We start from the raw sequence: 68,446 nt of genomic DNA on the forward strand, positions 1-68,446 counted from the left end.
AAAATCATAAAAATTCCCTACAAGACCAAATCCTTTAAGCGCACTAAACAAGTTATCCCAGACTATGCAGTCGAACGCCTTCTCGGCGTCGACCGTAAGCAGGGCTAGATCGGTGTTATGATATAACTTTTTTTTAATTGATCTATTCCAAAAATGATCAATAACCAGCATCGCTTTTCGAAGATTCTTCACAGAATTTCTTCCAACCATGAAGCCTGCTTGATCCGTGTGTATTAATGGCTCCAGAATATGCTTAAGTCTATTTGCGATAATGGCTGTTAGAAGCTTATAATCTTGGTTTAGTAAAGATATAGGCCTATAGGAAGACAATATTTCTGGGTTTTTATCCTTTTTTAAGATCAACGCCACGTTCGACGCTGAAAAAGAACCTCGACCGCATTTGATTTTTGATATAATACTCATTGAAAAGGACCGCTAGTGTAGGAAGAATTTGGTCATGAAGAAGTTTATAGAACTCCGATGGAAGAGCATCCGGACCTGGTGTCTTATTGTACTTGGCCTGTTTAATTGGATCTGAAATCTCATGTAATGAGATCGGTTCATTCAACCAGCTCAAATCCTGAGAATCTATTTTAGGTAATTCTAAACTTTTCCAGAATTCTTTATTCATTCTCTAGATTGACTACTCCTGCCGAATAAACCTCTTGGAAGTATTTAACAAGCTCACTTCTTATCTCAGAGATATTAGTGATTCTTCTGTCCCCAATCTTAATTGTAGCTATAAAATTCTTCTGCGACCAACCTTTAGATAATTTTGCTAGATATTTTGCGGAATTACCATAATGACCTCTAAATCTAGCTTTTTGCTTTTGGATTTCTAGGGCTAAACCTTGTTTCAGGAACAGATCTCTCTCTACTCAAGCGGCGTTGTAAATGGCCCAGGAAGTCTGATTTGGATGGTTTAAATATTTCTTATAAGCATTTTTAACCCGATTCGCTAATTGTTCTTCTCTATTTTTTTTTTTTTTCCATTTGCATAGATAAGCTTTGATCTTGCCCCTCAGTACTGCTTTCGCTGTTTCCCACAGAATTTCTGGTTTGTCGCAGTATGCAGCATTAATCTGGTAAAATTCTTTCCAACTGGCTTGTAGCCAATTCTTGAATTTGGAATTATTAACTAAATATTGAGGGAAGAAAAAAACGTGAATTATATACACCTGACGAGCACATTGCATTAATTTCCAAAGTGATAATTGCATGATTGGAGATAACAATCTCACCTATATCTGATTTAATCTCTAAACCAAACATATTATTAGATATTAAGAAATAATCTATTCGTGAAAAAGATTTGAATGTCTTCGACTCGCAGGTATACTCTTTACTATCAGGGTGTTGCAATCTCCATACAGCTTTAAGAGCAAGCTTGTAACCCAAGTTCTGTCAAACCTTCGCTTCCCTGTTATATCTAGATCTTTGCATGGGGTTCGACCTATCTAAGCTAGGAGTGAATGTCATGTTAAGATCTCCAGCCAAGATAATATTCTTCCCTATAAAAGGGAGTAACTTCAAACTCAGCTTCTCCCAGAATCCTCTATCCAAGGAGTTTGGACCGTATACATTGCACAAAATAAAGTGACACTTATTGATCAAGATTTCCAAAATCTGAAATCTTCCTTCTATGTCTAATACCTGGGATATAATCTGATAAGAAAGTTGTTTATTCAACAATATGGCAACTCCTCTTTTCCTTTTCTCATACATTGTTGCGGATACCTCTCCCACCCATTTAGTTTTCAATTTAAGTAATTTGTGAGGTTTCAGGTGGGTCTCTTGAACGAATGCAATGTCAGGCTTATGTTTCCCCAATTCCTTAATGATAAGTTTCCTCTTAATTGGGGACGTTATACCCCCGACATTCCATGAAATTAGAGTTTATCCACCATTTAAAACAAAAAAGTAAAAAAAGAAATTAACACACAGTATCTTTTCTGATCCATTATTAAAAAAAAAAAAAAGGACTGTAAAAAAAAAAAGAAAGACTGTAAAAAATAAAATTAAAACTAATGCAGACATGTGTCCAAGCAAAAAAAAAAAAAAAACCAGTATCTCTTCCCCCGTTCCCTGGGACCGGCTGATTCTCAGATATAACCCAAACATCAAGATCAAATAAACATAGCATTTCTTTCTTACAAATCCCCTTTTGGAATTATTGATCTTACAAATATCTGTCACAAAATTCCTGGGCCTCCACTTGATTAATGTTATTGAGGAACCATCTTTTTCAAAGATGATTTTGGCAGGATACATTAATCTTGCATTAAAATTAGCCTTAATCAGTCTAGATCAAAATGGTGACATCTCCCTCCTTTTAGATAGGGTCTCTGTAGAAAAGTCTTGAAAAATTAATATTTTGTGCTGAGCAATCACTAAACTATTGTTTTTAACGGTAGTGCCTGAGAATATTTATTTTAGCCTGGAAATTTACATTTTTTTATAAGTACCGGTCTTGGTCTACCAGTACCATCCTGATTTTTCCTAATTGGGCCCACTCTGTGAGCCCTTTCTATCTGCACTGGAAGACCTTCTGCAGTTAACCCTAATACTTGCGGCAGCTTAGAGGAGGCAAAGGACAGCAGATCCTGGAATTCTATTGTTTCAGGGAGACCCACTATTCTCAGATTGTTACGGCGGGCCCTGTCCTCTAACTCCTCCAATCTGGAATGCAATAAATTGATTTGTCTGCTCTGTGATACACTCGACTGTTCTTGCACAATAATACGGTCCTCTATGGCCGAAAAAGGAAGCACTAATCCACAAAGCACTCAGCTATTTAGTAATAAATAACCAACGAGGGCCTTATCCTGAAGTAGTGGTAAACTTATTCTCAACAGCCTCTTGTGGAATGCTTATTCCAAGTTAATTCGCATCTATCCAAAATACCACTTTACATAACTGTTGTTTTCACATAAATTCACAGTAACTGTATTAACAATATTTGCTGCAATTAAAGAACACCGTCATAGTATTAAATACTTTCGCTAACCTAATCATCTTGTTCTTTACTCTTATTCCTAAAAATAACTGCAACAGTATATATGGTGCAACAAAATACATGCATCTCAATTTTCTGACTTATAATCACAGACCGATTTAGTTGGGCACTTATTGCATTTCATAAATCAACTTATACTAACAATCTGCCCTTTTTCCCCAGCACTTGATTATACCTTGTTAGGACACCTAGTTTTATCCAGTAATCACGGTAGCAAGGTAATACCCCTGATAACAACAACGTAATCCCAACCTTTCCTTGCTAATAAAGTAGGGTAATTCCTTATTCTTAACAAACAGAAATATTCAACAGACTACTTCTTTGCATAAACCTTATTCAAGCAGGTTTCCCCAAATGAGCTGATAGTCGTGCACAGCCCAGCGTTGTCCTCTGCTCAACAAGCAAGTGTTCACAAGTTTCTGTTTTGTGACTCCAGCCCCTTAGATACACTTTATTTAGCACCAAGAGCCGGTAATTATAGTCCGGTTATATCATCTACCTGGACTTTAACTTCAATAGTACAAGTTAGCGCCCAAATGCCAGAAACTCTTCTCCAGTGAATTTACATAAGCCTCCGCAGGTCCAGTCCCAGGTCATTAATGCTGGAAAGTGACACTTTACATCACATACAGCCCGCAGCGCCTCTGGACAGAATGGAGTCTTCAAATACTGGCTAGCGTGTTATTTTCTTAATTTAGAACCACCTGGGGCAAGCTTCTTGAATTCCTCAGCGTTTTGAGCTTAATTTGTAGACACTGATCTATAGGCAGCACATGTTTTGGAACAGTCAGTATGACACTTTACAGAATTTTGTCCCTTTGGATGTTTTCGTACTGCTAAAATGTAATTGAAAAGGTTTAGACTACTCACCAAATCCATATGTGTAAGTAGCACTCTTACCGCTAGCAGTCCCTTGCTGTTGCAAGAGTGATCCTCTGGCTGTGTACCCGTTACTCCCGAGCTCAGGTATATAGAAATCTGGAACCAGGCCAGATAGTTTGATGCACCAATGCCCAAGGAAGGCAGTCGCCAATTTGTAATACCTTTAGACAGTCACACTCCTGTGTTCAGACCAGTGAGATACCTTTTAGCATGTCGCCGTATCCTCCTGTACCCACACCTCGTCCTTAGCCAGCGACGGGACCTGTTTCTGGTCCGCCTTACTCAGCTGAGGTCGGATGTATCTCCAGTGCCGAAGATATATGGCTCTGCTGTGAGCCCAGCAGCAAACGAGGACTTCCCTGCCTGTGTTTGGACCGCGTCGGCCCGCTGCCCGTACTGCCACCCGCAAAGTGCAGCCAAGGGATCCCGGCGTCTTGGGAAGATTTTCCGGCCCTTTCAGGTTCAGAACCCACAGTCAGCGTGCATGTGCTTGCTGACTACACCCATCCGCGGGCCTATCCGATGGCCTATCCTAATTCTCTTCAGACTGAGAATCATCCTTAGACACACTTTCATTTCCTAAAATATGTTCTTTACAGTGTAAGGCTCTATCAGTACAAGAGGTACACAATGGCTTCTAAACACATTGAGGAAACTCATTGCTCGGATATGTTAAACAAAGTAGTAATAAACACAGCAGTTGGTAAACACTTTATTGAAAAAACAGAATTTATGCTTACCTGATACATTTTTTTTCTCTTGTGATGTATCGAGTCCACGGATTCATCCATACTTATGGGATATTCTCCTTCCCTACAGGAAGTGGCAGAGAGAGCACCCACAGCAGAGCTGTCCATATAGCTCCTCCCTTAGCTCCAACCCCCAGTCATTCGACCGAAGGCTAGGAAGAAAAAGGAGAAACCATAGGGTGCAGTGGTGACGGAAGTTTTTTTAAATAAAAATATACTACCTGTCTTAAATAGACAGGGCGGGCCGTGGACTCGATACATCACAAGAGAATTTTTTTTTTTTTATCAGGTAAGCATAAATTCTGTTTTCTCTTGTAAGATGTATCGAGTCCACAGATTCATCCATACTTATGGGATACCAATACCAAAGCTTTAGGACACGGATGAAGGGAGGGACAAGACAGGTACCTTAAACGGAAGGCACCACTGCTTGTAGAGCCTCTCCCAAAAATAGCCTCCGAAGAAGCCAAAGTATCAAATTTGTAAAAAGTATGAAGCGAAGACCAAGTCGCCATCTTACAAATCTGTTCAACAGAAGTCTCATTTTTAAAAGCCCATGTGGAAGCCACTGCTCTAGTAGAATGAGCAGTAATTCTTACAGGAGGCTGCTGGCCAGCAGTCTCATAAGCCAAACGGATGCAGCTTTTCAGCCAAAAGGAAAGAGGTAGCCGTAGCCTTTTGACCTCTCCATTTACTAGAATAAACAAACAATGAAGATGTTTGACGGAAATCTTTAGTTGCTTGTAAGTAGAACTTTAAAGCACAAACCACATCAAGATTGTGTAACAGACGTTCCTTCTTTGATGAAGGATTAGGACACAGAAGGAACAACAATCTCCTGATTGATATTCCTATTAGAAAACAACCTTAGGAAGAAACCCAGGTTTGGTACCACCTTATCTGCATGGAAAACTAGGTAAGGTGAGTCACAATAAAGCAGATAACTCAGAAACTCTTTGAGCCGAAGAGATGGCTACTAAAAACAAAACTTTCCAAGATAGAATCTTAATATCTATGGAATGCATAGGTTCAAACAGAACCCCTTGAAGAACATTAAGAACCAAATTTAAGCTCCATGGTGGAGCAACATGTTTAAATACAGGCTTTGTCCTGACCAAGGCCTGACTAAACGCTTGAACGTCTGGGACATCTGCCAGACGTTTGTGTAAAAGAATAGACAAAGCAGATATTTGTCCTTTTAAGGAACTAACTGATAATCCCTTCTCCAATCCTTCTTGGAGAAAGGACAAAATTCTAGGAATCCTAATCTTACTCCATGAGTAACCCTTGGATTCACACAAAGATATCTGCGCCAAATCTTATGATAGCTCTTCCTGGTGACAGGCTTTCTAGCCTGAATTAGGGTATCAATGACGACTCAGAGAAACCACGCTTTGATAGAATCAGGCGTTCAATCTCCAAGCAGTCAGACGCAGAGAAGTTAGATTTGGATGCTTGAATGGACCTTGGATTAGAAGGTCCTGCCTCCTTGGCAGAGTCCACGGTGGAACAGATGACATGTCCACCAGGTCTGCATACCAAGTCCTGCGTGGCCACGCAGGCGCTATCAGAATCACCAAAGCTCTCTTCTGCTTGATTCTGGCAACCAGACGTGGGAGGAAAGGAAACGGTGGAAATACATAAGCCAGATTGAAGAACCAGGGCACTGCTAGAGCATCTATCAGTACCGCCTGGGGATCCCAGGACCTGGACCCGTAACAAGGAAGTTTGGCGTTCTGTCGGTACGCCATCAGATCCAATTCTGGTGTGCCCCATAGCAGAGTCAGCTGGGCAAATACCTCCGGATGAAGCTCCCACTCCCCGGATGAAAAGTCTGACGACTTAGGAAATCCACCTCCCATTCTCTACCCCTGGGATATGGATTGCTGAGAGATGGCAAGAGTGATCCTCCGCCCCTCGGATTATTTTGGTTACCTCCATCATCGCTAGAGAACTCAGTGTTCCTCCATCATGATGGATATAGGCTACAGTCGTGATGTTGTCTGACTGAAATCTGATGAATTTGGCCGCAGCTAGCTGAGGCCATGCCTGAAGCGCATTGAATATCGCTCTCAGTTCTAGAATGTGTCCTGCACCCCAGCCTAGCAGGCTGGCATCTGTCGTTACTATGAGCCACTCTGGCCTGCGGAAACACATTCCCTGAGACAGGTGGTCCTGAGACAGCCACCAGAGAAGAGAGAATCTCTGGTCTCTTGGTCCAGATGCAGTTGAGGAGATAAATCTGCATAATCCCCATTCCACTGTTTGAGCATGCATAGTTGCAGTGGTCTGAGGTGTAGGCGGGCATAAGGAACTATGTCCATTGCCGCTACCATGAGTCCGATTACCTCCATACACTGAGCCACTGATGGCCGAGGAATGGAATGAAGAGCTCGGCAAGTGATTAAAAGTTTTGATTTTCTGACCTCCGTCAGAAATATTTTTCATTTCTACCGAGTCTATCAGAGTCCCTAGGAAGGAAACTCTTGTGAGAGGGACGAGAGAACTTTTTTTATGTTCACCTTCCATCCGTGAGATCTCAGAAAAGCCAACATTATGTCCGTGTGAGACTTGGCTAGCTGGAACGTCGACGCCTGAATTAAGATGTCGTCTAGATAAGGCGCCACTGCTATACCCCACTGTCTTAGAACCGCCAAAAGGGACCCTAGCACCTTTGTGAAAATTCAGGGAGCAGTGGCCAACCCGAAAGGAAGGGCCACAAACTGGTAATGCCTGTCCAGAAAGGCGAATCTGAAGAATTGATGATCTCTGTGAATAGGGATGTGTAGATACGCATCCTTTAAATCCACGGTAGTCATATATTGACCCTCCTGGATCAGAGGAAGAATAGTTAAACAGGCTAGTAATGAAACAAACAAGCTTGGAAAACACTTTAATCAAAGAAAATAACACTTTCAACAAAAACGGTACTGTGCCTTTAAGAGGAAAAAAAAGCTGCACAAACTCTGCAAAACAGTGTAAAAAAAGCAGTAAACACAACTAAATTTTTACAGTAGCACCATAAAGCCTTAGTAAACTTTGCACCACTATGCAAATAAACAATTAACCCCTTAATGTAAAAACCGGATTGAAAAAACTTTAAAACCGGTAAAATAACGTTCTGCACCTTGCCACAGCTCTGCTGTGGCGCCTACCTGCCCTTTAGGAACGATTTGTGGGGAAAAAAAACCTCTTTACAGCCCTCAAATACAGCAGCAATCTCTGGAGAAGCAGCTGGATGCTTCTGAGGTAAATAAACTGTGCAACTGAAAATAGGCCCCTCCCACCTCACTCGAAGTTATGGGGCCTAAAAAACACCAGTGTTTCTTAAACTAGCCATGTGGGTTAATAACCCTTAAACAAGCCACAAAGACCCCTTAAAGTCCCTCAAAAAACGTTTTATTTGTAATTAAACCAAAACGTTTTTTCCTATTACTGTCACCAGTAACTATGAGCCCTTTATGCAAGCTTGGATTCCTCTTTTACTGAATACAGCTTACCTTTCCCTCATGGGGATATTGCCAGCCTTTTCTAGAAATAAAACAGTCTGTCTAGAAAAAAATAGACTGAACATACCTTAATGCAGTTTAGCCTGAAGTTTTCCTGTACTCTTCAGGCCTTGTGTGAACAGCAGTGGATCTTAGTTACAAAATGCTAAGATCATCATCCTCCTTGCAGAAATCTCCATCCCTTTTCTGCCAGAGAGTAAATAGTACACATCAGTACTATTTAAAATAAACTTTTGCTTGAGAAAATAAAAACTAACATTTTTGTCACCACACTTCCTTTGCCCCTCCTAGCAGTTAAGCAGGCAGAGAATAATTGGGGGGTGGAGCTAAGGGAGGAGCTATATGGACAGCTCTGCTGTGGGTGCTCTCTCTGCCACTTCCTGTAGGGAAGGAGAATATCCCATAAGTATGGATGAATCCGTGGACTCGACATCTTACAAGAGAAAAACTATTTTGCAAAAAAACAAGCATTGTGCCTTTAAGAGATAAAAGCGCAGAATTTTTCCAAACACACTTAACGTCTATAAACGTTCAAAACTAGGTATGGATATACAGAGATGCCAAAAAATATTGCATCCCACATGCAAGAGCAGAAATTTACCCTCTACAGGAACATAAAGCAAAACAAAACTCAATTTGCTAAATAACGACCCCTGCACCTCGCCACAGCTCTGCTGTGGCGCCTACCTGCCCCCAGATAACTGCAAAACGACTCAACACCAATCCGGATAGTATAACACAGAGATAGGGCCCAACCGGAGCTAAATGTCTGCCGTCTCCTTCAAAGTAAACTGCGCGTCTGAGGCGCGAAAATAGGCCCCGCCCATAACGGACGTCACACTATTTGATTAATCTACCGCATGGGAAGTAGTTACAAACAGCCATGTGGTCCCCAAACATATAAGCACAACATAAAGTCCTCTTTATCAATACTTATTTTATGCCATAATTTTGTAAAATGCCCCAGTGTCAATATTATATGCTGCATATCTAATTGCTGCAATAATGTCAGTAAAACACCCAGTAGGACAGTAACACCCTTTTCATTTACAGGACTACTGCTTATCCTGTTCCCACGATAAGGAACCAAATAAGCCAATTCTGATATACTAAGTTTCCTCAGAAGAAAAGGGCTGAAACATACCTCAAATGCTGCTTGCTGCATGAGACCGTCCTCCACACTGAAGAGTTTTCTCGTATTACCTTCAGATCTGTGGGAACCATAATTAATCTTAGTAACTGCTGCTAAGATCATCAATTTCAGGGGAAATCTTTGCCAATATCCTCCCTGAGACAAATAGTACTCACCGGTACCATTTAAAATAAAAAACTTCTTGATTGAAGAAATTAAAACTATAATTTTATCACCACTATCACTTTACCCTTCCTATTACTAGCATGCTTACCTGATAAATTTCTTTCTTTAACGATATGACGAGTCCACGGCCCTCCCTGTCGTTTTTTCTAAAGACAGGTTTTTATTTTTATTAAACTTCAGTCACCTCTGCTCCTTAGCTTTTCCTTTCTCTTCCTAACTTTGGTCGAATGACTGGAGTGGGAGGCAAGGGAGGAGCTATATATACAGCTCTGCTGTGGAGCTCTTTGCCTCCTTCTGCTGACCAGGAGGCGATATCCCATAAGTATGAAATCCGTGGACTCGTCATATCGTAAAAGAAAAAAATTTCAGGTAAGCATAAATTTCCTTTGCGCCAACGCGAGCCTAATTTGCCCATGAAAATTTGAGAAATAAAGACTGAAGTTACAACTAACTGGAACATCAGGTAAGAAAAATTATTTTACTAAATGTCTCCCAAACATAACTTTCCATGCTGAAACTGTTAGACTGCAAAGGGAAATAAACCGACCTGACTCATGGCAAATATATGCAATATATATTTAAAACTTTAAAAATATAAAGTGCCAAACATAGCTGAGTCTCTTAAAAAAAAAAAAAAGATATACTTACCTGAAGACACCCATCCACATATAGCAGACAGCCACACCAGTACTGAAACATATCAGAAGAGGTAGTGGTAGAGGAGTATAATGTCTATCTGTAAAGGGAGATTGCAGATGAATCCCCACGACCGAATTTACAGAGAACCTTAGAATAGATTTCCCATAGGTGAAAACATGGCATCATTAGGCAAATACTCCCTTCACATCCCTCAAAGACTGTACTTTGAGAGAAACTGGGCTTCAAAATGCTTAGAAGCGCCTTTCACAGAAGAAATCAAACAACTTGCTTCACCATCCTCCAACGAAGGCAAAGTTTGTAAAACTGAAGTATGAGTGTGAGGTGGGAAGTGTATTTATTGGCATTTTGAAGTTTGGGAAACTGCCCCCTCCAGGTAGGAATGTATATCCCATACGTCACTAGCTCATGGACTCTTGCCACTTACATGAAAGAAACAGAATATTCAGGAGGTGGTATTTGCAATAACATGATGTCCCAAGTCATTAACATACTTAAATGTATTTAATTATTTCATGTGGCATCAAATATTTTTTCCGTTAAGATAATTATACTAAAACTCATATTCCTGGTAAAGTAGAAATAATTGCTGCTAAAAAGTATTTAACACTGTTATGGCTTTATTCAAAAACAAAGTAGCACATTTAAAGAATTCAGAAGTAACTGATCAACACTATATACATACTGCCATAAAAGTATTTAAAATAGGACAAAATCCCCTCTGCAAATATAAAAACCCACCCATATATATTAAAAAAAAAAATCTGAGAAGGCCAATGATCAGATTTTATAGAAATTTTCTTTGCATGTAAAGTAGTTTACATAAAAAACTTAAAGCCAGACTTATTTCTGTATAAATCACACGGCCTTTAAGTTCTACCTAAGAAGCATATGGTAGCCATGCATCAGTGTACTTACAATTTCTAAGCACTACATGCCACCCTGGCCTACAATCAAATAATGCAGTAATGTAATGTATGTAAGGGAAGAAAAAGAACAAACACAGGCCATCGATTAGTAATAGTAATACTACTTTAAGAAATAACAGATTGCATTTAACTGCAGCTTTTAAATGCGGTACAAAGATTTTACAAGGGACCAAGGAGGCAGCTGTAAGGAAACAAATATTAGATTACGACTATTAACAGCTGTTAACTGGCCTGTGTTGATCCATGACAAATTCTCAAATTTCTTTGGACTGATTTCACTGGCACAGTTCACTGCAAGAGGTTTAATAAGCTGCATACTGCTATGGGATACATCCACTATAACATGATACCTAAAAATTTAATTTCTCTTCAAGGTAAGAATCAGTTGCTTTTAACGAATGTCCTAACCTCAAGCAAGATAAACAGATTAATAAATGGCAATTCATAATCATTTGTTGGTAGAGATTAGTAATGTTCTTTTAGAAATACAATCAGGAAGAAACATGGGGTAAAGAACAGCATGAATCCTGTTTTTCAGTTGTTTATATGGGGTGGGAAAGGGTTAATGACAAAGGTTGATTGCCAGTGCAGTTTCAAAGTAATTAAAATATGTAACTACTCCAGCTCTTGCATTAAACTCATTACTTTACATCACATAAAAAGTAATGTCTTGTCAACTTAAAAAAAATAACAAGTCTGTCCTGCATTATTTACATATGGGGGTGCAGGTTGAAATCTTCTGTAAAATTTAGGCCAAAATACTTGCAGTGATACTACCCATTTTGATAACTTAACCATCTTTTTAAGCCTCCGTCGTGCCCTTAATATTAAGGCCCAATATCCCTATGCTGCAATGGTTCCTATATTTTAAATGCAATATTAAAACTGTACATGCAACCTTACCCCAAAGAGGGTGTGAAAAAAAAAGAAAAAAAAAAAAAAAAGAAAAATACATGTTTCAAATTAAACTAAATTTTCCTAAATAAAACCCCCAAAGGGTTAAACCACTTCCCACAAAATGTCATTTCCTCACAAGACTACAAAGTGGAAAACAATTCAGAAGACAAAGGATTAAGATGGTCACATGTCTGAAAACAAATCAACCCTTTCAGTCCAAAAGAAGCCAGATGTATTGCTGGAAGATCCTCTGGGACACAAAAGAATACCAAGGGGGCAAATGCGCGATTCTATAGAAGATTTCCAACAGGGATCTTGCATCTCATTTGGAATGATAAAAAGGGCACAAAATGTAAAATCACACCTTTCCTATAAAAAAAGTTACATGTTAATTTCTGTAGGGACATCTATTGTACAAATGTAGAGACATACAGATCTGCATTATTATTCTAGCATCAATCCAGGGCTCAGAAAAAGAAAACAAGTACTGGTCCTAGTTTCTGGACTGCTTCAATCCTCATCTTCATCCCCCTCATCTTCTGGATCCCGTTTCCTTTTCACACCCTGATCAGCTTCTTCTTCTAAAGAAAGGGTTAAAAAAAAAAGAAAAGAAAGAAGAGTAGTAAGTAATGTTTAGTAAAGTTAAAGGAACATAAAAGTGTAAAAGAGAAACTGTTGCAATACTACGTGCATACAACTATTTAACCCCATCAAAAGAATATACTACTGGGATTTAGCACAGCAGTAACTATCACCAACTACGTCCCGGTAGTGCATTGCTGCTCCTGTGCCTACATTAGGTACACTTTTCAAAAGAGAGCAAAAAAGTAAAATTTAAACACAAACTGAGATGTCTCTTAAAACTAAATGCTCTATCTGAACCATGAAAGTTCAATTTAGATTTCTCTCCAACTGCAACCACTCATCTACCTAAACAGACATTAAAGTAAAATATTGCAAAAATGTAGCACACAAGGAGAAACTGAACTTTATTTGGAGAGGGCAGGAACACAAGGAAAGAAAGCATTAGAATTTGTAGGAAGCCCATAAAACTACACATACCATCTGCCTCTTCCTTCTTCATCTCCACCATCTTCAACATTAATCATCATCATCTTCCTCATCCTTTTGAATAAATTGACATAATACAGATACTGTAATATTATTCTCAAATTGAAAAGCAATGCAAACACTGCAAACAATCAAAAGTGGCAGCTTACATGAATCTCCTCTTTCATTAAGTAAGAGAGCCCAACTTCTTCCTCCTCCTCTTCTTCCTCCCCTAAATCTGATCCAGCCTCTTCCTCCATCATCATCCTCCTCCTCTTCAGATTCACCAGGAGGACCTGGCTCATCCTCATCGTCCTCTTCACCCTCTGCAATAAGCACATTAGGAAACCGATTATGTGTTTTGATGTGGAAAGTTTGATACATTTTATGTACTCAAATGCTTATCTGCAAAAGACCAGCATACACAATGTTGTTAAAAGGGTTTAAAATTAGTTTATTAGCAAATTCTGCATGTTGTGCTAAATACTTAAAACACGGTTGACTGTGTTTGGGTCAGCTTCATTAATTGTGGACAATAAGCGCTAGCTGTAAATGAATTTGTGCACCGCTCTATATGTAGTATGTAGCTGGTTCAGCCATTCCCCAACACTTTGCCAATATAATTAGGTTACAGAATTTGACAAGTTTTATTTATAGTAATTTAATTACTCAAAAAACATAACCTAATCAGCTTTCCTTTTCAAGAGATTGTAAAAATTGGTTTGAAAATAGACTGATTTAAATTGAAGCACAACAGGACCACTCATGCAGCCAGCACACACTGGCACCACTTTAAAAATAATAAACTCTTGATTGAAGATCTAATCTAACAACTCACTTTACCTCTTCCTATCACTAACGTAGGCAAAGAGAATGACTGGAGTGGGAGGGAAGGGAGGAGCTATTTAACCAGCTCTGCTGTGGTGCTCTTTGCCTCCTCCTGCTGACCAGGAGGTGAAATCCCATTAGTAATTAAGATGATCCGTGGATTCATTTTGTCTTAAAAAAGAAAAACAGGTTGCATTTATTGACGATAAAATTCAGATTTTATTCCAGGTAAAACTTTATTTGCAAACAAGTAATAAAAATTTGATGAAAGTCCTATTGATTTAAAACATATGTTTTAACTGTGAGCAACAGAGGATCTTTACTTTCATTTGAAAAGGTCTTGAGAAATATGGAAAGAAAAACTTCAAAACTTATAGCAGAGGAAGGCATTACTTGTAAGGAAGCCATTGACTGTACAAAATTGCCATCTTGAAGAAAAATGATAATACAGCCAGCAGTAAGAGTCCCTCTAGAGCAGTGGTTTTCAAACCTATCCTTGGGCCTCACTAACAGACCACATTTTGAGGATATCTGAACTGGAGCACAGGTGAAATAATCCAGCTGCTTAGTAAACATGGTTATTTTATCTGCTCTCATCCAAGGTAATCCTGAAAACCTTGCCTGTTAGACAGGTTAAAAACCAGTGCTCTAGGTTAAGTCTATGCATCACATTAATTGAAATTTCAAGGGGGGGGGGCGCGCACAGTACTGCTTTGATGACAATATGGGCACCAATAGTGAATTTGGCACAGAAAAGTAAGAAACCCACACACACACCTTGGTGAATTGTGAAAAACAGAAAAAGCCAAGAGAGCAGATATATGCACATCAGAGCTCATAGCACTACCATTGTTCTAAACACACCTGGAGGAAATCTAGTATTTAAGAAACATTTAGCAATTCCCAGAGCATATGACCATCCTCAAAACTTTAAAATTCAAAAAACAATATTTATTCTTACCTGATAAATTTCTTTCTGGGCATGGAGTCCACAACTTCATTCCAATAACTAGTGGTAATAGTCAACTCCTGGCCAGCATGAGGAGACAAAAAAACTGCGGGATTGTGGACTCTCCATGCCCGGAAAGAAAAATTATCTAGGTAAGCATACATTTGTTTTCTTTCCTATGGCATGGAGAGTCCACAACTTCATTCCAATTACTAGTGGGAACCAATACCCAAACTAGAGGACACAGAATGAAAAGTGAGGGAGAATAAGGCAGGCGGACCTAAACAGAAGGCACCACCGCTTGAAGAACCTGTTTTCCAAAATAAGCCTCAGCTGAGGCAAAAGTATCAAATTTGTAGAATTTCAAAAATGTATGCATCTAGGACAAGTTGCCGCCTTGCAAATTTGCATTTTTGAAAGCCCAGGAAGAGAAAACAGCCCTAGTGGAACGAGACGCAATTCTCTCAGGAGGCTGTTGTTCAGCGGTCTCATAAGCTTAACGAATAACACTTCTCAACCAGAGAGATATAGTAGCAGAAGTAGCCTCACCCTTACGCTTGCCAGAGAAAACAAAAAGGGCAGAAGATTGCCTAAAATCTTTAGTTGCCTTGAAGGTAAAATTTTAGAGCATGCACAACATCCAGGGCATGTAAAAGATTTTCTATATGGGAAGGATTGGGACAAGGGAGGGAAACAACAATTTCTTGATTAATATTTTGATCCGACAGAACCTTAGGGAGAAATCCCAGTTTAGTACGAAGGATCGCCTTATCCGCATGAAAAAATAAGGTAAGGGGAATCTAATATCAACAGCATGCACTGGCTCAAACGGAGCCTGATGTAAAACTTTAAGAACGAGGTTAAGGCTCTGAGGAGCAACAGGTTTAAACACAGGCCTGATTTTGACCAGGACCTGAACAAAAGCTTGAACATCTGGCAAATCTGCCAGACGTTTATGCAACAGAATAGATGGTTGCAGAAATCCGACCTTTCAGAGTAATGACTGACAAACCTTTCTCCAGGCCATCCTGGAGAAAAGATGAAATGCGGGAATCTTCACCCAGCTTTAAGGGAAACCCTTAGCTTTGCACAAATAAAAGGTATTTACGCCATACCTTATGGTAATCTTGTGAGTAAACAGGTTTACGAGCCTGAAGTATGGTATCAATGACCGCCTCAGAAAAACCACGTCCTAGTTAAAACTAGGAGTTCAATATCCAAGCAGTCAGCTTCAGAGAATCTAGAAGTTGGATGGAGGAAGAGACCCTGAAGTAGAAGGTAATCTCCAAGGTAGAAGAAATTACTTCACCAGATCCGTGAACCAGATCCTGCAAGCCATGCAGGAGCTATTAGAACTACAGATGCTCTCCTGTTTGATACGAGCATTGACTCGTGGAAGGAAAGCAAACAGAGAAAACAGGTATGCCAGAGAGAATTTCCAAGGAACCACTAGAGCGTCTATCAGAGCAGGACTGAGGATCTCTTGACCTTGAACCGCAATTTGGAAGCTTGGCATTTTGATGAGACGCCATCAGATCCAACTCCGGAACCCCCTCACCTGAGGGTTATCATTGAGAATACCTCCAGATGGAGAGTCCACTCCCTGGGATGAAAGGTCTGTCTGCTTAGAATATCTGCCTCCCAGTTGTCCACCCCTGGAAAGTGGATAGCAGACAATCATGAGCTTCTGCCCACTGCAGAATGCGAGCCACCTCCTTCATTGCTAAGGAACTCAGATTTCCTCCCTGGTGGTTGATGTAAGCCAGGGTGATGTTGTCCGACTGGAATCTGATAAAACGGACTAAAGATAATTGAGGCCACGTTGTCAAGGCATTGAAGATTGCTCTCAACTCTAAGATGTTTATGGGAAGAGAAGACTCCTCCCGAGTCCACAGGCCCTGCACTTTTAATGAGCCCCAAACTGCTCCCCAGCCTAACAGGCTGGCGTCCGTGGTCACAATCAACCAGGAAGGTCTCAGGAAGCACATGCCCGAGACAGATGGCCCTGTGAAATCCACCACCAAAGAGTGTTGTCAGGGATGCAGATCTATCTGCTGTGAGAGGTCCGAGTGGTCTCCATTCCATTGACTGGGCACGCATAACTGAGAGGTCTCAGATGGAACCGAGTAAAAGGAATGATATCCATGGAAGCTACTATGAGAGCAATGAACTCCATGCATTGAGCCACTGATGGGCGAACAGAAGACTGGAGAGAAAGGCAAGCAGCAAGAAGTTTGGATTTTCTGACATCTGTCAGGAAAATTTTCATGGATATAAAATCTATAATTGTTCCTAAAAAAAACACACACACACACCCCTTTGTGTCTGGTACTAGGGAACTCTTTTCCCAGATTCAACATTCCACCCACGGGAACGTAGAATAAACAATATGTCTGTATGAGATCTTGCTAGTGAAAACACGTCTGAACTAAGATGTCGTCCAGGTAAGACACCACCGCTATTCCCTGAGATCTGACCACAGCTAGGAGAGTGCCCAGAACCTTTGTGAATATTCTGGGGGCCTTCGCAAGACCAAAAGCAAGGGCAACAAACTGGAAGTGCCTGTTAAGGAAGGCAAACCTCAGAAACCGATGATGATCCCTGTAAATGGGAACATGAAGATAATCATCCTTCAGATCTATGGTCGTCAAACTGACCTTCCTGAAAAAAATGAATAGAACAAATAATTTCCATCTTGAAGGACAGAACCCTGAGGAATTTGTTGAGGCACTTTAGGTCTAGGATGGGATGAAAAGCTCCCTTCCTTTTTGGGAACCACAAAGATTTGAATAGAATCCTTGACCCTGTTCCTCTACAGGAACTGGAACAATTACTCCCAGGGAGGATAGGTCCTCTACTCAGTTTAAGAAGCCCTCTTTACCTTGTTTTGTGGATAGTCTTGACAGGAGAAAATCTGCCCCTTGGAGGGCAAGACTTGAATCCTATTCTGTAACACTGGGATACTATGTCCACAGCCCAAGGATCTGGGACATCACGCATCCAAGCTTGCTGAAAAAGAAAACGCCTGCCCCCCACTTTATCCAAAATTTGGATCGGGGGCAGACCATTCATGCCGATTTAGAATCAGTGGAAGGCTTCTTGTTTTTCTTTCCCTTATTCCAAAGCTGACTGCACCTCCACGAGGTCTTGGATTGCTCTGTTTTGAAAGAGGAAGACTTCTGTCCTTTAAAGGTACAAAAGGAGCAAAAATTTGAATTCTGGCGACCCTTAGGTCTATTCTTATCCTGAGGAAAGAAAGATCCCTTTCCACCCGTAATCTCTAAAATTATTTCAGCCAGATCAGGACCAAATAAAGTATTACCTATATAAGGTAAAGACAAAAGCTTGGCCTCTGAAGTTACATCAGACGACCAAGATTTTAAACCACAGAGCTCTGCGAGCTAGAACAGAGAAGCAAGACATCTTAAGCTCCCTGTCTAATTACCTGCATGTTAGCATCGCAGATAAAAGTATTGGCCAGTTTGAGAGCCTTGATCCTATCTTGGATCTCCTCTATAGTAGTCTGTTCTGATATCAGCTCAGAGAAGGCACACCAATAAGATGCTGCTCCCACAGCAATACTTGCCGCAAGCTGCCACTGTAATCTTTAATGGATGTACATCTTTTTTAAGTAAGCCTCTAGCTTCTTAACCATGGGATACTTGAAGTAACTATACTCTATAGGAATAGTAGTTATTTTAGCCAGAGTAGAGAAAGCTCCTTCTACCTTAGGCACAGTGCACCACGAGTCACGAATGACTCAGCAACAGGAAACTTTTTTTCTTTTTAAAACAGGGGAAGGAGAAAAAGGCTTATCCCATTATCCCATTCCTGAGCTATAATTTCTGACATCTTATCTGGAACAGGAAAAACATTCCACAGATAAGGGAGAATCAAATTAATTTTAGTTGACTTTTAGGGTTGACAACGACAGAAGGTTCAGAGTCATCCAAAGTAGCTAGAACCTCCTTCAGAAGTAACCGGTGTTGTTCAAGCTTAAAAGGGACATAATACTCATGCTAAATCACTTGAACTGATGCAGTATAACTAAAAAAGCTGACAGGAAAATATCACCTGAGCATCTATGTAAAAAAAAGAAAATGTATGCTTACCTGATAAATTTATTTCTTTTTTGACACGAGTCCACGAATCATCTTAATTACTAATGGGATATTCACCTCCTGGTCAGCAGGAGGAGGCAAAGAGCACCACAGCAGAGCTGTTAATAGCTCCTCCCTTCCCTCCTACACTCCAGTCATTTTACCGAAGTTAGGAAAAGAAAGAAAAAGCCAAGGTGCAGAGGTGCCTGAAGTTTACAATAACCCACAACCTGTCTAAAATAACAGGGCGGGCCGTGGACTCGGGTCAAAAAAGAAATACATTTATCAGCAAGCATAAATTTTCTTTTCTTTAAGACAACGATGAGTCCACGGATCATCTTAATTACTAGAGGGATTCAATACCCAAGCAAGAGTACACAGATGATACGGGGGGCAAGACAGGTAACTGGAAACGAAAGGCACCACTGCTTGAAGAACCCTAAAAACGGCTTGAGCCGAGGCAAAAGTGTCAAATTTGTAAATCTTGAAAAAGTGTGGAGAGGACCAAGTTGCAGCTTTTGCAAATCTGTTCCACAAAAGCTTCATTTTTGAATGCCCATGAGAAAGCAACAGCCCTCGTGGAATGAGCCGCAATTCTCTCGGGAGGCTGCTGTCCTGCAGTCTCATATGCAAAACGTATGATACTCTTCAGCCAAAAAGAACAAAAGTAGCCGTAGCTTTCTGTCCTTACGTTTTCCTGAGGAAAACCACAAACAAAAAAGAAGACTGACGAAAATCCTTAGTCGCCTGCAGGTAAAACTTTAAAGCACGGACCACGTCCAAATTCCTGCAGAGTCTTTCTTCTGGGAAGGATTAGAACACAAGAAAGGAACAACTATCTCCTGATTAATGTTCCGATCAGAAACAACCTTAGGAAGAAATCCTAATTTTAGTACGTAAAACTACCTTATCTGAATGGTAAATAAGAAGAAGAAATAGTAACAAGAAATAAAACTTTCCAAGATAACTTAATATCTAAGAAATGGAATAGACTCAAACGGAGCCCCTTGAAAAACTTTAAGAATTAAATCAAGACTCCATGGAGGAGCAACCGGTTTGAAACACAGGCCTGATCCTGATCAAGGCCCGACAGAATGATTGTACATCTGGAACAGCCACCAGACATTTCTGTAACAAAATAGATATGCCGAGATTCTTTAGGGAACTTGTCAGACCTTTTCTCCAAACCTTCTTGGAAAAGAGACAAAATTCTAAGATCCAAACTCTACTCCATGGGTAGCCCTTGGATTCACACCAAGAGACATTTACACCAAATCTTATGGTAAATCCTTAGTTACAGGCTTACGTGCCTGAATCATCTTCTCTATGACCGAGTCAGAAAATCCCCATTTGATTAAAAGTAAACGTTCCTTCAGAGAAACTAGATTTGGGTTAAGGAAGGGCACCTGAATCCGAAGAACTTTCCTCCACGGAAGTCTCCAGGGTGGTAGAGATGTCATCTCCACCAGATCAGCATATCAAATCCTGTAAGGCCAGATCGGTGCTATGAAGATCACTGATGCCCTTTCCTGTTTGATTCAAGCAATAACTCGAGGAAGAAAAGCAAACAGAGAAAACAGGTATGCTAGATTAAAGACCCATGAGAACCAATTTCGGCTGACCCCACTTGAAAATCAGGCTGGAGAACACTCCAACGTTCCTCCCTGAAGATTGGAAGTAAGCCACTGACGTTATGTTCCAACTGGAACCTGAAAAACTGTACCGAGACTAACTGGGGCCAGGGTCAGAAGAGCATTGTAGATCGCTCTCAGGTCCAGAATGTTTTATGGGTAGAACAGACTGACCGAGTCCATGTTCCTTGAGCCCTTAGAGAGCCCCAGAACGCTCCCCCCACTAGAAAGGTTGGCATCTGTTGCCACAATCATCTAAGATGGTCTGCAAAAGCAGATTCCCTCGGAGAGATGATCCAGAAACAACTACCATAGTAGAGAATTCCTTGTCTCCTGCTCAAGTCATAATCGAGGAGACAAGACCGCATAATCTCCGTTCCATTGTCTGAGTATGCTAAACTGTAGAAGTATGAAATGGAAGCGAGCAAATGGGATGATGTCCATTGTTGCCACCATCAGCCCGATTAACTCCATGCACTGGCCCACTGATGGCCGAGAAGAGGACTGAAGGACTAGACAAGCATCGATAATTTCTAGTTTACGGACGTCAGTCAGAAAAATCTTCATAGACAGGGAGTCTATTATGGCTCCTAAGAAAGTTACCCTTGCAATTTGAACTAAGGACTCTTTCCTAAATTCACCTTCCACTTGTGAAACCACAGGAAGGCTAATACCGTGTCCGTGTGAGATCTTGCTTGATGTAAGGATGTCATCCAGATAGGGCGCCAATGCGATGCCCCTTAACCGAAGCATCTTCAACAGTGATCCCAGAACCCCTTGATAAAATCCTGGAAGCTGTGGCAAGACTGGAGGGAAGAGCCACAAAGTGGCAGAGTCCTGTCCAGGAAGGTAAACCGTAGGAACTTGTGATCTCTGAACGAGGAACATACAGATATGCATCCTTTAACTCCATGTTTGTCATAAATTGACCCCCTTGGAACAACAGAAGAAATAGCTTCCATCTGAGGACAGTACTCCGAAAAGTTTGTTTAGATATTTGAGATCTAAAATAGGTCTGAAGGTTCCCTCTTATTTGGGAACAAACAAGTTGGAATAAAATCCCAGACCCTGAGACTGAACAGGAACTATCACTCCCAAGTCAGAGAGGTCTCCTACGCAGAGTAAGAACGCCTTTCTTCTACTGCAGATAATCTGGAAAACAAAGACCTGCCCCTGGGAGAAAAAAAATCCTGAACGCTATATTTGTATCCCAGGGATACAGAATCCTCCCGGATTGAGGACAGACCTGTCATGCTGACAGATTCATCAGCAGGATCTCCAGATTCCAAGATTAACAGAGTCAACAGTAAAAGTTGGACAACTCCTGCTTGGAAGAAAAGTTGAACAACTTCCTTTGAAAAATCGAAGGAAGTGAACTATACTGACAACTGCTTTCAAATTCTGAGGGAAGGAATTGCCCTTACCTCACGTAATATCAGAAGTTCTTTAAATGTATTTCCCCGTAATGGGAATCAAACTTGAGTTGTCAAAGTCTTAAGTTGCTGCTCTAACCTTATACTAATTCAGAGCACTAAACAAGGTCTTCCCCTTGTAGGAATCACCAAAAATGTTTACTCAGATGAGGCATTCGCAGTCTGAATGTTCTGCTGGGTTTATGGCAAAGCCTGAAATCCTAGCTCCCCAGCGTTGGCTAACTTAATCACTTCAACCCTATTCTGGATTTCTTCGAGAGAAGTATCTGTCCTGATAGAACAGACAACACATCAACCAGTATGCCACTGCACCGGTGACAAAGTAATGCAAACCGCAGGAGTTGTAACTGACACACACCCTTCCTGGGTCCCATTGTAAAAGAGTCGGCTAAATCTGGAGAAAAGGGGATGCCCAGTTTCTCCCTAACCTTCCAATCATCCTTATAAAGATTGCTGGAATTAAAAGAATTGACTACGCCAAATCGGCTTCGGCAGGGTAGCTCAAACCTCCTAAAATAACCAATGGAGGTGCTCAAGCTTAACTGAAAGAAAACACTTCAGTATCAAAGGAATTACACAGAGTCTGAGCTTTCCCTTATATACTACCGAAGTATCCTCCTCTTCATGCTCCAGGGAGGAAATTTTGGAATATATACTACTGTATTAGCAATCTGTTCTCAAGTGATTTCCCTACAGTATGGGAAAAAAAATACAACAGATATCGCTTAAAAGTATCATATGGAAGCGATGGCTGGAGAATAACTAGGTGAAGTTATTGAGGAAGCGCAGGGCACTGCATGTGTGGGCTACAAAATGTTTTGTACATTTGCAAGAAAATATTTTATTCCTCTTGAAAAATCTCACAACATAGTGAACAGACGATTAATCAAATAAAAGGTTTTTAAATTTAATTAACATAGAAAAACCGTTACTGTCTCTTTAAATTTGAAAGGGTAATTCCTTTATTCAGTTCATTTAACATAGTGAACAGACAAAATGATCAAATAACAATCTGAACTTTATAATAAAAGAGAACACATAATTGACTGTGTAGGTGAGCAGAGATGATTTAGTAGCTCACAGAACAGATTCTACTGTCATTAAGTTTAGTTTAAGTTTTTTTTTTTGTTCAATGGTAAGAAGGGGGTGTATCGGTACATAAGTCCGTTGTCACTTAAGATTGCTGCCTCAGCAAACTCCCTCTACACTGAGGTGCCCGTCAGCCCATCCGTAGAAGATTTTGCTGTTACAGAAGCGCTGCTCTAAGCGCCAACACCTTGACCAAAACAACTAACAGAAGCGGTGCTCTAAGCGCCGACATAAACTAAACAACTGTAACAGAAGCGCCTCTAAGCGCCAACACCTTAAAACTAAACAGCCCGTTCCGAAAACCGGAAGAAAAGGAACAGCTGCGCAACTATAAAATTGCGCCACCTAAGTACCGCCCATCGTGGGCGTATCAATAACCCTCTGCCACCATTACAAGCTTTACAGATAATTGCAAAGTTCATAAGTGTTAACATTAAAAATAAAAAAAAAAAAAAACACGCACTGAGCCTGCTCTAGTGCTCATGCAGCAGCGCCCAAGCCCGTAATAGTTCATATGTACTCTCCCGGTCGGTTAAAATTATGTTATGAAAAAAACGCCGGGAGATGAGGTACATGTCTCTTTCAGCCCCAGTGCCTTAAGTCTGCCTACCCTCTGCTAACGCAGTAGGAGAATCTATCAACTTTAATGAAGGCTTGTAAGCCAAAACGGTCATAGTGCCCCCTAGCATCAAAGTAGAATCTATTCCTTGAGGCTTTGAATAAAAGGGAAATTTATTCTTACCTGATAAATTTGTTTCTTTTACGATACGATGAGTCCAGCAGGAGGCGGCAAAGAGCTGTATATATAGCTCCTCCCCTCCCTCCGACTCCAGTCATTCGACCGAAGTAGGAAGAGAAAGGAAAAAGACAAGGTGCAGAGGTGACTGAAGTTTAACAAAATTAAAGACCTGTGTTACAAAAAAAGGGTGGGCCGTGGACTCATCGTATCGTAAAAGAAACAAATTTATCAGGTAATAAATTTACTTTTCTCTTACAAGATACGATGAGTCCACAGATTTCCATCCTTACTTGTGGGATACAATACCAAAAGCTATAGTACACGGATGAAAAGGGAGGGACAAGACAGGGAACCTTAACAGAAGGCAACACTGCTTGAAGAACTTTTCTCCCAAAAACAGCCTCAGATGAGCAAAAGTATCAAATTTGGAAAATGTGTGAAGAGACAACCAAGTTGCAGCTTTGCAAATCTGTTCACAGAAGCATCATTTTTGAAAGGCCCATGAGGAAGCCACAGCCCTAGTGGAATGAGCCGTAATTCGTTCAGGAGGCTGCTGTCCAGCAGTCTCATATGCAAAACGGATGATACTCTTAAGCCAAAATGAGAGAGGTAACCGTAGCTCTCTGACCCCTACGCTTCCCGGAAAAACACACACAAACAGGGAAGACGATTGACGAAATTCCTTAGTTGCCTGTAAGTAAAACTTCAAAAGCACAAACCACATCCAAATTATGCAACAGTCACTCCTTAGAAGGATAGGACACAAGGAAGGGAACAACAATTTCCTGATTAATATTCTTATCTGAAACAACTTTAGGAAGGAAACCGGGGTTTTGTTCGTAACCACCACTTATCCGATGAAAAATAAGATAAGGAGAATCACATTGTAATGCCGAAAGCTCAGATACTCTACGAGCAGAAGAAATAGCAACCAAAAACAAAACTTTCCAAGATAACTTATATCAATGAAATGCATAGGTTCAAACCGGAACCCCCCGAAGAACTAAATTCAAACTCCAAGGAGGAGCAATTGGCCTAAATACAGGCCTGATTCTAGTCAGAGCCTGACAAAAGATTGTTCATCTGGAACATCAGCCACACGCTTGTGTAACAAGATAAAGCAGAAATCTGTCCCTTTAAGGAACTTGCTGACAACCCTTTCTACAATCCTTCTTGGAGGAAAAGACAAAATCCTGGGAATCCTAACCCTACTCCATGAGTAAGCCCTTGGATTCACACCAATAAAAAGATATTTACTCCATAGCTTATGGTAATTTTCCTAGTAAACAGGCTTACGTGCCTGAATCAAAGTATCTATGACCAAATCAGAAAACCCTCGCTTAGATAAAATTAAGCGTTCAATCTCCAAGCAGTCAGCTGCAGAGAAACTAGATTCGGGTGATGGAATGGACCTTGAATGAGAAGGTCTTTCCTCAAAGTGAGCTTCCACGGTGGCTGAGTTTGACATGGCCACCAGATCGGCATACCAAATCCTGCGAGGCCACGCAGGGGCGATGAGGATCACCGACGCCCTCTACTGTTTGACTCGAGCAATCACCCGAGGAAGGAGAGCAAATGGAGGGAATACATAAGCTAGCTGAAGGACCAAAGGTACTGCCAAGGCATCTATCAGCTCGGCCTGGGGATCCCTGGACCCGTATTTCGGAAGCTTGGCATTCTGACGAGACGCCATGAGATACAAATCCGGCCTGCCCCAATCTGAGAATCAGGCTGGAAAACCCCTCCGGATGAAGTTCCCCATTCCCCTGGATGAAATGTCTGTCTGCTCAGAAAATCCGCTTCCCAGTTTTCCACCCCTGGGATGTGGATCGCCGACAGATGGCAAGAGTGAGACTCCGCCCACTGTATTATCTTGGCTACTTTCTGTCATCGCAAAGGAACTCCTTGTTCCTCCCTGATGATTGATGTAAGTTACCGTCGTTATGTTGTCCGACTGAAATCTGATGATTTGAGCCGAAGCTAACTGAGGCCAAGCCTGAAGCGCATTGAATATTGCTCTCAACTCCAGGATATTGATGGAAGGAGAGACTCTGCCTGAGTCCACACACCCTGAGCCCTTTGGGAGTTCCAGACTGCTCCCCATCCTACCAGGCTGGCATCCGTTGTCACTATTACCCATGAGGGTCTGAGGAAGCAGGTCCCCTGGGATAGATGATCCAGCAACAACCACCATCGAAGAGAGTCCCTTGTCTCCTGGTCTAGATTTATGTGAGGAGACAAATCTGTATAATCTCCATTCCACTGTCTGAGCATGCTCAGTTGCAGAGGTCTGAGATGAAAACGAGCAAACGGGATGATGTCCATTGCCGCTACCATCAATCCAATTGCCTCCATGCACTGAGCCACTGACGGCCGAGGATTGGTCTGAAGGGTCCGGGCATGTATTCAGAATCTTTAACCTTCAGACTACCGTCAAAGAGATTTTCATGGCTAGAGTCGATTAGAGTTCCCGAAGAAAGGAACCCTTGACTGTGGAACCAGCAAACTTTTCCAGATTCACTTTCCACCCGTGAGTCCTCAGAAAGGACAGAACAATTTCGGTATGAGACTTTGCTAGTTTATAAGACAACACCTGGATTAGAATGTTGTCCAGATAAGACGCAACTGCAATGCCCCGCGGTCTTAGAACCGCCAGCAGAGACCCCAGAACCTTTGTGAAAACTCTGGGTGCCGTGGCCAGACCGAAAGGAAGAGCCACGAACTGAAAATGTTTGTCCAGGAAGGCAAACCTCAGGAACTTGTGATCTCTGGATAGGAACATGAAGATATGCATCCTTTAGATCCACGGTAGTCATAATTGACCTTCCTGGATCAACAGAAGAATGGTCCGAATAGTTTCCATCTTGAAGGATGGAACACTGAGAAACTTGTTTTAGACTTTTGAGGTCTAATTTTGGTCGGAACGTTCCCTCCTTTTTGGGAACTACAAAGATATGAATAAAACCCCTGTCCCTGTATTGGAACATGACATATTACTCCCATGGAAGAGAGGTCTCCTACACAACGTAGGGACACCTCTCTTTATCTGGTCTGCAAATAATCGAGAAACCTTTCTCTGGGAGAAGAGCTTCTGAATTCCAACTGATACCCCTGAGACAATTTCCAGTGTCCAGGGGTCCTGAACATCTCTTAACCAGGCCTGGACGAAGAGAGAGCCTGAACCCCCCACAAGATCCGGTCCCGGATCGGGGGCCGACCCTTCATGCTGACCTTGGTAGCAGCAGCAGGCTTCTTGGATTGTTTACCCCTTGTTCCAAGACTGGTTGGTTCTCCAAGTGGACTTGGTTTGTGAATAATTCCCTTCCTGTTTAGCGGAAGAGGAAACTCCTTTGAAATTTTGAAAAGAACGAAAATTATTCTGTCGCCCTCTCTATTTGGACTTTTTATCCTGAGGGAGGAGATACCCTTGCCTCCCGCTATGTCAGAAATAATTTCCTTCAAGTCAGGCCCGAACAGGGTCTTCCCCTTGTAAGGAATAGCCAAAAACTAAGACTTGGATGACACATCCGCAGACCAAGACTTTAACCATAAAGCCCTACGTGCTAAGATGGCAAAGCACGAACTCTTAGCCGCTAATTTAGTAATCTGCAGAGAAGCATCCATAATGAACAAATTAGCTAATTTAAGAGCTTAATCCGATCCTGTATCTCCTCCAAAGGAGTCTGTTTTAAGAGATTCCTCTAGAGCATCAAACCAATAAGCGGCCGCACTGGTCATTAACAATGCAGGCCGCCAGTTGCAAAAAGAATCCCTGGTGAACGTAAATCTTTTTAAGGAGACCCTCTAACTTCTTATCCATAGGGTCCTTAAAAGCACAAACTATCCTCGATAGGAATAGTAGTCCGTTTGGCCAGGGTAGAAATGGCCCCCTCTACTTTAGGGACAGTCTGCTAAGAATCCCTAAAAAGCATCGGCTATAGGATACATCTTTTTAAATACGGGCGAAGGAGAGAAGGGAATGCCTGGTCTCTCCCATACTTTCACAATAATCTCTGAAGTCCTGTTAGGAACAGGAAAGACATCTGAGCAAGAAGGAACTTCCAAGTATCTGTCTAACTTACTCAATTTCTCTGGCGGAACCACAATTGAGTCACAGTCATCCAGAGTAACCAACACCCTCCCTCAGTAATAAACCGAGGTTGCACAAGCTTAAACCTGAAAGAAACCACATCAGAATCAGTTAAGGGCAAAGCACTCCCTGATTCAGAAAGTTCACCCTCAGAGTACCTCCGTACTCTCCAATTCAGAACCACGGGAGGGTACATCCGTAATCGCCATCATAGTATCAGAGGCAGAATTGACTACATAGTTGTCCTTTCTTGTACGCTTGCCGTGCAATATGGGAGAATTGGACAACGCATCAGAAACTGTAGAGGACATAACTGCAGCAATGACTTTTAAAGCAATTGCTGCAGACACTGGCGAAATACATGGCACCGCTTGCGCGGGCGTTAAGGGCTGTGACGCTTGGGGAGAAAGCTGCGGCATACCTTGCATCTCATCTGTAGACTCTTGAGAAGCATCAGTCTTAAGCAAAAGTTTATCAAACAAATTTTTATCTCCATAATGTAAGGCTCTCTCACAACATGAAGGACAAAAAGGACCGGAGGTTCCACAGTGGCATCGAAACACAGAGCATGCTACAGTCTGAATATTGTCTGGATCCATACTAGCAGAATTAGGAAAAAAAAATAAAAAATTATTTTATATTCTTTATGTAAATGAAATCCAATTAATGGTTAAAAAGCTTGTCAGTATATAGTAATCCTGACAAAGCACGTCTCTTTAAAAAGTAAAGACTGATAATTTTCCCTGATGCACAGAAAAACGTTAACTTCTCAAAAAAAATAAAATAAAAGCTACAGGCACGTCACCTAAACCAGCTCTGCCGAGGCGTCTACCTGCCCCCCACAGTCGCCGAACCACTTCTTGGCACCAAACTGAACTTTAGCCGACAACACCTAAAAACGATTGCTTTATTTTGCAAACCATGCGGTCGAGGGTGTCACTCGCAATGTCTGCACGAACAGCGGTGGACTTCCTGAGGAGAATACTGCGCAGCTACTAAGACAAAGCGCACCAAGTGAAAAACCCGCGCCCATAGCGACCTAAGTGATCCACAACTATCGGCAAAAAAGTACAACCCTGCTGCGCACACGGAGTCCATTAATCAGACTCCGACACACTCCCAGCGTCAGCCCCACGCTTGCTCTCTACTTGTGAATACAAACAATGAATCCCAGCGTTTCTAGGCCTACTTAAATAAAGGCCAGTACAGCCTGATAAAACAAATCATTGTGTCGGTTGACATCCTCTTATTCCATAATGAGAACCCACACACTGTTAATAGGAAAGTCCTTTTACAGAGCCCATAGTCCCAAACAGATAAGCAGTGTACAGCCAAATTCTGAGATATGCTGAAAGCCCAGTAATAAAAGACTGCACTTAGCTCTATGCCGAGCGACAGCATGAAAGTCTCACAGTATCAAGAGGTCCTTTCTCCCTCCTGCAGCTCTGTGAACACAGAAGGGTCTTAGTTAATATTCTCTAAGACCATCAACATAAGGGCAGCACCAGTATGGGAGGCGCAGAGTGAAGCTAAAACCCCACCAGTTCCCATTGCTCTAAAAGCCACCTGTGCTCTACTCTAGAGGCTGACAAGGAATACAGCTACACCCCATAGCAAAATAGCACCCACTGGTACCATTTTAAAATAAAAAACTTCTTGATTGAAGAATCTAAACTAACACCTCACTTTACCTCTTCCTATCACTAACACAGGCAAAGAGAATGACTGGAGGGGAGGGGAAGGGAGGCGCTGTATATACAGCTCTGCTGTGGTGCTCTTTGCCTCCTCCTACTGACCAGGAGGCAATATCTGACAAGGATGAAATCGTATCTTGTAAAAGAAATACCGTGCTCAAAACTTTTTTCTGAGATCTTTCTATCCCTAGACAAAAAGTTAGCACTTACCTCATCCTCTGCCTGACAGCAGGCAGATCCCATGTTTAAGAGGTCCTCTCCCTCCCATTGACCTGTGGAAAAAAAAAAAAAAAAGCATGCCGAGTAATCCTTTTTCCTCAGGACAAAGGCACACAGGGCAGCAAATACATGGGAGGTGCAGTGAGAATTATGTCCCACAAGTTCCCATTGCTTTAAAGCCACCAAAAAGGTCTACTGTAGAGACTGATATGGGATATGGCTACACCCTAGGACCAAAGGTAGGACTCTCTGGCACTACTTTAAAAATAATAAACTCTTGATTGAAGAATCTTTTATAACACCTCACTTTACCTCTTCCTATCACTAACATAGGCAAAGAGAATGACTGGAATGGGAGGGAAGGGAGGAGCTATTTAACAGCTCTGCTGTGGTGCTCTTTGCCTCCTCCTGCGACCAGGAGGTGAATATCCCATTAGTAATTAAGATGATCTGTGGACTCATGGTGTCTTAAAAAAGAAAGATATTTTACCTCACAATTTCCTGAGCTCAGCAAAGTAAGTACTGTGGTAAAAAGTTATACTTCAGCTGCAGGTAAAAAAAAAAAAAGAAATGAATAGCAGCCAATCAGCAACAGCAGTGCTGAGGTCAAACTTTTACTTTTATCTCATGAGATTTCATAGTAAACTTCCTTAAACAGAATAGGGAAATAATGAGTGTGCAAGAAGCTCACTCCCTTGGGCTGTCCCAGGACAGACATAACCGATTTGCTGCTTAAAATCCTTTTGCAATGGGGTTTAAATACTCAGGACATTTTGGAGGTAAGAATCTCTTTTACAACAGATGTTTAGCTGATATTTCTAGTCAGTTTTTTACAGCTATGCTGCATTAGTTTCACGTGGTTTCAACATTTGGGTATCATGGCACTTTATATCTGAAATTTACTTCAGATTCTGTAGAATTTCTTCCCCATCATGTCAGTTTCACCATCAGAAGCTACAGACGTATCCTAATCAGACACTTGGGAAAGGTTGACCAGCACAGATTTAGAGGGGTCAGAAACTTTACTAGCAGAAATGTCTATTTCCTCTTATGCTTACCCGAAGTAGGAAAGCAGATAAAGCTGCAGACACCGCAGAGGTTATCTCCTGGCAAACACCCCAAGGAGGTTGAGAGGAGTGCAAAGGCACTGCATGTGAAACTATCAGGGCTTGGATGTCCTGAGGACAAAGCTTAGGCTTTCTTATTATTATTCAATTTCAAGGTCTAGATAAGCATGTGGCGCAAAATTGCTGTGGCAGACCCTGCACTAATTGGCTAAAATGCAAGTCAATAGATAGTAATTAAAAGTAATGTGATTAGGGGTGGTCAGAAGATGCTTAGATACAAGTTAGTCACAGAAGTAAAAAGTGTATTAATATAACAGTGCTGGTTATGCAAAACTGGGGAATGTGCAATAAAGGGATTATCTATCTTTTTTAAACAACAAAAATGCTGGTGTTGACTGTCCCTTTAACAGCTCTGCTGGGGTGCTCTTTGCCTCCTCCTGCTTGGAATGAAGTTGTGGACTCTCCATGCCATAGTTAAGAAACGGGAATAGTAAACAAAAGTACTTGCATGCACTCTTGAATGTGTTCACATAAGATGAGAAAATGCATAGCAATAGCAATTTTCTAACCAGGCCGTCTGATCTAAAACTGGCAAGCCAGTATAAAGGAATGTACCCTAAGCCATTTGGGAGCAAATAACTTCTCTTGGTATCTAAGCGCCTAAAAGGGTGACCACATGCACAACCTTGATTACATGCGCAGTACACACACAGGAAGGGCCTAGGAGAGTAGCCTCCTAATGAAGCAGTGTAAAACAGATTTGCCATGAGTCCTCAATGAAGGAAGACATAGGAAGAGTCACCTCTCTGGGAGACCAAATCCCTTGAACTCAACAATGGCCACATATTGAAAAGCAATATTAAAAATGAAATGAATCGTTTGTGGCAGAGGGTGGCTGAAAATAGTATCAGAAAAGTGTACACTGGGGGAGAGAGATTAATAACTCTGATTGATCTTCGAGTTTGACTATTAAAATAAAACTTAAAAGGAGTAGTTCTAAGCTGTGTCTACTTATGATTTAACTGTCCCAAAACTCTGTCCCCTGAAGGTTTTTTGGTTTTAAAGGGACATAAAACCTTAAAAAACAAAAATAATAATCTTAATTTAGCATAATGTTTAAATTTATTCATTTTAAATCTAAATGTGTTAAAATATTTGTATGTTTTTATAGCCCCAACATTTAATTTTATTTCTTATTACTTGCACTCCCCTCCTCTGTTTGGCTCATTATGCAAAGCTAACCAAGTCTAGCTCTACATATAGCCCTCAGGAGTGAGCAACCATGTTTATTCCCATGATTCATCTCTGCTTTAGGAGAACGCAACGATCTGTGTGAACACTTTCTTTATGCAGATTGGTTGTCACGTAAAACAGGAGCGCTGCGCATAAGTGTTTACCGAAGGAAGGAAGATTTGTGAGAGGTAGGGTCAGGAACTGCATGTGAATGTGCTTGTACTTATTGAATATTCATAGCACTTATAATATGTGCAATGATTGGATGAAAGCTTTCCAGATTTTCAATGAATGCGTGTAGTGGCTGTCTTCAACTATAAGACAATGGAATAATGTGGTATGAAAAAAGTTGGTCATTTTAAAATGTTGGAAACAGTTTTATGAACCTTTAATTTCCACTTTGCATACATCATGGTAGCAATACAATAACTCAGAATCAGCAAACTAGGTTAAAAGAAAAACCTACCATCATCTTCCTCTTCTGAGTCTGGAGCTTCATTATCTTCTTGATCAAAACCATCAAGATAAGTGATTTGGGAAAGTCGTTGAAAGATGTTTTCTCTGTAATCTTCTAGGTTGGTTATCTCACAATTAAACAGATCCAAGCTCTTCAAATTCTTTAAATTTATCTAAATATATAAAAATATGAATTTAAATAAGCAAATGTAATCTTAATTTATAATACAAAACAGATTCCAGTGTTTTTCACAGGGTACAACAACTAGACAGGAAGAAAGAATGGGTCAGAAGTATTACAGGGTCCTGCTCCCTAGAGAGTATGCCCTTTAAATGCTTAAATCTCATTTAAGCTGTGACATAAGATATTTGACTTATTTTAAATGGAAATTAGAACTTAATCCATTCATAACCTATGGAAGAGGCAAAGACCAAAAACAGAGCTCAAATATCCCTCCCACTTCCCCTACACTCAGTAGTTCCAAGCCAAGGATAAGGAAAAATATAGAGCTAAAAAAAGGGGTACAGAGGTGCCATAAGATTGCTGCCACTACATTAATTCAGAGCAGGTTCGTTGGACTCGCTGCCAAAAAAATAAAATTAATCAGGTAAGCATAATTATGTTTTATTTGTGATGGCAGCGAGTTCACGGAATCTATTCACAACCAATGGGCATTCAATACCCAACCGTGGAGCCCACAATGTAGGAGGGGGGGGGGGGGGGGAGGAAGTTCTAAGAACTAGGCACCACCGTTTGAAGAACCTTTCTCCCAAAGGATGCCTCTGCTGAGGAAAAAACATTAAATCTGTAAAATTTTGTGAAAGTATGCAATGAGGACCAAGTTGCAGCCTTACATACCTGTTCAACTGAAGCCTCATTCTTGAAGGCCCAGGAAGAAGACACAGCACGGGTAGAATGTGCAGTAATTCACAAAGGAGGCTGGCTGGCCCGCTTCAACATATGCCATGCGAATCAAACTTCTAAGCCAGAAGGCAAGAGTAACAGCAATTGCTTTCTGACCTTTGCACCTGCCAGAATGTAGGACAAATAAGGAGGATGACTGACAAAATTCCTTGGTAGCATGACAATAGAACTTTAAATCTCTAACCACGTCCAGATAATGCAACAGCCTCTACTTAGAGGGATGAGGATTGGGACAAATACGGAACAATTTCTTAATATTGTGAGCGGAAACACCCTTAGGTAAAAACATAATTTATGTAAGAACTTACCTGATAAATTCATTTCTTTCATATTGGCAAGAGTCCATGAGCTAGTGACGTATGGGATATACAATCCTACCAGGAGGGGCAAAGTTTCCCAAACCTCAAAATGCCTATAAATACACCCCTCACCACACCCACAATTCAGTTTAACGAATAGCCAAGTAGTGGGATGATAAAGAAAGGAGTAAAAAGCATCAAAGGAATTTGGAAATAATTGTGCTTTATACAAAAAAAAAAAAATCATAACCACCATAACAAAGGGGGTGGGCCTCATGGACTCTTGCCAATATGAAATAAATGAATCAGGTAAGTTCTTACACAAATTATGTTTTCTTTCATGTAATTGGCAAAAGTCCATGAGCTAGTGACGTATGGGATAGCAATACCAAAGATGTGGAACTCCACAGAAGAGTCACTAGAGAGGGGATAAAAATAAAAAACAGCCATTTTCTGCTGAAAAAATAACCCCACAACCCAAAATATAAGTCAATTCTCATAACTGAGGAAAAAAACTTAAATCAAAAGCACAAAAATCAAACTGAAACCGCTGCCTGAAGAACTTTTCTACCAAAAACTGCTTTCGAAGAAGCAAAATACATCAAAACGGTAGAATTTAGTGAATGTATGCAAAGAAGACCAAGTAGCAGCTTTGCAAATCTTATCAACTGAAGCTTCATTCTTAAAAGCTCAGGAAGTGGAAACTGATCTAGTAGAATGAGCTGTAATTCTCTGAGGCAGGGCACATAGCTACTGAAGGGAAATGATTGAGACTGAAGGTTCCGACAGGCTGCAACCAATTTCAAACGTTTGTCTGTTAGAGACAAAGTCATGGACACTGAATCTATCTGGAAACCTAAAAAGGTTACCTTTATCTGAGGAATGAAAGAACTTTTTGGTAAATTGATCTTCCAACCATGTCTTCGAAGAAACAACACTAGTTGATTTGTGTGAGATTCTGCAGAACGTAAAGACTGAGTGAGTACCAAGATATCGCCCGAATAAGGAATACCGCAATACCCCGCTCTCTGATTACAGAGTAGGGCACCTAGAACCTTTGAAAAGATTCTAGGAGCGGTAGCTAGGCCAAAAGGAAGAGCAACAAATTGGTAATGATTGTGTAGAAAAGAGAATCTCAGGAACTGATGGAGATCTGGATAAATCGGAATATGAAGATATGCATCCTGTAAGTCTATTGTGGACATATAATGCCCTTGCTGAACAAAAGACAGAATAGTCCTTATAGTCACCATTTGTAAGTTGGTACTCTTACTTATAGATTCAAAATCTTTAGATCCAAAACTGCTCTGAATTAAATTTTCTTTCTTTGGGACAATGAATAGATTTGAAAAAACCACAGACCCTGTGTTCCTGAAACAGAACTGGCATGATTACCCCTAATAACTCCAGGTCTGAAACACTTCAGGATAGCCTGAACCTTTACTGGTGTGCTGGAATGCGTGAGAAAATAAATCTTCTCACAGGCAGTCTTACTCTGAATCCTATTCTGTACCCCTGAGAGAATACTCTGAATCCAATGATTTTGGACTGAATTGATCCAAACATCTTTGAAAAATTTTAATCTGCCCCCTACCAGCTGAGCTGGAATGAGGGCGCACCTTCATGCGGACTTGGGGGCTGGCTTTGATTTCGTAAATGGCTTGGATTTATTACAATTTGAGGAAGGCTTCCAATTGGAAACAGATTCCTTGGGGGAAGGATAAGGTTTCTGTTCCTTATTTTGTCGAAAGGAACGAAAACGGTTAGAAGCTTTAGATTTATCCTGAGGCAAAAAAAAAAAAAAAAACTCCCTCCCCCCCCCCAGTGACAGTTGAATTAATCAAATCCAACTGAGAACCAAATAACTTATTACCTTGGAAAGAAAGATAGCAATCTGGACTTAGAAGTCATGTCAGCATTCCAAGATTTAAGCCATAAAGCTCTTCTAGCTAAAATAGCTAAAGACAGATTTAACATCAATTTTGACGATATCAAAAATGGCATCACAAATAAAATGATTAGCATGTTGAAGCAAGCTAACAATGCTAGACAAATCAGAATCCAATTCTTGTTGTGCTAAATTTTCCAACCAAAAAATTGATGCAGCTGAAACATCAGCCAAAGAAATTGCAGACCCGAGAAGATGACATGAATATAAATAGGCTTTCCTTAGATAAGATTCAAGTTTCCTATCTAAAGGATCTTTAAAAGAAGTACTATCTTCCGTAGGAATAGTAGTACGTTTAGCAAGAGTAGAGATAGCCCCATCAACTTTGGGGATCTTTTCCCAAAACTCCAATCTAACTGCTGGCAAAGGATACGATTTTTTAAACCTTGGAGGAATAAAAGTACCACCAGGCCTTTTCCATTAATTAGAAATCATATCAGAAATAGCATCAGGAACTGGAAAAACCTCTGGAATAACCACAGGAGGTTTATAAACAGAATTTAAACATTTACTAGTTTTAATATCAAGGAGGACTAGTTTCCTCCATATCCAATGTAATCAACACTTCTTTTAACAAAGAACGAATATACTCCATTTTAAATAATAAGTAGATTTGTCAGTGTCAATATCTGAGGCAGGATCTTCTGAACCAGCTAGATCCTCATTAGGAGGAGGATAATTCAGTATGTTGTCGGTCATTTGAAATTTCATGAGAAGTTTTAAAAGGGAAATTTATTCTTACCTGATAAATTTGTTTCTTTTACAATACGATGAGTCCACGGATTTCATCCTTACTTGTGGGATATCGCCTCCTGGTTAGCAGGAGGAGGCAAAGCGCTCCACAGCAGAGCTGCACAAATAGCTCCTCCCTTCCCTCCCAACCCAGTCATTCGACCGAAGTTAGGAAGAGAAAGGAAAAGCCAAGGAGCAGAGGTGAAGTTTTAACAAAAATAAAGACCTGTCTCATAACAGGGAGGGCCGTGGACTCATCGTATCGTAAAAGAAACAAATTTATCAGGTAAGAATTTCCCTTTTCTTTTAGAAGATACGATGAGTCCACGGATTTCATCCTTACTTGTGGGATACAATACCAAAGCTATAGGACACAAATGAAACGGGAGGGACAAGACAGGGAACCTTAACGGAAGGCACCACTGCTCGAAGAACTTTCCCCCAAAAGCAGCCTAGGATGAGGCAAAAGTATCAAATTTGTAAAATTTGGAAAAAGTGTGAAGAGAAGACCAATTTGCAGCTTTGCAAATCTGTTCCACGGACGCATCATATTTAAATGCCCATGAGGAAGCAACAACCCTAGTGGAATGAACCGTAATACGTTCAGGAGGCTGCTGTCCAGCAGTCTCATATGCAAAACGAATTATACTCTTCAGCCAAAAAGGAAAGAGGTAGCCATAGCTTTCTGACCCCCTACGCTTCCCAGAAAAACAAACAGAGAAGACGATTGACGAAACTCCTTAGTCGCCTGTAAGTAAAACTTCAAGGCACGGACCACGTCCAAATTATGTAACAGTCTCTCCTTCCTAGATGAAGGGTTAGGAATCAAAGGAACAACAAATTTCCTGATTAATATTTTTATTTGAAACAAGCTACACCCTGGTGGTAAATCGCCATAAAACAGGCTAACAATAGTATTGAGCCATTTTGTTCGTTCCTGTGTTTCTCTGTGTGTATTTAGTCTCCTATGGGAAAAGAGGGGAAACCAGACGTGGACTCCTTGCTCAGTGTGCTTAGAGGAATATGGCTACACCTCACTGACGAGGCCCAATGAAGGCCGAAACGATCGTTTCTGGGGTTGCTGTGTTCCTTGTTCAGAGAGGAATTGCCTGGTATTTCGGCGCTGGACTGACCGTAATAGGCGGGATCAGACTGATATACTACAGGAAAGTTCTTCTCTGTGAAAAGCATTACTGGGTTTTACATTGTTAAGGCCCTTTCAGTACATGAGGGACAAAAAGTAAGTGGGGGGGTTCCACAATGGCATCTAAACACATGTCAAGTTGAGACATGTTAAACTAGCAATAAAAGTCGTTCTTAGCTTTATTTATTGACCTCTTAAGGCAAAAAACCTTTACATAAAAAAAAAAAAAGTGTACTGCGCCTTTAAATAATAAAAGCACAACAATTTTTCTGTTATCTTTAAAACAGCATTTGTGGCAATAAAAATTTTAATGTGCCCAAAATATTCTAATATTGCACCGGCTTGCTTAGATGTGTAAAACGCAATGTAACATAATTTAACAGTTATGACAAAAAAAAAATATTTCTTCAGGCCCCTGCACCTCGCAACAGCTCTGCTGTGGCGCCTACCTGCCCCCGGAATACACTGCTGCTACTTGAGAAGCTTTGAAGACCCTTCAAATGGCCAAACAAGTTAGGCCCCACCGGAGCACAGGACTTTTACTGTCTATGCAATTCGGGTGAAACTGCACGTCTGAGTGTGCGAAAATAGGCCCGCCCCCCTTGGGCGTAACACTAGCTGTTACAGAGACCCGCATGGGTTGCAAACCCCAAACATGTCGATAGTAATAAAAAGCAAAGCCATGTGCCCCTCTTACACAAGTATGTCCCAATATCAAGCCTCACTGCCTGACAAACAAACTATCCAGCAACCGCATATCCCAGCATTCAGCCCATACTAAACAATTATAAGTGATATTAGACACAGTTAGCAGTTAATATAAAGGGAATTCCAGGTACACCATTACTATACATGTAGTGCATACTGATTTACCCTCCCCAGATAGGGAATAATGTCAGCCTGTTCTGATGCATCAAGTCTCCCCAGAAACAAATGACAAACATACCTCAATGCTGCTTGTAGCATGACAAGGTTCTCCACACTGAAGATGTTTCTTTACTCTATTTTCAACTGCTCTGTGGGAACCAGCATGGATCTTAGATAACATTTGCTAAGATCATCAACATCAGGGCAGAAAAATAAGATGTCTCCACTCCTCTTGGGAAGTTATAGATTGACGATTTCTCCCTGAGGAAAATAGTACTCACTGGCACCATTTTAAAATAAAAAACTTCTTGATTGAAGAATCTAAACTAACACCTCACTTTACCTCTTCCTATCACTAACACAGGCAAAGAGAATGACTGGAGGGGGAGGGGAAGGGAGGAGCTATATATAAAACTCTGCTGTGGTGCTCTTTTCCACTTCCTGCTAGCAGGAGGTTAAAATCCACAAAGATGAAATCCGTGGACTTGTCATATCTTGTAAAAGAAATTAATTATCAGGTAAGTTCTTACATAAATTATGTTTTCTTTCATGTAATTGGCAAGAGTCCATGAGCTAGTGACGTATGGGATAGCAATACCCAAGAAGTGGAACTCCACGCAAGAGTCACTAGAGAGGGAGGGATAAAATAATAACAGCCATTTCGCTGAAAAAAAAATTAATCCACAACCCAAATATAAGTTTATTCTCATAAATAAAAGAAAAAATTTAAAACATAAGCAGAAGAATCAAACTGAAACAGCTGCCTGAAGAACTTTTCTACCAAAAACTGCTTCCGAAGAAGCAAATACATCAAAATGGTAGAATTTACTAAATGTATGCAAAGAAGACCAAGTTGCTGCTTTGCAAATCTGATCAACTGAAGCTTCATTCTTAAAAGCCCAAGAAGTTGAAACTGATCTAGTAGAATAAGCTGTAATTCTCTGATGAATCAAAATCTTTAACCACGACGCCAAAGAAACCACAGAAGCCTTCTGACCCTTTCCTGGAACCAGAAAAGATAACAAATAGACTATTCTTTATTTATAAAGCGCCAAGAGATTCCGCAGCGCTGCTCATGGGTACAAGGATAACAGTACAATGTAGAAACAATACGACAATTTTACAAAAAAAACCAAAAAAAACGGGGAATTGAGGGCCCTATTCCCGTGGGAACTTACAATCTAGATGGGTAGGATGGGAAACAGGAGGTGGGGACTGCAAAGGTGAAAGTGATATTAGTGAGGAGATAGAGGGCTGCTGTTAGTTAAGTTAGTATGTTAATAAGTCGGGTGATGAGCTTCCCTGAACAGAAACAGAAAGGTCTTTAGGGAACGTTTAAAGGAGGAGAGGTTAAGGGCAAGTCTGACAGCACGAGGAAGTGCTAGAAGTCTTCCTGAAATCTTTAATAGCTTCAACATAATATTTCAGAGCTCTCACCACATCCAAAGAACGTAAAGATCTCTCCAAAGAATTCTTAGGATTAGGACACAAAGAAGGGACAACAATTTCTCTATTAATGTTGTTAGAATTCACAACCTTAGGTAAAAATTTAAATGAAGTCTGCAAAACTGCTTTATCCTGATGAAAAATCAGAAAAGGAGATTCACAAGAGAGCAGATAATTCAGAAACTTTTCTAGCAGAAGAGATGACCAAAAGGAACAACACTTTCCAAGAAAGTAGTTTAATGTCCAAAGAATGCATAGGCTCAAATGGAAGGCACATATTGAGCAAAAAGAGGCTGCTTCTAGGGTGGTAACTAGCCATAGAACAAGCTATTATTCGTTCCCAGGTTGAGCGCTTCTCTCTTTTTATTTATGCAAATTATGACATTTGGGGAAGTCTCCCTAAGCGTGATGCGGGAATCCAGACGTGGACCCCGTTGTTCAGTGTGCCTAGAGGGATATGGCTGCACCTCACTGACGAGGCCCACAATAGGCCGAAACGTACGTCTGGGGTTTTGCCGTTTTCTCTCGTTCAGAGAGGGATTGCCTGGTATTTCGGGGCTGGACTGCACTGTTAAGTCAGGATCAGACTGATATGCTACAGGGAAGTTCTTCTCTGTGAAAGGCACATATTGCGCAAAAAGAGGCTGCTTCTAGGGTGGTAACTAGCTATAGAACAAGCTATTATGCTATTGTTCGTTCCCAGGTTGAGCGCTTCTCTTTATTTACTCAAATGAAGAGCCTGTAGAGCCTTCAAAATCAAATTAAGACTCCAAGGAGGAGAGATTGATTTAATGACAGGCTTGATACGAACCAAAGCCTGTACAAACAGTGAATATCAGAAAGTTTAGCAATTTTTCTGTGAATAAAACAAAGCAGAGATTTGTCCTTTCAAGAAACTTGCAGACATTCCTTTATCCAAACCATCCTGAAGAAAATGTAAAATTCTAGGAATTCTAAAAGAATGCCAAGAGAATTTATGAAAGGAACACTATGAATGTAAGTCTTCAAAACTCGATAATAAATATTTCTAGAAACAGATTTACGAGCCTGTAACATAGTATCAGAGAAACTTCTATGACTAAGCACTAGGCGTTCAATTTACATACCTTCAAATTTAATGATTTGAGTTCCTGATGGAAAAACGGACCTTGAGAAAGAAGGTCCGGTCTTGATGGAAGTGGCCAAGGTTGGCAGCTGGACATCCGAATAAGATCCAAATACCAAAACCTGTGAGGCCATGCTGGAGCCACCAGCAACACAAACGATTGTTCCATGATGATTTTGGAGATCCCTCTTGGAAGAAGAACTAGAGGCAGGAAAATATAAGCAGGTTGATAACACCAAGGAAGTGTCAACCCATCCACTGCTTTCGCCTGAGGATCCCTGGACCTGGACAGGTACCTGGGAAGTTTCTTGTTTAGATGAGATGCCATCAGATCTATTTCGGTAAGACCCCACATCTGAACAATTTAAGAAAACACATCTGGGTGGAGAGGACCACTCTCCCGGATGTAAAGGTTGACGACTGAGATAATCCGCTTCCCAATTGTCTGTACCTGGAATATGAACCGCAGAAATTAGACAAGAGCTGGATTCCGCCCAAACAAGTATACGAGATACTTCTTTCATAGCTTTAGGACTGAGCCCCACCCTGATGATTGACATATGAAACAGTTGTGATATTGTCTGTCTGAAAACAAACGGTTCACTCCAATATAGGCCAAAACTGAAGAGCCCTGAGAATTGCACGGAGTTCAAAAATATTTATTTGTAATCTCGCCTCTTGAGATTTCCAAACCCCTTGTGCTGTCTGAGATCCGCAAACAGCTCCCCAACCTGAAAGACTTGCATCTGTTGTGATCACAGTCCAGGTTGGATGAACGAAAGAGGCCCCTAGAACAATATGATGGTGATCTAACCACCAAGTCAGAGATAGTCGAACATTGGGATTTAAGGATATTAATAGTGATATCCTTGTATAATCCCTGCACCATTGGTTCAGCATACAAAGCTGGAGAGGTCTCATATGAAAACGAGCAAAGGGGATAGTGTCCGATGCTGCAGTCATGAGACCTGAACTTCCATGCACATAGCTACTGAAGGGAATGAAAGACTGAAGAATCCGACAGACTGCAACCAATTTCAAACGTCTCTTGTCTGTTAGAGACAAGGTCATGGACACTGAATCTATCTGGAAACCTAAAAAGGTTTCCCCTGTCTGAGGAATCAAATAACTTTTTGGTAAATTGATCCTCCAACCATGTTTTTGAAGTTGATTTGTGTGAGATTCTGCAGAACGTAAAGACTGAGCAAGTAACAAGATATCGTCCAAATAAGGAAACACAGGCAATACCCCGCTCTCCGATTACAGAGAGTAGGGCACCAAGAACCTTTGAAAATAATCCTTGAAACTGTCGCCAAGCCAAAAGGAAGAGCAACAAATTGGTAATGCTTGTCTAGAAAAAAAAATCTCAGGAACTGATAGTGATTTGGATGAATCGGAATACGAAGATATGCATCCTGTAAGTCTATTGTGGACATATAATGCCCTTGCTGAACAAAAGGCAGAATAGTCCCTTAGTCACCATTTTGAAAGTTGGTACTCTTACATATCGATTCAAAATCTGTAGATCCAGATCTGGCCTGCATGAATTTTCTCTCTTTGGGACAATGAATAGATTTAAATAAAACCCCAGACCCTGTTCCTGAAACAGAAATGGCATGATTACCCCTGATAATTCCAGGTCTGAAACACACTTCAGGAAAGCCTGAGCCTTTACTGAGTTTGCAGTGATGCGTGAGAAAAAAAAATATTCTCACAGGCGGTCTTACTCTGAATCCTGTTCTGTACCCCTGAGAGACAATACTCAATCCACTGATTTTGAAAAATCTTAATCTGCCCTTACCAGCTGAGCTGGAATGAGGGCCGCACCTTCATGCGGACTTGGGGCTGGCTTTGATCTCTTAAATGGCTTGCATTTATTCCAATTCGAGGAAGGCTTCCAATTAGAAACAGATTCCTTGGGGGAGGGATTAGGTTTCTGTTCCTTATTTTGTCGAAAGGAACAAAAACGGTTAGAAGCTTTAGATTTACCCTTAGGTCTTATCCTGAGGCAAAAAAAAACTCCCTTCCCCCCAGTGACAGTTGAAATAATCAAATCCAACTGAGAACCAAATGACTTATTACCTTGGAAAGAAAGATAGCAATTGACTTAGAAGTACATGTTGGCATTCATGGTTCCCTCAATGAACTGTAGCTCCCCAGTGCTGGCAGCACTCATGCAGGCCCAGACCATGACACCATGCTTGACTGTAGGCAAGACACACTTGTCTGTACTCCTCACCCGGTTGCCGCCACACACGCTTGACACCATCTAACCCAAATAAGCATCTTCAGTAATCCATGTCCTTAGTCTGCTTGTCTTCAGCAAACTATTTGCAGGCTTTCTTGTGCATCATCTTTAGAAGAGGCTTCCTTCGGGGATGACAGCCATGCAGACCAATTTGATGCAGTGTATGGTCTGAGCACTGACAGGCTGACCCCCCCCCCCCCCCCCATTCAACCTCGGCAGCACTAAGTAGTCTATTTCCCAAAGACAACCTCTGGATAGGACGCGAGCACTCAACTTCTTTGGTCGACCATGGCGAGGCCTGTTCTGAGTGGAACCTGTGCTGTGAAAACCGCTGTATGGTCTCTCCCACCGTGCTGCAGCTCATTTTCAGGGTCTTGGCAATCTTCTTATAGCCTATGCCATTTTTTTTGTAGAGCAACAATTTTTTTTTCAGATCCTTTCAGATACTCCGTTTTTTGCCATGAGGTGCCATGTTGAACGTCCAGTAACCAATATGAGAGAGTGAGAGCGATAACACCAAATTTAACACACCTGCGACCTTGTAACACTAACAAGTCACATGACACCGGGGAGGGAAAATGGCTAAATGGGCCCAATTTGGACATTTCCACTTAGGGGTGTACTCACTTTTCGTTGCCAACGGTTTAGACATTAATGGCTGTGTGTTGAGTTATTTTGAGGGGACAGCACATTTACACTGTTATACAGGCTGTACACTCACTACTTTACATTGTAGCAAAGTGTCATTTCTTCAGTGTTGTCACATGAAAATATATAATAAAATATTTACAAAAATGTGTGTATACACACAAATAATAATAATAAAAAAAAAAATATATATATATATATATATATATATATATATATATATATATATATATATATATATATCGATCGAGGCTATACTATAGAGAATAGATAGAGTATATAGCCAAGAGATTTTAGGTAGTATTTGCATGTCATGACGACACACAATGTTTCAATAAATCTATGAAAAGACTTTAACAGAATACAGAGATACATAGAGGAAGTTACACTTACAAGAGCCTCCACTGTGCTCAGATCTTTAATCTTGTTGCCACTCAAGTTGAGGTAAGTGAGGCTGGGACACCTTTCTGCCAACATGTCCAACCCTCCAGAGATGTTATTATCACTGAGTTCCAACCTGCATATAAAAAAAATAAAAAAAAATAAAGGAAGAGGGGGAGGAGTAAGTTCTTGAACAAGGATTTTCAAGTGTTTGCAACTAGTAACTGGATACATTGATTTGGCTTTAAATTCTACAAACTAAAATTGGAAGCAAAGTGGTTCAGTACTTTCGGCAGAGATGAGTCAATTTAGCAATACGGACATATTTAGAAAAAGATTGTACATTGAGACGTTATGTAAAGTGTATCCCCTAGTTTTAAATTGCTTAAAAACTAAGCGGTGAAGGAGATATAAAGTTGCTTGTTTTCTCATGGTCTGTACACTATTTTAGTATATATGGCTCATAGCAGCCATTTACGCTAGAAAGTGCCCACAACACTTCACTATATAAAAACCTACTTTTTATAATAGTGGAGTATAATGAAATTTAGAGGCCATATTTATCAAAAGGTAAATAAGCGAATTTACAGCCAAGAGTTAAGAAGCAGCGGTCATCTGTTATGTGCGGTATCTCAAAACCCCCAGAGTTTTCAGACAGAGGAGACTAACAGTCCCCTCATGATTGGCTGCGCTTGAACAGGGGGCACTTTGCACATTAGCCTTAATGTGCAATGATAAAAAGTGGGGTGCAATGTCAAGTGAACAGGGGCGAAGATGTACCCCAGCCCTTTTTTTTTATTCTGGCCCTAGTGTGTTCAATAATAAATTGAAGAGGAGCACCTTGATGAAGAACTGAACTTCAAAGTATCAAGTTCTCTAGGAAGTTTGTATTTAAAATATTAATATTAAAGTATCAGAACAAATGTCCTCCTTTGTGCATAAAAATTTAACCTGGAAACTTTTTTTTTTTTTTAATTTTGATTAGAATCTATTTCAGAGGTGATCGAGGAATTTTTGAATCACACCTGTACTTATGATTAAAAAAAAAAAAAAAAAAATAGATAGATAATCCCTTTTACCCATATTAAAGTGATGGTAAATCCAAGCATTTAAAATAACTAAAAACTTTAGTTTTTGTCATCAGTTACTAAAAAAAAAAAAAAGTTGCAAAACTCACCATGTCTGTGCCGCAGTAGATCGCTAAACTCAGTGCCCCCGGCCGCCCACGACAGCACCCTTTACCAATGAGGCAACGTTCCCACCTCTAAACTTATAGCCGTGCTAGGATGTCAGATTACACGCATGGATATTTGTTTAGAGGGGGAAAAGTCACCTCATTGAAGAGCGATGTGCCGCGAGTGGCCGGTGCTGTTGAGTTTAGCAATCTTCTGCGGCACAGATAAGGTGAGTTTAGCACCTTTTTTTTTTATTGAGAGAGCACGAGCGAGAGAGAACCAATTCATTACACAATTTAACCTATAAGATTTGTATGACCTTTAAGTAAGAACTACAACTCACCAACAGAAGTAGAGAGTTATAGATCTGGAAACTAACTTGCACTTACTTTTCGGAGTTTAGGCAACTTTGGGAGTTTAGCTAGAGAGGAAAGCTCCACGTTGGCCATACTAAGGAATTCTAGCTCTTTAAACTCATCGCTCAAGCCTTCAATCTCTCCATCGCCGGACCGACAGTTGTCTAAAACCAACTCCGCCACCTATTAAAGTCAAATGGATTAAGGGAGAAATTAAAATTAATGAAGCAAACCATATACTGTACTGCTGGAGTGAAGAGGTAAAACTATAAAAGGAAGCCCAAACTGAACTTCAAAATTTAAGACAGCATACAATGTAAACTTTCCAACTCATTACCAGCATGGACCTGTTTTAAATTACTATACTGCAGCAGTCTGAAACAAAGTTAAACATACAGTTTCAAGGTCCTAAGCTAATCACAGTGAGAAAAAAATAATAATAAAACGCATGTGAACCCCCCCTCTCCCAAAATACAACAACTGTGCTGCATTTTCAAAATTTCTCAAATCTAGAAGTCAAAAGTTTCAGGCAGCCACATTTAGAAAAGTTAGTGTTATATTAAAGCATTAAATAAAATGGATATGAAACAAACATGCTAAAAATATTTTATTTTCTCATGTTTAAATGTAAAATGAAACCAAGAGTAAGAGTATGGTACTGGTAGACTAGGTACCTATGAATGAATCTACTGCCCTCTCTCTATACACACAGGGGTGGAAAAATATCAATATGGTTTACTAGTCATGGGTTGAAACTACAAACCCAGAGGGGAAAAGTTAAAGGGACACTGTACCCAAAAATTTTCTTTCGTGATTCATATTGAGCATGAAATTTTAAGCAACTTTCTAATTTACTCTTATCAAATTTTCTTCATTCTCTTGGTATCTTTATTTGAAATGCAAGAATGTAAGTTTAGATGCCGGCCCATTTTTGGTGAACAACCTGGGTTGTCCTTGCTAATTGGTGGATAAATTCATCCACCAATAAAAAGTGCTGTCCAGAGTTCTGAAACAAAAAAAGCGTAGATGCCTTCTTTTTCAAATAATGATAGCAAGAGAACGAAGAAAAAATAGGAGTAAATTAGAAAGTTGCTTAAAATTGCATGCTCTATCTGAATCACAAAAGAAAAAAATTGGGTACAGTGTCCCTTTAAGTCCATTCAATGTTAGTTTGGAAAGAGTCAAATTTCTAACTCATCTGCTGCTATTTCTATGTCGTCTGGACTAGTGGACCACTGGAAATTTCAAGGTAGGTAGCTATGATAAATATGCACACATAACTACACAAAAAAAATGCATAAAAACATATTTCATAAAATTATAGGTGTAACCAAAATTTTCTGGCTCCTAGATTAATTTTGTTAAAACTGCCCTTCCTATTTCCCTAGCAGTCCATTTTTATTCCCAAACAGTCCTATCAAAACCCAGATCGTATAATATCCTCTACTGTAAGATCCTCAGAATTGCATGGGGCAAGGGGATTAATTTCAAGTGACCTACATCCTGAAACATCTGCTAAGAGCAACAAGTAGCTATAGTGGTGGCTGATGACAGCAGGCAAGGCAGGCGCTGCAAAATGATCACCCAGGGAGCAGCTGCTTAAGAAACAAGCCGTTATTAAGAGATTAACTTACTTCAAACCAGACCACGAGACAATGGTTCATTACTAAGCCCTGCAAGTTTACTATTAGAGTTTAACTGGCTTGTAGTTACAATCAAGGAGAGAAAAAAAAAAAAAAAAAAAAAAAAAAAGTACAATGGCACAGAAAAGAGCTAAATACTGGAGGGCATGCAGAGCTGGCTGCTAATAGAGGTATTAAACTTTATTTGTTTAGACTTGGCAACTGTAGCTTTTAGAATGGATTCTTAATATGTAATTCTACTGTGGGTCACCCACTCAAAAAGTACACAGCAGATTTACCAAGTGATGTGACTACTAAGTCCCCTTGACCTGCAGGTTCGCACAAGCTTCATCAAGCAGCAGCCATCAGCCTTGCTGCTTCCCTGCCCTGTTTTCCACCTCTGAGGTGGGGAATTTCAATCTCCACAGTCTCTGACTAGGGAGATTGACAGCTCCTGCCTGCATGTGATAGGCTGTGTGCGGGTAGGGGGTGGCACACAAACGCAAAGGAGTGCTCGTGTGCAATGTTAAATATGGACAGCAGATTGCTGCCTGGTCAGAGGAGAAGCTGGACAGACAGGGGCGAATATGCACACCGGTGGATGATAAATTTAGCTCCAAGTTAGGTCTTGTATCCTTGGGGGCTGGCTGCTGCAAAGGGATATCCTACTATATGGGTTCCTCAGCGACTATTCATTCTTAAATTCAATACAAATGAGCAAAAAAATAGAAGTTATCAAGAACTACAATCCGAGGAGCAATAGTTTACTCAGAGATTTGTCAAGTCAAGCTTTAAAAGGAACATAAAAAAGGGAAACCCATTATTTTCTTCTGTGAGTCGAATTTTAAACAACTTTTGAACTTACTGCTATTAAATTTGCTTTGTTCTCTTGGTAACCTTTATTGAAGGATAACAGATTCTCAGGCACGTGCCTGAAGTAATATATGGCACAAGTTTTTCCTGACATGCAATGCTCCAGATGTGCACCCTACTTTAGGTATCTCTTCACCAAGGAATACCATGAGAACAAAGCAAAATTGATAATAGAAGTAAATTAGAAAGGTTTAAAATGGTATGCTCTCTGAATCATGGGGAACCCCCCCCCAAAAAAAACTGGTATGTCCCTTTAAAAAAGGGACACAAGTCCAAATTAAATTATTAAAGTCACATGATTCAGAAAGAGCATGCAATTTTAAACCCATTAGGTCATTGAGGTTCCTGAGCCTACTTAAGGCTTTTTAACAAGGGATACGAAGAGAATGAAGCAAATTAGAGAACAAGTAAATTGGAAAACTTGTTTAAAATTGAAATTGCATGATCATAATTTAATTTTCCCGTATTTTAAATGGGCATGTTTATGAAAGCAATAGGTCGTGGTTTCAATGACTAAAACAAGACTTTTCATTCTGTGACTATTTAGGGACACAGATCAAACAACCACTGTGTATGTACACAATTAAAAAAAATTGATATAGATATATACAGTGGATATAAAAAGTCTACAAACCCCTGTTAAAATGGTCAGGTTTCTGTGATGTAAAAAAATGAGACAAAGATAAATCATTTCAGAACTTTTTCCACCTATAATGTGACCTATAAACTGTACAACTCAATTGAAAAACAAACTGAAATCTTTTAGGTGGAGGGAAGTAAAAATAAACTAAAATTATATGGTTGCATAAGTGTGCACACCCGTAAACTAAGAATTTGTTGAAGCATCTTTTGATTTTATTACAGCACTGTCTTTTTGGGTATGGAGTCTATCAGCGTGGCACATCTTGACTTGGCAAGATTTGCCCACTCTTCTTTGCAAAAACACTCCAAATCTGTCAGATTGCGAGGGCATCTCCTGTGCACAGCCCTCTTCAGATCACCCCACAGATTTTCGATAAGATCCAGGTCTGGGCTAGTCCAAAAATTTATCTTCTGGTGAAACCATTCCTTTGTTGATTTGGATGTATGCTTTGGGTCATTGTCATAATGAAATATGAAGTTCCTCTTCATGTTCAGCTTTCTAGCAGAAGCTTGAAGGGTTTTCTGCCAATATTGACTGTATTTAGAACTGTTCATAATTCCCTCTAGCTTAACGAAGGCCCCCAGTTCCAGCTGAAGAAAGAAAGCCCCAAAGCATGATGCTGCCACCACCATGCTTCACTGTGGGTATGGTGTTATTTTGGTGATGTTGCAGTGTTTTTTGCGCCAAACATATCTTTTGGAATTATGGCCAAAAAGTTCAACCTTGGTTTCATCAGACTATAACACCTTTTCCCACATGCTTTTGGAAGACTTCAGGTGTGTTTTTGCAAAATGTAGCCTGGCTTGGATGTTTTTCTTCGTAAGAAAAGGCTTTAGTCTTGCCACTCTACCCCATAGCCCAGACATATGAAGAATGTGAGATTGTTGTCACATGACCACACAGCCAGTACTTGCCAGATATTCCTGCAGCTCCTTTAATGATGCTGTAACCTCCCAGACCAGTTTTCATCTCGTCTTTTCATCAATTTTGGAGGGACGTCCAGTTCTTGGTAATGTCACTGTTGTGCCATATTTTCTCCACTTGATGATGACTGTCTTCACTGTGTTCCATGGTATATCTAATGCCTTGGAAATTCTTTTGTACCCTTCTCCTGACTGATATCTTTTAACAAGAGATCCCTTGATGCTTTGGAAGCTCTGTGTGGAACATGGCTTTTGCTGTGGGATGCGACTAAGAAAATTTCAGGAAGGACCAACTAGAGCAGCTGAACTTTATTTGGGGTTAATCAGAGGCACTTTAAATGATGGCAGGAGTATGCTGACTCCTATTAAACATGATTTTGAATGTGATTGCTTAATTCTGAACAGCTACACCCCCACACACTTATGCAACCACATTATTTTAGTTTTTTTTGTTTTCTTCCCTCCACCTAAAAAAGATTTGTTTGGGTTTCAATTGAGTTGTACAATTTATAGGTCACATTAAAAGGTGGAAAAATTTCTTGAAATGATTTATCTTTGTCTCATTTTTTTACATCACAGAACCTGACATTTTAACAGGGGTGTGTAGACTTTTTATATCCACTGTATGTCCATCAAGATCCAATCCTGTAGCACTTTTCGTGTCTGACAATAAGACTGTTTAACCTGCCCCTTTTACACACTGCGGTAGATAGTGGTATCCCTTGCAACCATACTCTACTCACGTGAGAAAAGAAGTCTGTAGCAACTCCTCCAAATGGTAAAAAAAAAAAAAAAAACAAACACACGACACTTTATTGAAGCTCAACCGCATCATAAAAACAACAATTCTTGATTCACAGAACATGAATGGGGAATCCAAATGTGCAAAATACAGCACATATGTTTCGTGCGGGTCCTCCACACTTGTTCACCACTATAGGCTGCACATCAGGACGCTCCATTTTAAAGGAAAATGCATCATTAAAAATACTCATATTGATAAAATAATTAACCCCATCATGTCATCTCTACATATTTATAAAAATACACTTCTGTTTGAGTCAATAAATGTTCCTTATCAGTACATACAATGAATATAGGAGGTGCACAATGATAAATCACAAGACGGATAAATTAATATATCATTTAACTGGTAGAGGGTAGGGATAGATCTATATAAATAAATTTACATCCAACTCCATATTTATACCTAGAGGGTGTCTGGTACATAAAGTGAAAATCCATTTTGATTCCTTATAATTCTATTTATACCCCCTGTCCCCTCCCCTACTATGGCGAGGGACATAGTCAATTGCTTGGAAAGATGTCAATGGGGAATCTCCAGCATGTGTATTTTTAAAATGTTTAGCAACTGGGGTAAAGGTATCTGGGATGTAAATATCTCTGTTACAAGACTATCTTTGAGGAAACTGGTAGTTTTGCTTACGTACTGTATTTTGCACCCCTAAAGGTTTGGAGGTATATTACGTACTTAGAGTTACAATTAAGATTGTGTCTAATTTGGTATGTTTTATTTGAAACTACTAGAGCCCTTGTCAGAGTTGTTGGACTCTTTTCTCCAGCCTTTGGTTGGTGATCTTATGAGTTACATTAGGGATTCTACCCAAGTATTAAGAACTGTTCAGGACATCAGGTGGGAGCCAACATACAGATTTGTCACCATAGATGCGACTTTCCTCTATACCTCCATCCCACACCGGCAGGGATTAGAGTCAGTTTCATTCTTTTTGGACAATTTTTCAACATTCTGATGTAAAAAGTTTTTTGATAATTGCTATAGTTTTTACTAACTCATAATTTTTTCCTGTTTGAGGTTTGTTACCTCCAGAGACGTGGGACAACAGCTATGGGGGCAAAATTTGCCCCCTCCTATGCCAATCTTTATGGGATGGTGGGAGTTGCTCCATGTCTATGGAGGTGACAACCCCTTCAGTTAACATCTATTTCGGATATAGATATACACACACATAGATATAGATAGATAGATATATTATATATATATATCTATTATGACATTCTGGACGTGAGACTAAAAGAACGTGGCTATCCAAGCAAACTCTTGGGGCTCCATGTACTAAGCCGTCAATTCATCCGTCATTGTAGACGCGGATAAACTCGCCGTTACTCGCCGCGGGCGAAATGGTGTCCGCTGTCGCTATGTACTAATATTCCCCCAATAAATAGACAAGTCTAGCCCGCCGCGAGCAGTTGCGGATTGTTGATAAATTTGACGCCTCGCTCGCCGCGACTAAGCTGATGTACTTAACTTTCAGTTGAATTGTCTGGCCAATTATTAACACGTGACATGCAAGGTGTCACGAACATCATAGTAGTCACGGGAATAGAATTTTGCTCCTATAAAAGTTCAACTTATCTAAACAACTTTATTATTGTTCAAAAATTTTGAAGAGTGATAACAGAGCGTTATTTTTGTAATATTTATTTACAATTTGGATATGGCTTCATCTGGATCTGATAATATATAAATATTAATATAAAAATAATTATAAAGATTGACAACTATACAATACAAATTTAAAATATAGATTACTCTTTAATTACAGTTGACAAATTGGGCGCAATTTATGTACATGGAAATGAGAGACAAATTAGACGCCAGTTATGCTGTAAGTACAATGCTGATATTACTGCCTTTTATATATGTCTAGACTGGCGTCTAGATTGACTTTCCTATTGTTTTGTACCTTGCCCGCCACCTAAAAGGTGGCGAGGCAAAAATAACGAGGTGGGAGCGGAAATTGTAGCGAGCGGACAAATAGATTTTTTAGTACATTCGTTTTTGGCGAGTTGGTGGTCAAATGTGTCTAATTACAGTGAAAAATGGAGCGGTAGCGAGGTTTGGCGGATAAGTACGCTCGCAATTTTAAAGATGCGAGTTTTAACATTGACGGCTTTGTACATATCAGTTTGCGAATTTTGACGCGAGATTTGTTGCGGGTAGCTCGCTGACTGCTTAGTACATGGAGCCCTTGCAGTCGACCACACAACTCTTTATTAGAGTATGGACAGCAGAGACAGGCTAGATCTAGGACTTAAACCAGAAAGTGTGGATATATTAGTTTTTAGTACCCCTTACAGTTTCGAAAAAAAAACAAGATTTGTAACGTTAAGGAATGTCTACTAATTCTGACAACAGACCCTGTGTTGGAGAAAGTAGCAATAAATGGTTGCAAATTTGTTGCCAAAAGGTCTAAAAACGATCGGGAATATGGTAGCATCATATATTCCCGAGACCAAAAAGGGTACCTGGTTACCACAAAGAGCAGGTTTCTATAGCTGTAGATCTCGAGTCTGTAAGACTTGTAACTATGTGACTGACCCAGAGACAGACCTTTTTTTTACTTTCTGCAATGAGATTTTTTTAGTGAAAATTTTTCTGCAGGTCACTTTTAAATGAAATAAAATTGTAAATTTGTCAGTTACACTAAAGCACCAGATCAATTGCAATGTGTTGGTTAACTGGAGAATAAAACAATATTTAAAGTTTTATAATCTAGTGCAGTAGTTGAAAATTGCATTGCAAATTAGCTGCAGACAAAAAAAAAGTAATTGTAAAATGTCTTGATTTAATTTGTTTCCTTTTCTCTTACTCTAACATAGAAATGTAGTAATAAAAAGGTGCATTGCTCAAACATCTTATATTCAGAGAAAAACAGCTTTGCAGACTGAAAAGCTAGGGAACAAGCTTGCAAAATCTCAGAGCCAGACAACAATCAATGCACTGCTTTGCAGCACTACTGCATATTTGACTGTTGTCTTCGAACAGCACTTTGCTCTGGATGCACTGTGTTAAGGAAACCGTATACAGTGCAGCCAGAGAACAGCTCTGTTTAAAAAGAACAGCCTAATGTGGAGCAGCGCTGAAAAGTTAAAGTGCTAACAGTTCCTGTTCTTTCTGCAGACATGCTGCATTTTCTGCAATGACATCTCAGATCACTCTATGTTCTGCCTTGGGGGTGACTGAAGGTGAGTACTTCACTTCTACAGTTTCAAATAAAACGTACCAAATTAGACACAATCTTATTGTAACCAAGTATGTAATATACCTACTAACCTGTAGGGGGTGCAAAATACAGTACGAAGGCAAAACGACCCGTTTCCTCAAAGATAGAGCCTTGGAACACAGATATTGACAACACAGATACCATTACACCAGTTGCTAAACATTTTAAAAATGCACATGCTGGGGATTCCCCATTGACATCTTTCCAAGCAATTGACCATGTCCCTCGCCATAGTAAGGGAGGGGACAGGTAGTATACATTGAATTATAAGGAAGCAAAATGGATTTTCACATTATGGACCAGGCACCCTCTAGGTATAAATATGGAGTCGGATGTAAATTTATTTATATAGACATATCCCTGCCCTCTACCAGTTAAATGATATATTAATTTATCAGTCTTGTGATATCATTGTGCACCTCCTATATTGATTGCATGTACTGATATGGAACATTTGACTCTCACATAAGTGTATTTTTTATAAATATATAGTGATGACATGATGGGGTTAGTTATTTGATCAATATAAGTATTTTTAATGATGCATTTTCCTTTAAAAAGGAGCGTCTGGATGTGCAGCCTATAGCGGTGAACAAGTGCGGAGGACCCACACAAAACATGTCTGCTGTTTTTGCACATTTGGATTCCCCATTCATGTTCTGTGAATCATGAATTGTTTTTATGCTGCAGTTGTGCTTCAATAAATTATCGTTTACCATTTGGATGTATCGCTTTTTGGAGGAGTTGCTAAAGACTTGATCTCACTTCCGGTTTGCTTGGCGTGCTGACGAGACGCCGCCTGGTGTGCAACCTGGCGATCAAGGACTACTGGCACTTCTGAGTTGTGAACACGCTGAAGAGGAAGCTGCCGTGGTATTCCGTAGGGCTGGTAAGCGTTGAAGATCTGCTTGTTTGTCTATACTCTACTCGCCCCAGTGTTGAGATTAGCTTGACCACATCATTTCGATAACATCGGCCGTGATCTACCAGGAGCACCTTTGGGATCTACTGGTAGATCCTGATCTACCTATTGTGCACCCCTGCTCTAGTCCATTAAACTATCAACCCTAGACAACTGCATGTTTAACCCCCACAAAGGTGTTAGACAGTAGAAATAACGCTTGGGGATCGCAGAGCACTGCTTGTCCCAAGTAGAAAATGCCACTGATCCAATTAGCAGCACTAGTTCCATATCTGACCACAGAGCTCTGCAAGTCCAGAGTAATATTTCTAAGCTAACAGAAAAAAAAAAAACTTGTTCGCAACGATCCACTTTACCTGCTGAAGTGTATTAAATTGTTTTAAAGTATTTCCTTTACCCTTATATTGACGTTTGAAATAGTTGATTTAGCCTGTGATATCCCCACCTATTCTTAAAGTTTCTGGCCCTAGGTCCAAGATATAGATAAGCCGTGTAAATACAGCCAGCAGAAGAAATTACACTCCCAGTGCGGTATAGAAGAGATAAGGTAATAAAATGTTAATTTTCCATTGTTCTCTCCAAGTATTGGTCTTTGGTTTATGGACAGATATAAAAAAGCATGTATATGTACACAATGTGATAAAGTAATGAGATTCAACTATACCTACAAGCTCAACCCATTTATTAGGAAGTGGCTTCAAAACCAGCTATTTCATATACACAAAACTTAATTCTCATACATTTTATATTTAAAACAATGTTACAGTATATGGTCCCTTAAAGCTCAGTATTTCCCCTAAATATGCCCTCTACATAAGCTGTTCCATGCTTTCAAATGCACTAGAGTGAACCACTCATGATTTGCGGATATACGTAGTGCTTATGAAATATCCTGGGAGACTAAAAATGTACATGATTAGTTTTAAAGAAATCAAATTTTTCTCTTTCATGATTCAGATAGAAGTCGAAATAACTTTCAAATGTACTTTCATCTAATTTGCTACGTTCTTTAGGTATCCTTTGTTGAAAAGAATACCAAGGTATGCACAGAATAGTTGATGATTGACTGTACATACATGCCTCTTGACATTGGCTTACTGATGTGTTCAGCTAGCTCCCAGTAGTTAGTGGCTCCTTTAATAAAGAATAACAAGAGAATAAAGAAAAGAAAAACAGAAATAAATTGGAAAGTCATTTACAAATATATGTTCCGATTTATAAAAATGTTGGATTTCAAATCCCATTAAAAAGGGACAAACACACATATGCCCTTGTGCACCTTCATTCAAACGTCACAATGCAAAGCCCTGGTGGAGAGACAAATATGTAAATGATGCAAGCTGACTGATCCACAAAATATATGCTTTCAGAGCTATTGGGGTGTTTCAGTTGAGTTTATGCCCATTCAAACAATACCAAGAGAGCAAAGTAAAAAGAACTGGAAAGGTTTTTTTTTTTTTTTACAGTGTCTGACGCATGAAATTTTAAAGGGTCGTTGAAACTCCCTGTTCCTCATACAGATAGCTCATACAATTTTAAGATCATTTTAGACTTTATTATGAAATCTTACTTTGTACTCATGGCAATCTGTTGAAGTGTACCTAGGTAGGTAGCATGCACGTGCTGGAGATGTATAATGCAGAAATTTGTCAAAACACTATTGAGCACTAGATGACAGCAGTGTTACTACAAAATGCAGTGTAGACCACTGTCATATTAAGCTAAAGACACATGCAAGCTACTGAGCCTGTCTACATGATTTTCAGCAAAGTTAACCAGCAGAAGTAAATTTAGTAACAGAAGTAAAATTTAAGTCTCGTATAAATACATATACTCTGAAGAATGGAAACTTTTTTTATAGAGCAATTTAAAGTGAATGTCAACTTTCATGAATCAGTGCCGTTTAAAAAAAAAAAAAACTATTAAAAACAAGGGCACTTCTCATTCATGAAAGTTTACATTGCACCGGATTTTACAAATACTTACCTTCTCCTGAAACACTGGATCGCCCTGCCTGCTTCTTCCTGCTGTACTAACACAGCAGACATGAAACCGGCTTCCTCAAATCACAGTGTGGCCTCACCAGATGAACGCTCCTGGGGGCGAACCGTGATTGGCGAGCCGATTTTGTCATTGCTGACGAAGTACAGAGGAGCTGCAGGCGTGGGATCGGCGATCCGGTGTTTCAGGAGAAAAGGTAAGTATTTGTAAAATCTGGTGCAATGTAAAAAGTTACATGTTACAAGTTACATTTTTTTTATAAAAATGGGCACCGATTCATAAAAGTTGACATACACTTTAAAAGGAGTCTGATTCACCAAATAAAAATGAAGTTAAGTTTCATGTTACGATTGAAAACTTTAAAGCTGACACTTGTATTTACAAAAAAAATAAAGCTATACAAGCAACAGAAGAAAGCATATTGATTTATGCCAATACAGAATTCCTTACCTGGTTGTGTTTAACATTATTAGATTGTCTTTCTCTCTAGTGTGATTGCTTTTCGTTCTTCAGCAGTGCGTATATGATGCAGTCATCTCTATTTCACAAAGTCTACTGTCTTTTAGCCATGCCCTGTATTCCCTAGAGACCACAGTCTTGGATAATCCTATAATCTTCACTGCAATTTGAATGGAAACCCCTGCCAGCCGTGCAGCAATACGCGCTTTGTACAAATCCATAATGTCTGACTCCTTGCCCATTGTACTGACTGGATGTAGAACCATAGGGAGGTTACACCAAGCCAAGATCACATGACCCCCAGAACATTTGCATAGTAACACGTGAATGCAAATCACCATGAGGTTTTCTAATATTTCGGCCAAAACTAAGCACGATACACTTTATACACAAGATGGACCAACCTATGTACAGCCACAAACGATTCTAGACACAAAACTTCTTAAATGAGAGGTTTAACCCTTTATGACCAGGAGAGGGGCATATGTGAAAAATATTGCTACGCAACGTGTTATATACCTCTAGGGATGTCGAATAGGTTCCAACATTTTTGGGTAATGACAAAAAAATTGATTCAAGAACAAGTGGGCATGTCACCATAAGTCTCAGTGCCTATCAAAATCTAATTAAATGATCATATTACACCATATAGAAATATGCTGGCAGACGATAATGAAATAAAGTTTAAATTACCAAATGTTAGACTGCCAGCTCCCATGAGAACAGAGATCTTAACTCATTATGTACCAGCAGAACTGTTTTGCCCTCATTACGTATTAACTTTACCAATGGACAGGATGTTGGTTCTCATTCTTCATACATGTAATAGCTTCTTTCACGCCAAGTCTAACTCATTCAACTATTTCACGTACCTATTTAAAACACATGATAAAGCTTCAGCTGTTTAGAAATTATTAAAAAAAAAGCGATAAAAAAATAATAAAATTAAAAAAAAAAAGGGGGGACGACGTTTTGAAAAAAATAGCCGGTTGATATAATTTGCAAAAGCACTTTACGAAATTTAGAACAGTGAATTGGCTTCCAGTAGAAGCGGTAAGGTAAATCAAGAAAGCCACGAGCACCTGACATCAGTGTTAGGTATAGCGCGACGTACTAAGTCACAATATATATATATATATATATATATATATATATATATATATATATTATTTATATATATAATACACACATACTGTCGCAATAAACCCATCCTATCATCATTTGGAAAATCATATCTTCCAGAGTCGGGTCTTTCCTTTGCCTCCATCATATAACTTTGGGAGTCCGAACAAGGTAGAAGAGAAAACGAACTCGCTCTTAAAAAGTGGGGACCCCAATAGGGAAGTTAATACCTCCTGCCTGTGCACCATCGCTTCACAGCGTGCGAGAGATCGTAGCTCAGCGGCATGCTTACCTCAGACGGGGACTTATTTCTCAACTCCAAGCTGATGCGCTTCTTCATCTCCATTTTCCCGGGCCAATCCACTAGATCGATAGGGTCACGTAAATAAGTTTCCCGAAGAAACAACAAAAAACAATATTAAAGCAAAAAATAAACCAAATAAAGTACCCTGCTAAGCCTGATCACGACCCCCCAAGCCCCCTCTCTGCAGGTCTCCCTTTTGCCTCAATGGCCGCTAACAAACTGAGACTCCATTACACTACACAGCCATCCCCCTCTGCCAGACAACGCCCCTGGTGTCGTTCTATTTGCTGGTTGTTGTATTGCTTTCACTGCCATAGGCTGAAAGGATTGTCATTCAAGGACTGACAGACTGTATCTGTCATATGACTTAATGATTGGCTGAAAGTGTGAGCGCAGTTACATGGGATTGGCAAGTGTCGGTGTCAATCAAAGCGATCACACTACTAATATTTTTACAGTCGTTTAACCCTGGCGTCACGTCTTTGTGTATTCGACTATGGTTTCGCGCTCTATTTTAGGTCAAAAGACCGTAGAAAGTAGCTGTCGGCACTTTAAATGCGTTATTGTTTTTATGAAAAGCGGCAATTTTCTTTTGACCTTTTTCTTGTTGTTTAGTTGAATTACTTAGACGCAAATAGCCCGACTTTAAGTTTACAATATTGATAATTACATTTTAGGCATAAAGCTGTATTTGTTAAACTTTTTTTATGTATGTTGGTGGGCTGTTTACTAATGGGTCACATTATATTATATTTGCGTGTATGCTAAAAATAAGGCCTAAATAAAATTTAAATTTCTCACAGTTTTAGTTGAAAGATAAGTACTTTACCTAATGGAAGTATGCACCTGTTTATGTTATGGATTATTGTCTTTTTCTTTGTAGTAATGTTGAGGGTCATACAGAATACCATGGATGGCTGAATGTGGCACTTGTTTAGGTGGCCTATAGTTTAAACTGGACTGAATTCAGTGTAGACAGTATTAGCGTTTTAACTCTTTCTCATTGGCTTTGCTCAAAAACTTAAGGTTGCTGTAGAACTTGTTGACAGTCATAGATAGGCAACACTATTATACTTATCTACTGAAGTGTGTGTGTATATATACCAGACAACTTTGAAACCATTTACTAGGGATGCACCGAAATGAAAATTCTGGACCGATACCGAAAATTCAGGATGCCCCTGGCTGAAAACCGAAACCAATTTTTTTTTTCTTTTTTAACTACAGTGTGTGTGTGTAGCTGAGAGCTTGAAGGCGGGAAAGCTCCAACAAATGGGCATGGTCACTTGTACCGTAGGGCGTGATCTGCAGTGAAACTGGTGGAGCTCTACAAGAGGGAGCGTGGTTATAGCCAGATAACAATTCGAGGTGGACATGTGTTTTGTTTTTGGGTGTAGTTATCTGTGCGATGGGCGTGGCTGCACCTGATCGTATCTCGCCTAGTTCCTGGTTCGGGTCTCACACTGACCCGTCAGATTATATGTCGGAGTCCCAAATGGAGTCTGCCTTTCACCAGGACCACCAGACTTAGCTACGGACCTTACGTGCAAGGTGGTTATATAAAGTTACTGTGCTTTTTTGTATACACTGTCTGGTGGGTGCTAATTTGTACCAACTGTATGCAAGCTTGGGGCTTATGCATATATAATGTGCACGCATATTTGCCTCAGGTGAATAGAATGTCTACGCACAAGAGGCTGATGTATGAGCACTGTATATAAGGCTTATACATATTCCCTGTGTGTGATTAGGGCTGTGTCTGATAATATCAAGTGTTTATAAACATGTTACTCATCCTCTTTGAATACTGTATTCAGAACTTTGGTTTCCTTCTAAAAAAAAAAGGGCACTGCTGGTTTCAAATATCATGTCATGGTATTTATGTGTGTGCTCTGTGTACCATGCCAGTGCTGTGCTGCTCACCTTATGCTAAGGATAGGCATGTAACTCAATATAACAGGGGAGGCCTGTGCATTTTTAGCCATTTTGGTCCTCTTTGGGCCGAAATTGGAATTGCACATTTTCAGCGGCCCAAAATTGGGTGAATCTCTAGTATTCTTTATTTAGTTCTGTGAACATAATCAGATTTAACCGTTTTTTTTTTAACCAATTATCAAAATAAAGTATAGTCCTAGAAAACTATTATAATATGCAAAACAGTAAGTCAAGTAATGAACTCAAACAGCAGCTCTAGGCTGGCATAAAATTTGGAATATGCTACACAATAATTTTACCGAAAATAAACGGCAAGAAAACCGAAATAACCAAAATGCCATTTTCGGCCGAAACTTTCTGCGGCCGAAATTTCGGTGCATCCCTACCATTTACATATATATAATAATCACTATATATATATATATATATATATATATAGTCAAAAAAGGGTGTTTAGTAAAAGGGACTTCTGTATATAAATATTTTCACTTGTAAAGCCACCATGTGGATATCTATTCCACTCAACCCCTATGCAGGTTTAAAGGACAGTTCACTGTAGAAAACCGCAATATACAAATTTCAAGGACTCAAAACATCCCCTTATGCAAAAACAGCAGAAACAAAGTGCATCACAGAAGTAAAGTGCAGTGCATCATAGAAATAGCCAGGTGAGTTCCATGTGGGGCAAGCAGTAAACGCTGAATACGTCACCCTTCAACAGGCAATACAGTGTTGCCACAGGATATCGATAGCAATACCCAAACAGCTAGTAGCTGTGACTCACCCTTCTTGCTTGTAGTTTCAAACGTGTACCTTAGGAAACCTGCTGTATGCTACGTGACCCACGGCGTCCAAGACAGCCTCGATGCCTCTATCCAGCCGGTTCCGGTCGTGTGATGGGCGTCGGCCGTCACAGCCAATGGGATGCTTAGCCTACCAGGAGGCTTGCAGGATCCAACGTCGGAGGGGATGCCAAATATCAGAGATAGTAGGGGGAGTGGAGTAGAGGCACGCTCCTGATGCAGCCCAGAATGCCGGCAAAATAGACATCAAGCAAAAAGAATTGATATCCAGGCTGCGTTTAAAAATCAAAGTCTTTATTAAATTCCTCTTGGGATAAAAATGCAAAAAAGAAAGGGGGATCCAGCATAACAGTGTTACCAAAAGTTATTCCGCTAACATGTTTCGGTAAAGACCGTAATCATAGCTAATTGGAAACAGGTGTGCTGGCTATATAAAAGACAAAATCCACACTCATTGGACAAAAATAAGACCAATAGAAAAGGTACACTGTTGGACAAAAAACGTAATAAATATATATATAGAAAGAACTAATGCGCCCTGACAATTTAGCATATGTATATATACCCTAGCCTAGCATAATACAAAACATCAGATATAGTCATTAATATGTATTCTGCAAAAAGTTATGATGAAAAAGATATGATGAGATGAACAAAATGAACAGATGAATAAATGAAAAATAAATAAATAATAAAAGGTAATCATGGGGGGCATGAAATATTCTCATAGATCCAAAAGTGTAAAGGAATACACAAAATGGAAGGAAAAGTAAAAGTAAAACTCAAACCAAAAGAGTAAGGCGTATAGCAAAACTAGTGTAAAATCTTAATACAGAAGTTTGCATAATTATAAGGAAACTATGGAAGTGTATCTCTAAACATGCCTATACTATATAATATAAAATATACATATATAGAAAGAGCGTATTATATGGCTGAAACAGATTGCAGCTAGTAAATGCAACCTGCTGAAATAACTACAACTCAAACACAAGGAAGAAAATAAGTAACTATGCTCAGCTATATCCCTGTCGTAAATCGCAATTGTTATAGCAAAAACCCTATCTAATATGAGTTTAAGAACTCAAAAGTGTATCTCAATGTACACAGGTAACAGTGACCTGTATAGGGAAATGAAGAAATACAACTATACTGAAATAATAATATAATATAATCAGTGGATACTGCTGAATGAGTGTAGTATGGTATGCGATGTACAGAGCAATACAAATAAACTGCATTAAAGGGCTGTATGAGGAGTAGGTAAAAGGGACCCTATCTTAAAGGGATATAATGACGAAGAGATGTATGTAGGGGAACAAGAGGAGGCTAAGAGGGTATAAACCAAGGGAAAAAGGTGGGCAAACGTGAAAGGTAAAAGGATTACTTCCAATAGTTAATCAAATCGAATTCAGAGTTTAAACCCTCTGGTACTCTAGTACGCAATTTGAAGATCCAAAACATTTCACGCTTGCCCAACAATTGATTCCTGTCACCTCCTCTAGGTGGTGCCTTAACATGTTCAATAGCCTGCCATCTGAATGTGGCGTTACTCTTATTGTGAAAATTCCGAAAATGCTTTACCAGAGGGGTACTAGCTTCACCTAGTTTGATAGTAGAAAGGTGGTTTCTAATTCTAGTGTTTACATCCGTAGTAGTGAGTCCTACATACTGGAGATGGCATTCTATACAGTAAAGTAAATAGACAACATAGGAGGATGTACAGTTAAGGCAAGTGGATATCTTATAAATGTCTCCAGTGACCTCTGACCTGAATTCATCGGAAATAATGATAAACTCACAGGGTCTACACCTCGATTTGCCGCACCTGTACATCCCCCTATGTTGCAACCAAGAGCTTTGTCTGTCTGGTTTCTTGATAGAAACTTCGGAGGGGGCCAGTATATTGCCTAGAGTTCTGTTCTTCCTATAGGAGCAACGTAAACCTCCCTCCACACAGCTAGCAAGGCTGTCATCTGCAGAGAGCAAACTGAAATGTTTTTTGACAATCTTACATATTTCTCTGTAATCTGTACTGAAATCCGTCACAAATGTTATTTTATGTGAGGAGTTAATCTCCTCACCAGTCTTGGTACAGTTGGATCTATTCAAAAGGGACTGTCGATCCAAAAGGTCGACCTGTCTCTGAGCTCTATCTACCAGATGCCCAGGGTATCCTCTCTCTCTGAGTCTTTTCTGCATGTCTCTACTTTGCACTTTGTAATGATCGCTATTGCTGCAGTTCCGTTTGACCCTTATGAGCTGTCCTTTGGCTACTGCCATAGGGACATGTGGGGTGACAGCTCTTTGCATGAAGCAATGTATTTTTCGATATAGGTTTCCTATACATATTGCTTATAATCTGTCCATCATCCCCTGCAGTCAAAGTGAGGTCTAAGTAGTTAATAGTTCTAGAGTTAGTCTCAAATGTGAAACTCAGGCCAACATTATTAGAATTTAGAAAATCCACAAATTCAGACAAAGAATCCCCAGATCCCTGCCATATAAGGAGCAGATCGTCAATATACCGCCTATAAAAGGCGATATTATGTTTATGTGTATTACTATCTCCATAGATATGGGACAGCTCCCACCAACCCATAAAGATGTTGGCATATGAGGGCGCAAATTTGGCCCCATAGCTATGGGGGCCAAATTTGCGCCCTCATATGCCAACATCTTTATGGGTTGGTGGGAGCTGTCCCATATCTATGGAGATAGTAATACACATAAACATAATATCGCCTTTTATAGGCGGTATATTGACGATCTGCTCCTTATATGGCAGGGATCTGGGGATTCTTTGTCTGAATTTGTGGATTTTCTAAATTCTGATAATGTTGGCCTGAGTTTCACATTTGAGACTAACTCTAGAACTATTAACTACTTAGACCTCACTTTGACTGCAGGGGATGATGGACAGATTATAAGCAATATGTATAGGAAACCTATATCGAAAAATACATTGCTTCATGCAAAGAGCTGTCACCCCGCACATGTCCCTATGGCAGTAGCCAAAGGACAGCTCATAAGGGTCAAACGGAACTGCAGCAATAGCGATCATTACAAAGTGCAAAGTAGAGACATGCAGAAAAGACTCAGAGAGAGAGGATACCCTGGGCATCTGGTAGATAGAGCTCAGAGACAGGTCGACCTTTTGGATCGACAGTCCCTTTTGAATAGATCCAACTGTACCAAGACTGGTGAGGAGATTAACTCCTCACATAAAATAACATTTGTGACGGATTTCAGTACAGATTACAGAGAAATATGTAAGATTGTCAAAAAACATTTCAGTTTGCTCTCTGCAGATGACAGCCTTGCTAGCTGTGTGGAGGGAGGTTTACGTTGCTCCTATAGGAAGAACAGAACTCTAGGCAATATACTGGCCCCCTCCGAAGTTTCTATCAAGAAACCAGACAGACAAAGCTCTTGGTTGCAACATAGGGGGATGTACAGGTGCGGCAAATCGAGGTGTAGACCCTGTGAGTTTATCATTATTTCCGATGAATTCAGGTCAGAGGTCACTGGAGACATTTATAAGATATCCACTTGCCTTAACTGTACATCCTCCTATGTTGTCTATTTACTTTACTGTATAGAATGCCATCTCCAGTATGTAGGACTCACTACTACGGATGTAAACACTAGAATTAGAAACCACCTTTCTACTATCAAACTAGGTGAAGCTAGTACCCCTCTGGTAAAGCATTTTCGGAATTTTCACAATAAGAGTAACGCCACATTCAGATGGCAGGCTATTGAACATGTTAAGGCACCACCTAGAGGAGGTGACAGGAATCAATTGTTGGGCAAGCGTGAAATGTTTTGGATCTTCAAATTGCGTACTAGAGTACCAGAGGGTTTAAACTCTGAATTCGATTTGATTAACTATTGGAAGTAATCCTTTACCTTTCACGTTTGCCCACCTTTTTCCCTTTGGTTTATACCCTCTTAGCCTCCTCTTGTTCCCCTACATACATCTCTTCGTCATTATATCCCTTTAAGATAGGGTCCCTTTACCTACTCCTCCATACAGCCCTTTAATGCAGTTTATTTGTATTGCTCTGTACATCGCATACCATACTACACTCATTCAGCAGTATCCACTGATTATATTATTATTTCAGTAGTTGTATTTCTTCATTTCCCTATATAGGTCACTGTTACCTGTGTACATTGAGATACACTTTTGAGTTCTTAAACTCATATTAGATAGGGTTTTTGCTATAACAATTGCGATTTACGACAGGGATATAGCTGAGCATAGTTACTTATTTTCTTCCTTGTGTTTGAGTTGTAGTTATTTCAGCAGGTTGCATTTACTAGCTGCAATCTGTTTCAGCCATATAATACGCTCTTTCTATATATGTATATTTTATATTATATAGTATAGGCATGTTTAGAGATACACTTCCATAGTTTCCTTATAATTATGCAAACTTCTGTATTAAGATTTTACACTAGTTTTGCTATACGGCCTTACTCTTTTGGTTTGAGTTTTACTTTTACTTTTACTCTTCCATATTTTGTGTATTCCTTTACACTTTTGGATCTATGAGAATATTTCATGCCCCCCATGATTACCTTTTATTATTTATTTATTTTTCATTTATTCATCTGTTCATTTTGTTCATCTCATCTTTATATCTTTTTCATCATAACTTTTTGCAGAATACATATTAATGACTATATCTGATGTTTTGTATTATGCTAGGCTAGGGTATATATACATATACTAAATTGTCAGGGCGCATTAGTTCTTTCTATATATATATTTATTACGTTTTTTGTCCAACAGTGTACCTTTTCTATTGGTCTTATTTTTGTCCAATGAGTGTGGATTTTGTCTTTTATATAGCCAGCACACCTGTTTCCAATTAGCTATGATTACGGTCTTTACCGAAACATGTTAGCGGAATAACTTTTGGTAACACTGTTATGCTGGATCCCCCTTTCTTTTTTGCATTTTTATCCCAAGAGGAATTTAATAAAGACTTTGATTTTTAAACGCAGCCTGGATATCAATTCTTTTTGCTTGATGTCTATTTTGCCGGCATTCTGGGCTGCATCAGGAGCGTGCCTCTACTCCACTCCCCCTACTATCTCTGATATTTGGCATCCCCTCCGACGTTGGATCCTGCAAGCCTCCTGGTAGGCTAAGCATCCCATTGGCTGTGACGGCCGACGCCCATCACACGACCGGAACCGGCTGGATAGAGGCATCGAGGCTGTCTTGGACGCCGTGGGTCACGTAGCATACAGCAGGTTTCCTAAGGTACACGTTTGAAACTACAAGCAAGAAGGGTGAGTCACACAGCTACTAGCTGTTTGGGTATTGCTATCGATATCCTGTGGCAACACTGTATTGCCTGTTGAAGGGTGACGTATTCAGCGTTTACTGCTTGCCCCACATGGAACTCACCTGGCTATTTCTATGATGCACTGCACTTTACTTCTGTGATGCACTTTGTTTCTGCTGTTTTTGCATAAGGGGATGTTTTGAAGTCTTTGAAATTTGTATATTGCGGTTTTCTACAGTGAACTGTCCTTCTAAACCTGCATAGGGGTTGAGTGGAATAGATATCCACATGGTGGCTTTACAAGTGAAAATATTTATATACAGAAGTCCCTTTTACTAAACACCCTTTTTTGACTATATATATATATATATATATATATATAGTGATTATTATATATATGTAAATGGTAGGGATGCACCGAAATTTCGGCCGCAGAAAGTTTCGGCCGAAAATGGCATTTTTGGTTATTTCGGTTTTCTTGCCGTTTATTTTCGGTAAAATTATTGTGTAGCATATTCCAAATTTTATGCCAGCCTAGAGCTGCTGTTTGAGTTCATTACTTGACTTACTGTTTTGCATATTATAATAGTTTTCTAGGACTATACTTTATTTTGATAATTGGTTAAAAAAAAAACGGTTAAATCTGATTATGTTACACAGAACTAAATAAAGAATACTAGAGATTCACCCAATTTTGGGCCGCTGAAAATGTGCAATTCCAATTTCGGCCCAAAGAGGACCAAAATGGCTAAAAATGCACAGGCCTCCCCTGTTATATTGAGTTACATGCCTATCCTTAGCATAAGGTGAGCAGCACAGCACTGGCATGGTACACAGAGCACACACATAAATACCATGACATGATATTTGAAACCAGCAGTGCCCTTTTTTTTTTTAGAAGGAAACCAAAGTTCTGAATACAGTATTCAAAGGAGGATGAGTAACATGTTTATAAACACTTGATATTATCAGACACAGCCCTAATCACACACAGGGAATATGTATAAGCCTTATATACAGTGCTCATACATCAGCCTCTTGTGCGTAGACATTCTATTCACCTGAGGCAAATATGCGTGCACATTATATATGCATAAGCCCCAAGCTTGCATACAGTTGGTACAAATTAGCACCCACCAGACAGTGTATACAAAAAAGCACAGTAACTTTATATAACCACCTTGCACGTAAGGTCGTAGCTAAGTCTGGTGGTCCTGGTGAAAGGCAGACTCCATTTGGGACTCCGGACATATAATCTGACGGGTCAGTGTGAGACCCGAACCAGGAACTAGGCGGAGATACGATCAGGTGCAGCCACGCCCATCGCACAGATAACTACACCCAAAAACAAAACACATGTCCACCTCGAATTGTTATCTGGCTATAACCACGCTCCCTCTTGTAGAGCTCCACCAGTTTCACTGCAGATCACGCCCTACGGTACAAGTGACCATGCCCATTTGTTGGAGCTTTCCCGCCTTCAAGCTCTCTCAGCTACACACACACTGTAGTTAAAAAAGAAAAAAAAAATTGGTTTCGGTTTTCAGCCAGGGGCATCCTGAATTTTCGGTATCGGTCCAGAATTTTCATTTCGGTGCATCCCTAGTAAATGGTTTCAAAGTTGTCTGGTATATATATACACACACACTTCAGTAGATAAGTATTAATAGTGTTGCCTATC

The 68,446-nt window shown here is 40.0% G+C and overlaps 1 protein-coding gene across 1 annotated transcript; it reads right to left on the bottom strand.

Annotated features, from left to right (window-relative positions):
- Nucleotides 1-13,033: 13,033 nt before the first annotated feature.
- LOC128644029 (acidic leucine-rich nuclear phosphoprotein 32 family member E-like) lies at nucleotides 13,034-58,967 on the bottom strand (the record flags this gene model as incomplete). The annotated part of the gene is given in 8 exon segments (XM_053696792.1): nucleotides 13,034-13,060; nucleotides 13,062-13,082; nucleotides 13,178-13,264; nucleotides 13,266-13,333; nucleotides 32,546-32,708; nucleotides 44,291-44,413; nucleotides 45,843-45,992; nucleotides 58,713-58,967. Coding segments are annotated over 8 exon segments (693 nt in total), but the record flags the coding sequence as incomplete, so codon positions are not given.
- Between the last annotated feature and the right edge of the window lie 9,479 nt (nucleotides 58,968-68,446).

Source organism: Bombina bombina, unplaced genomic scaffold (assembly GCF_027579735.1).
Source record: "Bombina bombina isolate aBomBom1 unplaced genomic scaffold, aBomBom1.pri scaffold_1357, whole genome shotgun sequence".
Lineage (NCBI taxonomy): Eukaryota > Metazoa > Chordata > Amphibia > Anura > Bombinatoridae > Bombina > Bombina bombina.